This window comes from Physella acuta, unplaced genomic scaffold (assembly GCF_028476545.2).
Source record: "Physella acuta isolate Inbredline_101_S28 unplaced genomic scaffold, ASM2847654v3 ptg000195l, whole genome shotgun sequence".
NCBI classification, from domain to species: domain Eukaryota; kingdom Metazoa; phylum Mollusca; class Gastropoda; family Physidae; genus Physella; species Physella acuta.
In genome coordinates, this window is record NW_026731714.1 from 72,711 (window position 1) to 124,708 (window position 51,998).

The window sequence follows — 51,998 nt, forward strand, 5'->3', positions numbered from 1 at the left end:
AGTAACATTGTTTTGCCGTGTGTAACTGTATTATGATAACATATTTATATAGATTGTGTAGCCTACATTAGAACATTCCAAAACATTAAAAGTTCATTGAACTAATACATAGATCTTCACTAGTGAAATGATCTTCATTATGAATGTAAACGACTTTAATATTTCATTTTTAAACAATTAGGGACATAACTCCTGTATATTTTATTGTTTAAAAATATTCTGTATTCCTTCCCCTTCTACACATAAAATAGATTTTTCTTTTTAAAACTATGAGTTTAAAATTTGGAAAGAAAAATGTGCTAATGTTTAGTGACCCCATATTTAGTGACCCCAAAACATTCCCTATTTAGTGACCCCAAAACATTCCCATTTTAGTGACCCCAAAACATTCCCTATTTAGTAGCCCGTGAATAGTAAAACTATTTTTCCTACTGTGGTTTATAAATAAAATGATGGAACCCATTTAAAACTCAAACTTGGTATGCCAGTGGAAGTAGAGTTTATCTGTTGTACAGCGATGAACTGCCATCTATTTGTTGGAGCTGTTTAGTTCTAACATTCTTAAGTGATGTTAAAATCCTGGACCCTATAAAATTTTGATTAATTAATTATCAATCAATCCTGTATCTAGTGTACCCAGTTAGTTTTAAAATTTCTTGCTAAATATAATTGAATTCAAGCTAAAGTAATTTTTTTTACAAAATTAGATCAGCTTTGGCACCAGGTTCTATAAGGTTATTACGTGACAAGCAAAATGACCTTTACTACCATACAAGTGCCTACTCTTGACACAAACATTGAATTGCTTATCCGTATGAAAAATGCGATTAATTAATTAATCGGCAATAAACTTTGCTGATTCTATTTGGTTTTATAAAACAAACTAAACTAAAAAATAAAAGTAACTGTTTGTTAATTAAGCCTAAACCGCTGGTTTAAAATAAGTCTTTTGTAAAACGGTGGGGCGCCAGTATGGTGCGCTGATTTTGCCCTCTTCAATGGGTGCTACCTACTTTGACTCCGTGGGACGTAGAGCCTCAACCATAACCTTCCACTTTGTCCGCCTCCCCCCCCCCCCCGGTTTTGGATTTTCCAGCCTCCCAAGACATCCCTGCTGTCTTCAGTTCATCAAGAAGACTCCGTCTCCTGGTCTGTCTTGGGCGCTCCCTCTTTCGCTTTCCCTGGGGGTTTCACTCACGCGCCTGATGTGTCCATGTTATATTACTTAGATTCGTTGTCCTTAAAACAGTGGATTTCATCAAGTTTACACAAACACTTAGACATGTAAGTCTCTGACCACCTCTATACATCATGTCTCTCTCACAGAACTGAACACAAACACAAGGGACATTACTCATCACTATGATATGTAGAATACAAGGGACGTAACAATAACTAACAAGACATAACGTAAAAATCAACACTATCAAAGGCCTTCTCAAAGTCAACAAAGCAGATGTAAAGCGGGGCTTGCTATTCTATCGTCTGTTCTACAATAATTCTAAGAGTGGCTATTTGATCTGTACAAGATCTTTCCTTCCTAAACCCTGCTTATTCCTCTTCAGCTTAAGGTCAATTGCCTCTTTCATTCTGTCCAAAATAACTCTGGTAAGGACTTTACTTGGGATGGACAACAATGTAATGCCCACACTGAGATAAGTCACCGTTCTTAGGCAACTTCACAAGGAGGCCCCTTTTCCAATCGGTTGGGATCTGTCCTGTGTTCCAGACCTAGTTAAGTAGTTTATGAAGTCGATTTACTACTTCTTCCCCACCTTGTTTTAATGCCTCTGCTGGGATATTATCTGGTCCTGATGCCTTGCCGCTCCTCAAACTATTTAAGGCGTTGAGCATTTCCTGTCTGGTGATTTTCTCGGTATATTAAGGGGTTTCCCTAGCTCTAGGTATGTGGATCTTGTGGTACAGGTCTGATCCATACAGCCATGTTGCTTCGTGTAAATGGTAATAAAACAGATAGTGTTAGTTACCTCACAAGTTAAAAACTGTGTGCTGACGAAATCCTCGGGTCGAAACGTCCAAAGTATTTCTGACTGTTGTTAACTTTTGAGGTAACTAACACTATCTGTTTTATTACTAACTGCATTAACCTCACTGCAGCCACCATTTGTATTGAGATTAGTGGTGGTTGACAGGTATTGATTTAAATATTTAAAAATTAAAAGTACTTAAAACTATTTTAGCATCCAAATTTTACAAGGGTGGGGTGGAAGTTTGGCGGGGCTAATATCTCCCCCCCCTCCCCTTTCTCCCCCACATGTACCAGTCCAGAAAAGTAAGTCCGATTTTCGTTTCAGTTTATATTTATTCTGTATTCAAATGTTCACAAGGGCATAAAAAAACCAATGACAATAATTTACAAGTACTACACAAACAATTTTTACATAACTTTTTGAATGAACAGTTTATGGTAGAGAATTATTATTTTTAAAAATAGTATGGATGACGAGAATGATGAATTTTAAGAAACAATTCTATTTTAGTCTATGTACATATCTACATAAATTTTGTACACATTCGTACACACGATGAAGGGATTCATGAACTGGCAGCAACCCAACAAATTGTGTACACATTCCTAGATTAGCTTTACGCATTTTGAAATTAAGAAAAACTTCAAATGTGGTTTGTGTTTGCGTTTGATTTATGTCGTGTGGTTTACATTATGTCAAAAGTTATGTCATTTGTACATATGTTGATATGTACAGACACAGCTTGCTAGAATATTCTTTTATATAGCCGCACAGCAGGTTGTGTACAAATAATACACGGTGTTGAGAAAATATAATAGTATAGTATTTATAATACATGTCATCAAATTTATATAGTAATCAAGCCATTATATTTATAAAATAATATATTTAATACATGTCATTAAATGTATATAATAATGTATAAAAACATGCCACCAAATGTATATAATAATATAAATAACATGCCATAAAATCAGAAGCACCAATTAGAAAATTTCGATAAATATCAGAATTGATATTTAAAAAATAAAAGAAAATATTTTTTACATGTTTCAATCAATCGGTTGGTTGAAATTAAATAACGATAGACAAGTAAATAACAAACAATCTTTAATCAATCATTCTTACGTCTAACAATCTATGGCGAAACAATCCTCTATCAAACAATCTTCTGTCAACAGTCTTCATTGCTCAATCATTCTTAGGTCTAACTACTTGAAAGACAACCAGGATCAACAAACTACATGTAGAGCGTCTAGGTAAGATTTTAATGACGTCATCGATATTGACACATTCATTTCCATTAACAGGTAATTGATAACTATTTTTACCGTCATTATTTTCAATAATCCCTTGTAATACTCAAGATACTATAGATCAATTCTTTGTTTACCAAAAAAATGGATTCAATTCAGCACGCTGTATTTTCCCCTTTCAACTTCTTGACTCGTGTAGATAAAAATATTGATATAGATCGATAAAATATATTTCTATTCGATTTCTGAAAGATAAAATTATAATTTATGGCACATAACAGGTTGTAAATAGTTGAAATCTTGTTTACTTTCATCAATCAAGTAATTTTGTGATGTAATAGTTTAACATTGAGGATCTGTTTCCGTTTTTCTGATTAGGACAGCGGTGAATGTTTCCGTTGGTATGGCAACCAGTTGTGTTCAAATGTTGCAGCATATTTAAATTACATGACGTACTTCCGGCCACCCAACAAAGAAACTTGTGACGTACTTCCGCTCAGTGTGCGCACGCCACCGCGTGCCTGTAGTTGCAGATCTTGAGGCGGGGGTCAAACAGGGTCCCACCCGGACAGGCCATCACGTGATGGGGTTTCTTCTTCCAGGGGCCAGGTAAACACATGATGAAGTGGTTACACGACAAGGGGTCAGAGAAGGTGCCGACCCCCAATTTTCTGCAGACGTCTTGTCTCACTGAAGGAAAGAACAGGTATATCATTGAAATAATACGTATAGTTTAAACTGTGGGGTAATTATGCTTTTTATAATACATTTAAAATCAAGTTAATTAATTATTCTTTCCTTCATATGTAGCCTAAACATTTTGAGATTTTAAACGTTTTAGATTTTAAAAAATATATTTATTTAAACATTTTTTTAATAACCGTCCCATTTTAACACTAAAACTTGCTCAAACCCAATCTAAAACCACTCAACTCTCACAAAAAATAAATAAATAACAAAAACCAGAAACAAACGACATGAAAACATTAAAAACCTCAACAATTTAAAACGTGCTCTTAATATCTAATATCACATCAACATTTTCACATGCAGCAAAAACATTCAGTGTACTAGCAAATGTCTTTTATTACAGGCGGGGGCGTCAGTCGGGGGCCACCCTAATTTCCATACCCCGGTATGTCGTCAAAAGTGACAGTCGTGAAATATAAGTAATTTCAGAAGGCGACTTTTGTCATACCATTTGTTTGTAGTTGCAAATGTACTACCTTACCCCTAGTCTTACCGCCCCCCCTCCCCGCTTTACAAAGAAAAACAAATTAATCAGTGGCCTATTCATAGGCGTAGCGAGGGGGGGGGGGGCGGGGGGTGTGGACCGCCATTTAGGGGGGTGACACCAAGGCAAAAAAAAAGCAAAATATATAGAGAAAAACTTGAGGGGGGTGCAAATCGAAAGTCTGAGGGGGGGGGGGGTGCAAATCGAAAACTTGAGTGTGCAAATCGAAAATTTGAAAGTTTGTCCCCGGGAAGGGTCGCTACGCCTCTGGGGGGGGGGTGACACCATTAAGTGCCGCACCGGGTTACACCCGACCTCGCTACGCCACTGGGCCTATATGTATGACAGTTTAAAAAAAAATTCTGAAACACTAGAAAAGAATGTAGAATCTGAACACAGTTTTTAAAAATGCACTAACTAGAGCATTCTGAATACGCTTTAATGTTGTGATTAAAAACCCCACTCACCTAACTCGTCATCTGATTGGCTGTTTGTACCAGCGGGGCGCGAGATGGAATTTCTCCTCGTGTTGATTGGCTGATTTCTGATCGCTTTGATTGGTTGTCGGTCGTGGGTTGGCCGTGGGTTGCTCGTGGGTACAACCCGTCGGGTGGGTGGCTTCGGGTTTTGTTCTCCTGCCCACCAGTGGGTTGTGTGCCATGACGTCATTGCTCTATTTTTGTCACCGGGAATTTCCTGTTGGGTGTTCTCATTGGTAGAAGACGATACGTTCTCTGAAGAAAAGATACAAGTAAAGGTATGGACGCCTTCAGGGAGCTCTTCCGGAACTAATCAGTTTAAAAAACAGACAAGTATTCACACTACTAGTGTTCTTCAATGAACTCATCCGAAAACTAGGGGTGTTAGGTTGATAGTGGATTAGTCATGTTATGCTTAAGGGTCGTGCTATGTTTAAGTCTTTGGTTAGTGAAAACATAATGGCTGACCAGATTAATTGACTACCATTTCCATTGACTACCATTTTATAAGGATATTCAATTATGGTAGCTCTTTTTTTTTTAACGTGGGTAGAACTACTTACCCCCACAAATAAAGTTGGAAGTGTACAAAAAACGATGATCTACAAATAAAATTAAAGGTGCAGTAGAGTACACTAAAGATAATCCACCTTCTCACCTGGGTTTAGATTAGTGTGCATCCACCACATTTTCTGGACACCCAGGGGCGGGTTCTGGCGGAATCGTTGGAGGCCAATTTTTAATACAGGACTTATCTGTGCTAGGGTTATCTTAGGGGGGTGGGTTACTGGTGGGGGTGTCTTAGGGGGGTGGGTTAGTGTTGGGGGTGTCTTAGGGGGGTGGGTTACTGTTGGGTGTGTCTTAGGGGGGTGGGTTACTGGTGGGGGTGTCTTAGGGGGGTGGGTTAGTGTTGGGGTTATCTTAGGGGGGTGGGTTAGTGTTGGGTGTGTCTTAGGGGGGTGGGTTACTGTTGGGTGGACTTTTGATGGGTGGGTTACTGTTGTTGGGGTTACTGCCGGGTTTACTTTCGGGGTTATCTTAGGTGGGTGGGTTACTGCAGAGGTTATCTTCCTTGGATGGGTTAATGTTGGGTGTGTTATTTGTGGGTAGGTTACTGATTGGTCTACTGTTGGTGGGCGTGGTTTAACCTGTCTGACCAGTGGGTAGCGAGCTGTCTGATATTTGATTGGCGCGTGATTTATTGCTTGATGAACCAGTGATGGGAGTGTCGCTGTCTGTCTCTGATTGGCAGGCTGGATTCTTGTCGGATTAATGTATAAAGGGCGTGTCACTACTGGTGGACGTGTCGCTACTGGTGGGCGTGTCGCTACGGGTGGGCGTGTCACTTTTTGGAAGCGTGTCGCCAGTGATGGATGTGTCCCTGTTGGTGTCTCTACAGAGGGGTTTTCCGCTGTTGGTGGGAGTGTCACTGTTGATTGACGTGTCGCCAGTGATGGATGTGTCCCTGTTGGTGTCTCTACAGAGGGGTTTTCCGCTGTTGGTGGGAGTGTCACTGTTGATTGACGTGTCGCCAGTGATGGGTATGTCCCTGCAGGTGGGTGTGTCACTGTTGAAGGGTGTGTCACTGTATGTAGTCGAGTCGTCAATGATGGGTGTGTCCCTTTCACTTGGCGTGTCTCCAGTGATGGGCGTGCTAGTCCATGTCTACCCAACGCCCCGTACTTTGTCTCATGTGTGGACGTGTAGGTTTGATGGACAGTTTGTTCCATCTGTTGAGCGGGCGGGGCTGTCTCTGTCAACAGCTGATTGGTCTGGTCTGTCTTTGATATCGATTTTACTGTATTGATCGCGTGAGATGACCGATCGGTCACAGAAGGTGAAGGTCCAGCTTTTGACAAAAATATTTTATCCAGCCATGGCAAGTCTATGCGACTAAATTTTGTTGTTTCTGTGCTGTGGTTTGAACTCCTATTGGTGAAATGAAGAACGTCTTTAACATTTTGTTTTAAAGTCTTAGTTGGATTCGATCCTACACCCATGTTGTGAGGGTTCGTTGGAGTTGGAATAGTTGTCGGTGCAGTCGAAATGTGAGGACAGTTGGTGGAAGGGTTGGGGTTTGAACCCTGGGAAAGTCTGGTTAGTTTTTGAAAGACAAGATGCCGGAGGGTGGGAGTTTGTGTTGGGGTCTTTGTGGGGGCCTGTGTGGGGGCCTGTGTGAGGGTCTGTGTGGGGGTTTGTTTGGGGGCCTGTGTGGAGGGTTGTGTGGGGGCCTGTGTGTGGGTCTGTGTGGGGGTCTGTGTGTGGGCTTGTGTGAGGGTCTGTGTGGAGTATTGTATTGGGGTATGTGTGTGGGCTTGTCTGAAGGCTTGTGTGGGGGTCTGTGTGTTGGTCTGTGTGGTGGCTTGTGTGGGGGTATGTGTGGAGGCTTGTGTGTGGGTCTGTGTAGAGGGTTGTGTGTGGGTCTGTGTGGGGGCCTGTGTGGAGGTCTGTGTGGTGGCCCGTGTGGGGGTATGTGATGTCCTGTAGTGCTGTCTCCGTACAACTTTGTAGGTCAGTTCCTGCTTACTTGCTGGTGTCAAGGTCTGTAGGCGGGGCTTGCTGGACGGGGTGGGGGTGTTTGGGCGGGGCTTTGTTTGTGGAATGGCACTTTCTGGGCGGGGCTTTGTTGTTGGAATGGCACTTTCTGGGCGGGGCTTAGTTGTTGGAGTGACACTTTGTGAGCGGGGCTTAGGAGCCGGGATGGAGCTTTCTTGGCGGGGCTTATTTGATGGAGTAACACTTTCTGGGCGGTGCTTAGCGGCTGGGGTAGAGCTGTCTAGGCGGAGTGTTGCTGCTGAAGTGGTACTTTCTGGGCGGGGCTTGGTAACAGAAGTGATACGTTCTTTAGCGGCAGGGCGTGACTGGAGAAGAGAAAATATTAATTTGTCACGTGGTTAATTAATCAAACATCTGCTCCTCTTTGTCTAATGGTAGTAGTCATCTTAAACAACAAGTTTATAAAACTAAAGACATATCTAATTTAAAAAAAAAACGACAGTTTACAAAAAAAGAATCGAGCAAAACACACAATACACACATAATGTGATGTAAACGGGTGTATCTAGGCTAAAACACTCCGTGTTGAGTTTTGAGGATTGCTTCAAATATGTTCAACAGGAACAACTTAAATGTTTACCATCACACATTTTTAGAACAAGTATGACTGAATACGCGTTTGGTTGGCCTGGTTGGGTGGTTGGCGTGGTTGGCGTATGATTTCTAACCGTTCGACCCCCTCACCCCCCGGGCAAATGAGGCTCGTTAGAGGGACAGAAAACTCCAAAATCAAACAGAAATGGAGCCTTCGATGTGATAGGACTGCCACCTCTAGAACCTTCTATGCGATAGGGCTGCCACCACTGGATTCCTTGTGGAAACTTCTATGAGCCCATGTTGGTACAAAACAAAATGTTTAGCTGCCATTGTTTCCCAAAGCCACAAAGAACCATATAAAAACTGCGCATGCGTACTCACCACAACACCACGCCCCAAAGCATCGACCAGTGTTGACAACAGCGGGTACTGTCCTTGACCGCAGATGCCCCGGAAGTCGTCCATCTCGACGGACCAAACAAAGGCCCCGCCCAATTCTCGCTTCATGATATTAGCGGCCTGAAATTTCAGTTTAATCAAAAATTAACTTTGATGTATGGTAACTTGTATGTTGAAAAAAAAAGCAGTAAACAAAGAAGAGTGAAACGCTCTATTTCAGGCAAGTTTAAAATAAGTTAAATTTCTTTGTCGAACTTCTTGCAACTAATCTAGTCTTTCAGTTTTGGCCACAGCAAACAGAATAATTTAATCCCAGATATTTTTGGACGGTCGAAAAAACGTAGCCAACTTACACACATAAAAAAGTCTCAATCATAAATATTTGGTCACAAGTTGGTTGAGAGTAACAAACTGATGGCCACAACTTTGCCGAGATACAGCAACATTTGGCCACATAGTTGGCCAGTAACCTCCATCATCTGGCCATTACTTTGTTGACATACAGTAATATTTGACCACAAACTTGGTAAGTATCCACTGAAAATTGGCCACAAAGGTGGCCAGCAGCCACCAAAAAATGTCCACAAAGATGGCCGACATTGACCCACCTTGAAGGCCACGCTCTTCCGGTTCTCAAACCCCACCCACTGATCGCCGCTGTATGCATACGGCACCACCTGGTCATCGACCCATTCCTCACGCCAGTTCTTGTGTTGGAGGCTGGAACAAATCTGAAACAAGCAGGGACATTTGTATAATACAGGCTAGGACAAATATGAAAACAGTGGACATTTATATTGTACAGGATGGAAGAAATCTGAAAACAGGCAGGGACATTTGTATTGTACAGGATGGAAGAAATCTGAAAACAGGCGGGGACATTTGTATTGTACAGGATGGAAGAAATCTGAAAACAGGCAGGGACATTTGTATTGTACAGGATGGAAGAAATCTGAAAACAGGCGGGGACATTTGTTAACTACAGGCTGGAACAAATCTGAAAACAGGCAAGGACATTTGTATTGTACAGGCTGGAACAAATCTGAAAACAGGCAAGGACATTTGTATTGTACAGGATGGGACAAATCTGAAACAAGCAGGGACATTTATATTGTACAGGATGGAAGAAATCTGAAAACAGGCAGGGACATTTGTATTGTACAGGATGGAAGAAATCTGAAAACAGGCGGGGACATTTGTTAACTACAGGCTGGAACAAATCTGAAAACAGGCAAGGACATTTGTATTGTACAGGATGGGACAAATCTGAAACAAGCAGGGACATTTATATTGTACAGGATGGAAGAAATCTGAAAACAGGCGGGGACATTTGTATTGTACAGGATGGAAGAAATCTGAAAACAGGCGGGGACATTTGTATTGTACAGGATGGAAGAAATCTGAAAACAGGCGGGGACATTTGTATTGTACAGGATGGAAGAAATCTGAAAACAGGCAGGGACATTTGTATTGTACAGGATGGAAGAAATCTGAAAACAGGCGGGGACATTTGTTAACTACAGGCTGGAACAAATCTGAAAACAGGCAGGGACATTTGTATTGTACAGGATGGGACAAATCTGAAACAAGCAGGGACATTTATATTGTACAGGATGGAAGAAATCTGAAAACAGGCAGGGACATTTGTATTGTACAGGATGGAAGAAATCTGAAAACAGGCGGGGACATTTGTATTGTACAGGATGGAAGAAATCTGAAAACAGGCAGGGACATTTGTATTGTACAGGATGGAAGAAATCTGAAAACAGGCAGGGACATTTGTATTGTACAGGATGGAAGAAATCTGAAAACAGGCAGGGACATTTGTTAACTACAGGCTGGAACAAATCTGAAAACAGGCAAGGACATTTGTATTGTACAGGCTGGAACAAATCTGAAAACAGGCAGGGACATTTATATTGTACAGGATGGAAGAAATCTGAAAACAGGCAGGGACATTTGTATTGTACAGGATGGAAGAAATCTGAAAACAGGCGGGGACATTTGTATTGTACAGGATGGAAGAAATCTGAAAACAGGCAGGGACATTTGTATTGTACAGGATGGAAGAAATCTGAAAACAGGCAGGGACATTTGTATTGTACAGGATGGGACAAATCTGAAACAAGCAGGGACATTTGTATTGTACAGGATTGGACAAATCTGAAACAAGCAGGGACATTTGTATTGTACAGGATGGAAGAAATCTGAAAACAGGCAGGGACATTTGTATTGTACAGGATGGAAGAAATCTGGGACAAATCTGAAAATTTCATAATAAGACCTTAAACCTAACCAAAACTTTTTGTTTACCTCGCAGTACAACCATAGCCCAAAACTTTCCCTACCTCGTAGTATGACCCTAACCCAAAAGTTTTGCCTACATCGTAACACGACTTTAACCTAAACCTTTTGCCTACCTCGTAATACGACCCTAACCTAAAACTCTCCCTTCCTCGTAGTACGACAGAAACCCAAACCTTTTGAATACCTCGTTATACGACCCTAACCCAAACCTTTTCCCTACCTCGTAATACGACCCTAACCCAAAACTCTCCCTACCTCGTAGTACGACCCTAACCCAAAACTTTTCCCTACCTCGTAATACGACCTCAACCCAAAACTCTCCCTACCTCGTAGTACGACAGAATCCCCGACTCCTTAGTAAAAGCTCCCATTTTCCCAGCTCCGACAGCCGGAGCGTGCAAGCCGTGGTGTGAGGCGTTGGCCAAGGTGTAGCTCATGCCGTAGGTCGGCACCCCCACGATCAGCCGCTCCTTGGGCAGGCCCGTCCCCAGCCAGAAGTTGATCGACCACTCCTGGTGTAGGGGGAAAAAATAAGACGGTGAGTAGGGGAGGTAATGATAAAATTAGTTAAGTAAGATTTTTTTTTAAATGTGTACAAAAAAGCTCCATATTATTTACGTTCCTAAAATGATATGTACCTATACATATAAAATATTGAATTCATTAAACTCTGTATATACTTGGAGCTGCATTTCTTGTGTTTTAATATTTTTTTTAAATATGAGAAGCTTTTTTGTGGTTGATGAAAATACCATAATCCTTATGACTACGGGGAAATAATCAAAGTTTTTATAAAGAAAACAAGACTCCATGATATAATGGACACGAAAAGTATCAATACACGGGGTGTTAGTCGATTTTCACTAAGGGGAAGTAAGCCCGTGTGACCAAAGGGAAGTAAACCAACCTGGTATAGCTGGGACTTCTCGCCCGTTTTGGGGTCATCTCGGTGGGGGTACAGTCCACTGTGGTGACCTGTGACCTTCTCCCACTGACCGTGGTAGTTGTAGGTCATCAGCAGCATGAAGTCGATGTAGCTGGTTTAAAAATAGATTCAGTCAATTAATTGGTTGTTAAAATAATCAATCGGATAAATAGAAAAATATATCTAGAACATGAAATTCACCAAACCAATGAAGATTATATAACGTAATTACAAAATTACTAATTTAACTTAAAAACACTGATGGCAAAAGATGATCCAGTAATTCATTAATTAATGTGTTTGCTTTAAGGCCAAATATTGTAGAGGTCCAGCAATAACCAATGGCTAATTAACCCGAAAACAAGAAACCCCCCCCCCCCTTTTTTTTTTGACGTATGTTATTTATTGTAACATTGGACAGGATTTTCCCCGACACAAAAGTATTGTGTCAACTTGTTATGCGCAGTAAGGGCTGAGGACTCCGATTTCAGCCTGCTTTTCTTTTTAACTTTCCCTGTTATTGTTACTTAATCACTATACCATCAAGGTCCAACAACTCACTGTATAATCTTGTAAGTTATCGTTACTTAATCACTATACCATCAAGGTCTGACAAATCACTGTATAATCTTGTAAGTTATCGTTACTTAATCTCTCTACCATCAAGGTCTGACAAATCACTGTATAATCGTGTAAGTTATCGTTACTTAATCTCTATACCATCAAGGTCTGACAACTCACTGTATAATCTTGTAAGGCTCGTAACTCTGCTCTATATAATACGTTCCGGATGCCGTTGCTATGGTCAACAAAAGTTTTTCTTTTCCCGTTTCTTTGGCGTCCTTCTTAAAAGCTTCGTAAAGTCCCTAAAGTGTGAAGACAGTAGACAATAATAAGCCCAAATTCCCGCTGCAGTTGTTAGTCTTACACAATTAAGGTAATTTTTTTAGATTAAGTTTAAAAAAAAAATTATTAAGAATTATTAAAATTAATTATTTAATTAAAAATGTAAAAAAAATATATTTAATTAACATGTAACAATGAGGAACTTCTCAAACTAGCAAAAGGCGGGTGAGTTCTCAATAGTTCCATTTGATGTTTTGTTAACTAGTGGGGGAATAAGGGTGGTACATCTCTCACCTTCAGCAGAAGTGTGAACTTTTGTTTATCGTCTGCTGGGCTCCCTCTAGTGGCGGGAAACTGCCAGTCGATGTCAATACCGTCAAACCCGTGGCTGAACAAGGACAGGAGTAATTAAGTTAATTAGTTGATTAAAGGCTAATCACAGGAAAGGAATAATTAAGTTAATTAGTTGATTAAAGGCTTAACAGGACATGAATAATTAAGTTAATTAGTTGATTAAAGGCTAATCACGGACAGGAAGATAAAATTTAATTAGTTAACACATAACATTTTTCACCAGTTAACACACATAACATTTATCTTATATAACACCTGAATGAGTAGGGATTCGATCCCCCGACCTTTGCCCGAACTCACCTTCTCAAATACCTGACGACGTTTTTGACCCACGTGTCACGTGTCGTCTCGTCCTTGACCAGCGGCACGAAAGGTTTGGAGCCGATCTGCCATCCCCCCACGGCCAGCAGCACCTTGAGGGTCGGGTTTTTTTCTTTGAGGGCCAGGGTCCGGGCGTATAGACCTACATAGGGGGGGGGGGGGAAGGTTAAATCATTGGTTTATTCAAAAACGCTAATTATTATATAAAAGACCTTTTTTAAAGAATTAGATCGTTGCAGAAACAAAATTGGTTCACGGTGATTAGTGTATAAAATATCTATTTTTATGAAATATCTATTTGTATGAAATATCTATTTGTATGAAATATCTATTTGTATGAAATATCTATTTGTATGAAATATCTATTTGTATAAAATATCTATTTGTATGAAATATCTATTTGTATGAAATATCTATTTGTATGAAATATCTGTTTGTATGAAATATCTATTTGTATGAAATATCTGTTTGTATGAAATATCTATTTGTATAAAATATCTATTTGTATGAAATATCTGTTTGTATGAAATATCTATTTGTATGAAATATCTGTTTGTTAACAGGCAAGGGAGAGAAGAGTTGGTTTTTGTGTCATCAGTACAGTTTCTAGGTAGGCCCTATCCCTTCGATTTCTTGTTTTGTTTTGAACAACTAGATCTATGGAGCTTGGAAGCCTGGCGAGTTTTTGTAAAGCCTTTAATTCGACACACATAGGAAGGACATGCAGGGGCGGAACTACAGTGCCGCCAGACCCCGCATTGCGGGGGGGGGGGGCCGGGACGTTTAGGGGCCCGCAGCCGACCATAATCAATTTTTTTACAGTTAAAAAAAATAATCTTCTTTCATTTTTGACTTCATGGTTGTTTTGTAAAAAGAATACTGCAGCTGCGGTTGGATTATCTTTATTCTATAGACACCATCTCAAGTCCTCTTTCTCCTACAATCAACACACGCTGTTGTCGGCAAAATTCTTTTGAAAATAAACCAATTGCGTGAAAGATACGCAATTGTTCAAACCACTTCCATGACTTATTTCCCTTTTTTAACTAGTCAAATATGTGTGCTCTTAAGCGCCTTTTAATAAATTTGCACTAAACAAATTAAAAAGCAATTACTTCTCTTAATTATTATTTTTAAAAAATGCATAATAAAGAATAACAAAGTATAATAAGGAAACGCATTTAAAACTAATAATATTATAAGAAAAAAACATTAAAATAAACATAAGGCGAGAAACCATTACACATACACAGCTTTCATGCTTTATATTATTTCGACCGACTAACTATTTACGGCATCTAAGTAAACATGTTATAACAGAGATTTTCAAAACAGACTAATAGCAATCACGCAAATGACCTGTTGTAACTTGTATTACTTATTAGTTAAAACTAAGTATTTTAGTGATTTTTTAAAAATTTCGAACAAGCCCGAAATGAGTATATATATATATATATATATATATATATATATATATATATATATATATATATATATATATATATATATATATATATATATATATATATATATATATATATATATATATTTGCGGGGTGGCCCTTTTTTTCTAGTTCCGCCACTGAGGACATGGTGTGGGATGTGTCTAGGGGTATGAACGATTACTCGTTAATGTGTTTGTATTATATGTGTTATACCAGTGTCCGATAATTCAACAATAATAATGGAATCTTCTTAAAAAGAGTGTTAAGTTACTGGTAGTTAACCATTACATACAAGCATGACTTGTTATATTATTTTTTTACCTTTTGGTCCCTGGTCGTTCCTGTTGAATGGTCGTAAGCCACGCCCATCGGATGTGACGTCAACAAAAGCGAAGATCACGTGGGTACAGAGGTGGGGGTTGATGTTCTCGGGGACAAACTTGCCCAGGCCGTGACGTGTCTGCGAGAAGCTGCTGTAGTAGCAGAAGATGTTCTTACCTGGGGAGGGAACCAACATGTTCTTACCTGGGGAGGGAACCAACCTATTATAACTATTCGAAAGATCAAATACGCTTCAACTGGGAGTTTAAGATGCAATTTGATTAAGCGTTTAATTAAGCCTTAGCTCATGAATTGACTTGACTTATCTTCAGCTTATTGTTAGACCTGGATGTATGTAAAGATATATTTACTTATGGCTTAAATCTACTTAATAAATTAAAATACGTAGCTAAAAAACCCGTGAGGAATCGCGAAAACTGACAAGTAGGAACGAATTGTACAACTAAGACAGCACAAAGTTTTCAACTTACCAACTGCTTGTGTCAGAGACTGAAGCATCAAGGCTAGCATCAGCAGAATCCGCTTCGTCTCCATTTCTAGAACTTGTCACAAAATGCCGCCAGAATGTCACTAAGATATCACAAATCTCACCAAAATAAGACGCGTCACCAAAATACCAAGAGTCACCAAAATATCACCAAAATCGACCAAAGCCACCAAATTAGAACTCAAAAGTTCAAAACACTGGAAACTGCTGGATCAATAGTTGTTTGCTATGGTGATGATGTTGCGCTTAACTCTGATGATGTCGTACATTTGGTGCTGCTGTAGTTAGGTGACAAACCTGATGATGTTGTACAGTTGGTGCTGTGTTACTCTGAAACTACTTCAGCTAACACAAACGACAACTTTCTCCGGAAATTGCCGGCTCCACCTGACGAAAACAGCCGGTTGGCCGGGCGTTTTATAACCTCTGATGTCAGTCACGTGATTGAAGCCGTGCCAACCCTGGGGTCAACGCCCTCACCACGCCCAGCTCCCACAGACCCCGCCAAAACAGCAGACGATCGAGTTATTTTTGGCTAAGCCCGGCGGTCAAGGATGTTTATTTTTAGCTCTGTTGGTCAGCAACTTATTTTTTTGTTAGTAATTAGAGTACACAATCAATGACCAGATTTTTGTTAATTTTCTCAACAAATCTGTTTTTTCGTGACTTCTTAGTCTAACTAATTCAGCTAAGATTTAATGAACTCCTGCAAGTTTTAAGCGAGGCAATTCGTTACAAAAATATATTAGCGATCCAATATTCCATTAAACGTATCACAAAATCCAAATGATTAGGCCCTCTTTATCACGTAGCAACAATTTTTCAGGATGTAGCTATTGGCTAGGTAGCTTCTTGCTAGATTTGGTTGGCTTTTGCTTGTGTCTACTTCAGTATATGATAATACGTTTGCAAAATGTGAACTCAATTTTTCCAGTTCAAAGTAAGCAGAGACGTATCAGACAGCGATACCTAGACACTTGTCTATGAGACACTTAGACACTAGTCTATGAGAAACTTAGACACTTGTCTATGAGACACGTAGACACTAGTCTATGGAGCTGCTAAAGACGATCCCCGAAACACAATGAACCCACACCACAACCCAACAGCTTTTATACCTGGCATCAACGTCCAGGTCCATCCCAGCATTCTTTAAAAAAAGAATTCCCCAATGTCACCGTCTGTCTCGATGGCCGTTTAGAGATGTGGTTTAATGTCGGAGAGTTTAGCACCTGCTTGAGAAGGCTGAAATTCTTCGCGGACCTCCGAGTAGTCGCGGTGTGTGAAGTCGTGTCTTGGTTGAACTTGGCCGAGTAAAATAAAGGAATCGTAGCTCGATTCAGCGATTTGCCTGTGTATACAGCCTAACTTTAATCGAGTTTGGCAACATTTTTATAGCTAGCTTGACCAGAAAGATATAATTGGTGCGGGCTGGTTGTTTTAAGGATTGATTGCATTTCCTGTTGCTGGTTATAGAGGCGTTAATTATAGGGCGTAACGCGTGGCAATGGTTAAAAATTGACAGTTTAAAATTAGTGCAACTGATGGCGTGGGGGTAGGCGAGTGGGGGAAGGTGAATTTTACTGAAAATATATTTTTTTTATTACATGTCAACAAAACGGCCAGGTATAAACACGCTGATCAACTTCTTTAAAAAAAAAACACCAAACAAAAAGCAATGTTTTAAAAATTGTGGCCTACATTAAATTATGTCTTCACCTGTCTTCATTATATATATAAATAATTCGCCTAGGCAAACACAAAGCACTAATTCCAATCTTTTGTCGTGCGCTCTTTTGACGGGGCCAGACAAAATGTATGAGCTACGTCTGTAGGTGGTTTTGACCCCAGCGGAGAAAGATATCAGATAAAGGAAATGGGGGTGGATCAGAGGCGTAGCGACCCTTCCCGTCGCCCGGGGACAAACTTTCAATTTGGCGTCCCCCCCCCATATATTTTTTTATATTTATAATGCAAAAATTGCAGCTAAAATGAGCTTTTAATTTTTTTTACAAACCCACTTTGGCGCCCCCTAGGGTCGGCGCCCGGGGACATATGTAACCCCTCTCCCCCCCCCCCCCCCCGCTACGCCTCTAGGGTGGATACCGCACACTCCCAGAAAGACAAGGCATAACATAACAAGACCTGCAGGGACAGAGCAAAAGATGGGGGGGGGGGGAATTAAAAAAACCTAAGAAGGTAGAAGGTTTTCTAGGGTAAAGGTTAGGTTTTCAATTTTCATACTTGATTTTTTAAAAGTAGCTTCGCCTCGGTGCCATGCTGCTCATGTCAAAAGATGAACGAAGAAGAAGAATCAGCCTGACCCAGTCAGATGTTGAAGATAGAAATTATTGTCTCACAATGTAATTAATTGTTATAGCTAATAACCCGAGCCGTTAATTAAAGCTGCATGTTAATTTCACGTTACGCGGAGTATACGTTTGTCGTCAGATCTTATTTGACTTTCAAGCATCTCTTCCAAAGCAGAAATTTAAAAAAAAATATGTTAAGAATATACACTTTACCCAGCCCCCCCCCCCCCATCTATCCGAAAATATTGATATTTAAAGTGACCCCCCCCCCTCCCACCCAGAAATTTTAAGAAACATTGCTAATGTTTACATGAGGTCTACATTTAAAATGAAATGATAATATTTAACACATATTTGAGATTTCTATTTCAAGAATGGCCAAGAGAGTTATTTTTGCGGACTGAAAGGATATTTGTTTTGGCCGATGACTGTACATCCGATGGATGACCTTGACTTAGCCGCAAATCATCAACTCGTGACTGACATGCGCACTGGCCAGCAATCAACAACAGCACAAAGCTCCCGATAAACAGGGGAGTTAACTCTGCCCAAGGGAGACAATTATAGCCTGCCCTTGGTGGATGGTGGGGACAGGATGAGTCTAGTGACAAAAAAAAAGAATCTTTGTGTTGTCGTTTCTAAGCTCTGCCACAAGGAGGGGGGGGGGGTAATCTAGACTTAAACTGAACATTTCTGAGTCCCACGCAGACTTCTGTGTGGTATTGGGATATTTCGGGTAGGAAAAATTTGGTGTAACGTTGTTTACGTTGTAAGGATTTCGGTCGGTCCTAGACTTTAGTTGCGTTCATTTCAGTAGGACTTAGGACTTGCATGACGTTTATCTATGTAGGACATAGGACCTATAAAGTGTCATCTTTGTAGGACTTAGGACTTGCTTACATAAAATGTCCGGGGGCGGACGGAGCTGTCAGGGTTCAAGTATAATAGCCTGAAAGAAACCCTGGCCTTTAGAAATACGGATGCCCGATAAAAACATTTGAAGTTGTCGTTTATTAAATGAATATTTTGGTACAGACAAGCATTGTGATGATTGTACAAACATTGGCTTTAAAACCAGCAAGTTTCTTTCATTAGCTTGTATATTGGTGTTAAATATGTTCGTATAGTCTAGTCCAGGGGTCTCCAAACTACGGCCCGCGGGCCGGATGCGGCCCGCGAGGTCCTCTCATCCGGCCCGCGGAGATGTTTTTGTTCACGGAAAAAAATGTTTGTTAGAAGTGGCTGAGAAACTTTGCCCAGAAAATACAAAACAATTTGAAAATGTAGCTTTGGGTGCAAATACCATTGCCCTCTGCGTTGCAGACATTGATAAAAACATTGTGACTCAAATATTGAAAACTGTTTACAAGTTTTGCAATTTTTCAATTGCAATGGATGAGTCGCTGGATAGCATGTTTTTGGAACAAGTACAGGGCAACAACTTGACGCACTTTCAGCAGTGCAAGGTATTCATGACTGAAGCAATAGCTGAGTTCCTTATACCATTTGCATGCGAGATCATCAAAGACCTCCAGCTGCAGTTTCAGTAGCGGTTTTCTGACTAGGATTCAAAGGCAGAAGAAGTGAGACTGTTTCAAAACCCAATTGAAGCAAATGTAACCAGTTGCCCAGATGAACTGCAGATGGAGGTCACTGAATTGCAAGCAAATGACTTCCTTAAAGACAAGTTCAAAAAATGGCGGGTGGGTTTTTGTGTTTGCCCAAGGAGAACAAACTTGGACCTAGAGTGTGTTGTCGGCCCCCCACCAGTGTTTCTTTCAGACTTGTTCTCCTGGGGGTGCATGTATATATTTCTATATAAAGTATAATATTATAATTCGTTGGGGGGGGGGGGGCACGGGGACACCGCCACCCCAAAGAGACTCTGGCCCCCGAACTGATATTTGATAGTTAATGCGGCCCTCGGGCTGAAAAGTTTGGAGACCCCTGGTCTAGTCTAATACTCAACAAACATCATGAAATAAACAGAGCAGTTTGTTGTAGACTTTGGTTTGTACACACGGTATGAGTCAAGATGATCAAGATGTGTCCGGTTTGTGTGTGTGTGTGTGTGTCTGTGTGTGTCTGTGTGTGTCAAGTTATGAGTGTCAAAGTTTACCTGTCCATCTTTCTGGTTTTCTGACGTCACGTTATCACGTGATGTAGACATTCAACACAAGCTCTGAGAAATTGAAATTTAAAACGTCGAGTATTGGACCGTTGGACTATTGGACCATTGTACCGTCAGAACGTTGTAACATTGTAATGTTGTATGGCATGCAAGCCGTCAACGTGATGACCGTCTCTGAACGTTCATGTTTGAAGAGCGGCGATTCCAGACCAAATTTTGACAAGTTGAAGGTCAAGTCGACAGTCAAGGCCGGTGATGGAGTCAACACGGAAGGAGAATTCTCCGACCTGAAATGAAAAACTTGAGAAGTCTCGCGAGAACGTGAGACGGAGGAAACACATCAGCATAGCATCTTGACGTTGCTCGCATGATTGGTGTCTTTTATGTGTTTTATGTGTGCTTAATGTGTGTTTTGTGCGTTTTTCAGCGTGTTTTTCTGTGTGTTTTCTGTTGTTTTCTGTGAGTTTTCTGTGTGTGTTGTGTGCGTGATTGTGTGTGTTGTGTGTGTGATTGTATGTGAGTGTTAACGTGTGTGAGTTAATGTGTGTGTTATGTGTTTATATGTTTGTGTATGTATGTGTTTGTATGTGTATTTATGTGTGTCTGTGTTTATGTGTGTGTGTGTTTATGTATGTATGTGTTTGAATGCGAGTTTGTGTGATTCAAAACATCCTGATGTGCACATACTATGTGTGATTTATGTGAATGTGTATTTATTTGTGTGTTTACATGTATGTGTGCTTGTGCGTTTTCGATTTAAATTCATTGTTGTGAACATGATTCTCATTGATATAAAAAAAAACATGGCGTATATTTGTTTTAAAGTCTCATTTCAGATTTTAAGATACCAAGAGCACCCAAAATACATCAATTATATATATTTTTTTACTAATAATAGAATCTAATTAAATACCGATATGCCTAGCATCAGGGGCGTAGCGAGGGGGGGGGGGGGGTGCGGACCGCACCGGGTGACACCATTTAGGGGGGTGACACCAAGGCAAAAAATAGCAAAATATATAGAGAAAAACTCGAGGGGGGGGGGGTGCAAATCGAAAGTTTGAGGGGGGGGGGTGCAAATGGAAAACTTGAGGGGGAGGGGGGTGCAAATCAAAAGTTTGAGGGGGGGGGTGCAAATGGAAAACTTGAGGGGGGGGTGTGCAAATCGAAAATTTGAAAGTTTGTCCCTGGGAAGGTTCTCTATGCCTCTGGGGGGGGGGGGGGGTTACACCATTAAGTGCCGCACCGGATGACACCCGACCTCGCTACGCCACTGCCTAGCATATTAATATTATATCAATATTGTAACTATGCTTAGGATAACTAATTGCGGATTCGAATAAATAATAACAAACTTTTAGAAAACAAAAACCACAGTTTAAAGTAGGCTTTGTTTTTCTTTAAGCTAGCATACATCATTGTTTACAATTTTAAATAACTTAAAATTAACTATTGCGGAAGTAACTTTTCTATTTATTTATTTTTTAAGGAGTTAATAAAAAATATTAATATTTGGTTTGAAATATACTTTTTGGCAAGTACCAGAACGAGAAGTTGGTGACCTACTTACAAGCCCTGCGTCATGAAGCTTTGCCATTGAGTGACTTTCTTCAGGACTAATTTAAAGTTAGGCTAAGGGATATAACCCATGAATATTTAAATTTCGGCAGTAAGTTGTGTGTTACGTCCCTTATATTTATAACCCTTTTAAAAAAGTTAAATCACTTCACAGGTAGCCAGTTAATTCTCATAACAACTTGCCATGTAGTTCTTATAACAATATGCCAGATAGTCCTTATAATAGTTTTTTTTTCGCAAAGAAATTTAACATTTCCAATAACTAACATGCCCTTTGTTTAACCAACCTAAAAAACAAGATTTAAAGATTTATCAACAACACCCTTAGAAATTATCTCCACCCCTGATTACAGAAACTAACGTAGCCCCCCCCCCCTACATTCACACATTGAAGTAAGCATGATATGCAACTACCCATTGCTCTACTGCTGTGAAACCCCTTCAACCTCCTGATATAAAGCCAAGACCTTGCTCTGAGGTTTAAAATTAAAATGATTATAAAAAGACGATCGCAAAGTTTGTGAAACAAACATAAGCGAGGACCCACCCGCACCAGGCGACTGGCCTGTCTCAGTTGTCTGGGTATGCAAGGGCGGGGGGGGGGGGGGGGGGGGAAGAGGGGCGGGGGTCGAGCCCGAGTTCCGAACGCGCGACTTTCGGGTTAGCTCTCTATCACCGTACCACGCCGTTAGCGTAAGTCTTTGCCAAGGAACTCTTCGATTATTTTACTGTGAGCACACGCTCCTTTTCATGAAATACATTGTACAGACAATTTAATTAATTTGTGTGTGTGTGTGGGGGGGGGGGTGTTTGTGTGAGGTATGTGTGTTTTAATCAATTTGCGTGTGTTTGTGATGTTTGTGGGTTGTGTGTTTGTGTTTGGAATGTTTGTGTTTGTGTGGGTTCTGTATTTGTGTGTAGGATGTATGTATTTAGAATATTATTTACCACCCTTTACACAGTATCAATCTAGTGTGTTTAGGATATCATTTACCAACTTTTAAAAAAACTTGAGATTCATTAGAACCAAAAAATTAATTTGACTTTTATGAAGTAGGTTAAAAATAACACCAGAAACGGCAATAGTTTTTTTTTTTACATCTTGGAGTCTAAGGTAATTTCAATTCAAGCGTCATTTTGATTTGTTCAAGACATCTGCAAGTCAAAAAGTTGGAAACATTTTTGGCGGGAGACAAGGTCGTCTGTTCACTGGTCGTCTGCTAGTCGGGGTGACCTTGAGGTATGGAAATGCTGACCTAGTCTGTTGTTTTAGAGTTATCTAACTTTGATCAGGGCAGGAGTTATCCGGTCTCCCGGAGTCGTTATTTGCGCGCCAAGACAATCGTCTGTTTGTTGATCGGCTGCTTAAATTTGTCCGCTTGCTTGCAGGGTGTAGGGGAGGAGGGGGAGGGGGAGGGGGGGGGGTGACACCAACAACCAGGCAGATGGTCCGCGACTGTCCAGTGTCTAAGGCGGACAGAACGTGACGTCACTTTCTGTTTGCTCAACCGGAACTCGATAAACCGGTTGACCGGCGCCCAGATTCCACGAACCGGCTTTCTCCTCTAGCCCAAACACGGGCCGTCACCACGTGACTTCCGGCTGACATTGAATGCCGGACTCCGAAATTCTGAAAGCCGGCATGAAAATACGGGCCATATAAAAGCCGGTCGGTGTGTTGACAAATCAAATCCAAGCCGTCGCCGGCAATATTCGGCGTGAGAATTGGATTTGATTGGATGAAGTTTCTTGGATTCCAGAACTTTCGCTCCGTGACCCAAGGAAGTCATTAAATCATAATCGTGACACAGCTGATTCTGTACACAGTTTGTACCGGTACAAGATTAACGCCGTACCCGGGATATTAGTGTACCGTCAGTACACTCAGTGTACCAGAAGTTTAGCTGTACCAGAAGTGTAGTTGTACCAGAACTATAGCTGTACCAACGGAACTGCTTTGATATTCTGCTGAGATATTACTCAATTAATTCAGAAACAGTTTCTATTTCTGTCTAACCAGTTTTCTAAAACAAGTCGCAGTTTTAAAACAATGAAGAGTTACATTTGGCTTACCATCACAGGCTTGTGCGCATGTCTGCTTCGTGACGTCATAGGTAAGTAGTTTTAATGAAGCCACTAATTCAAACAAGCACTCCATTAATCTAAAGTTACAAAAACACCTTTTACTCGATATAGGAAGAAAAGCAAAAACACAAAGAAATGAACACCCAAAACCAATCAATCAAAACTTGATTTATCTTCTCATAAGTTTATTGATTATTTATTCCTAGTAAACCAGTATTTAATAAACTTTTAAAATAAACAAGTGTAAACTTTGATAGTTGTGAATGTGTGATGGTACGATAAAGTGCTGTAGGACGAAGATTATACGAACCAACTACGAAGCTCGTACGAATCGTGTTTGCATACACCGGAAACTTTAACAATAGATTTGATCAAGGTGATGAACAAAACATCCACCAGAGCACTATAGCACTAAACATACTGTAGCTAGACTTATCAATGGGGATAACATTAACATCACTGACTCCACCCACCACAACATCACTGACTCCACCCACCATAACATCACTGACTCCACCCACCTGTAAACACCTGACTCCACCCAATTATCTATCACTGAATTCATCCACCTGTAAACACCTGGCTCCACCCACCTGTCCATCACTGACTCCACCCACCTGTAAACACCTGACTCCACCCACCTGTAAACACCTGACTCCACCCACCTGTAAACACCTGACTCCACCTACCTGTCAACACCTGACTCCACCCATCTGTAAGCACTGACTCCTCCTACCCCCAGCCACCAAGGTGTTCTGCTACTACAGCAGCTTCGCCCAGACCCGCCAGGGGTCGGGCAACTACCTGCCGGAGCACATCGACCCCCACCTCTGCACCCACATCATCTACGCCTTCGTCGACATCAGCCCAGACGGCAGTGACCTGGTACCCTTTAACAGAAATGATCAGGGCGACAATGGTTTGTAACAACACATTTTTTTCCATCTCAGCTGTAACACTATCCATGTATCTCAAGCTGAACTAGATATTTGTTACATGTATTGTTATAAAGCTATTATGTGTATTGTTATGAAGCTGTTGCATGTATTGTTATGAAGCTGTTACATGCATTGTTATAAAGCTATTACATGTATTGATATAAAGTCGTTACATGTATTGATATAAAGTCGTTACATGTATTGTTATAAAGATGTTACATGTATTGATATAAAGATGTTACATGTATTGTTATAAAGTTGTTACATGTATTGTTATACAGCTGTTACATGTATTTTTATAAAGTTGTTACATGTATTGTTATAAAGTTGTTACATGTATTGATATAAAGATGTTACATGTATTGTTATAAAGTTGTTACATGTATTTTTATAAAGTTGTTACATGTATTGTTATAAAGTTGTTACATGTATTGATATAAAGATGTTACATGTATTGATATAAAGTTGTTACATGTATTGATATAAAGTTGTTACATGTATTGATATAAAGTTGTTACATGTATTGATATAAAGATGTTACATGTATTGATATAAAGTTGTTACATGTATTGATATAAAATTGTTACATGTATTGATATAAAGTTGTTACATGTATTGTTATGAAGCTGTGACATGTATTGATATAAAGTTGTTACATGTATTGTTATGAAGCTGTGGCATGTGTTGTAATGGTACAATTCAGTTTTGCAATACACAGTAGGCTATTCAAATACAGTAACTCGAATAACGATACCGATCTATAACGCTAACCGTACCTTTAAATGAAGCTCTACTGCTAAAAATTACATCATCGTTATATGACGCACAATTGATTCGTTTGTTGGCCATCGTAGTTTTAAAATTATATTTTTTATTCTTTCAAACAAACTACTTTAGTTTCATGGCGTCACTCGGGAGGTGGGGGGGGGGGGGTGTGGCATGAACTGAGGCTGGGGGAAATATGTCTGGTGTCGTTATACTTTTTGACCATTTACCTAGTGTCGGTATTCTTGATGACGTCATACCTGATGAGGTCATACCTGGTGACACACCAGCATCACGACGCACGCTGACCTGAAGTACTCACGTGCAGCAGACGTGACCTCTGACCTCTCCACCCCACAGGTCTGTACGCCAGGACTCTGGCACTGAAGGAAAAGAACCCGGATCTGAAGGTCCTACTGGCTGTAGGGGGGTGGCAGATCGGCTCCAAACCTTTCATCCCCATGATCAAAGATGAGTACACCCGGAGTGTGTGGATCCAGAACGTCATCCGTTACTTGAGGAGGTGAGTGGGGGTGGGGAGATGGAGGTGGGGGGGGGAGGTTGAAGTGTGGTGGGGGGCTGTGGGGATGTGGGGTTGGGTCTGGCTGTGGGGCACTGTGATATCATGTTAGTTATATCATGATATTGCTCATGAAGAAGCCACTGCTTTCTGGTAAGTTAATTTTGTCAACTCTCTGGTTCAAATATCTGTTAACTGTACGTTTCCTTGATGAAAGAAGAAGGCAGGTTTTTAACAGTGTAAACTATTTCTGTTGGGCTAATCCACGAGGTTTTTCTCCCCAGACATGGTTTTGATGGCTTTGACATGGACTGGGAATTCCCCGCCACCAGAGGGAGCCCTCCCGAGGATAAATATAGATTTACTTTGCTTATGAAGGTAGGTTGTGGAAAAGTATAAGATGTGTGTTATCTGTGACAGGGTCTGTTTGCTATCTGTGACAGGGTCTGTATATTGTGTTATCTGTGACAGGCTATGTATAAAATCTGTTCTATCTGTGACAGGGCCTGTATAACATGTGTGCTATCTGTGACAGGGCCTGTATTTTGTGCTATCTGTGACAGGGCCTGTTTGCTATCTGTGACAGGGCCTGTATAAAATATTGTGCTCTCTGTGACAGGGTCTGTTTGCTATCTGTGACAGGGCCTGTATAAAATGTGTGCTCTCTGTGACAGGGCCTGTATAAAATGTGTGCTATCTGTGACAGGGCCTGTTTGCTATCTGTGACAGGGCCTGTATAAAATGTGTGCTATCTGTGACATCTGTTTGCTATCTTTGACAGGGCCTGTATAAAATGTGTGCTATCTGTGACATCTGTTTACTATCTGTGACAGGGCCTGTATAAAATGTGTGCTATCTGTGACATCTGTTTACTATCTGTGACAGGGGCTGTATAAAATATTGTGCTATCTGTGACAGGGCCTGTATAAAATGTGTGCTATCTGTGACAGGGCCTGTACGAGGCGTTCGCCCAAGAAGCGCGTGAGACGGGACGTGACAGGCTACTGCTCACCCTGGCCACAGCGTCCGGCACGTTCTACATAGACCAGAGCTACGAGCCTGACAAGATCATCAAGTCAGTGGTCCGACGGGTATCTCGGGGGGGTCAGTGGTCTTACGGGTATCCGGTGGGGGCTGTAACAACATGAATTCTTTGTTGTTGTGGGTTAGTTTTCACACAGGAATACAAGCAATAGTGGCAACTTCAAATGATGACTTTATTTACACTATATACAGTGAGAATGATAAATCCATGGTTATTCATGGTAAATCCATATTAGAAGATACTCAACAAGTACAGTCACAGTCACGACTCCAAGTCATGGAGACATCTTACATTCACTGCCACAGTTCAAGTCCCAAGTCCTAGCACACAACACCCGTTCACCTTTTGCTCTCCCTTTTATTCACAACTTTCTCTCCCCTTACGTACATGAGCGATCTCACCCAAAAACATGAAAAAACACATGACGATCGCTCAGACAGTCCTTCCGCTAGCCAGGTACTCTTCATTCATGCAAAACACAATATAATAAAGATACATAATAATACAGTCTGTGACACGTCCCCCCTTCGAATAAAATTTTGTGTAACAAAATTTATAAATACAATATTAGTAGGGCAGGATCATGTGCCAGACAACAAAATTTATAAATACAGTATTGGTAGGGCAGGATCATGTGCCAGACAACAAAAAATTGTGTACAATTCAAAGTAGAGTAAAATATATTCATTTTAGACTAAGCACTTGTAGTCATAAATTTATAGTGCATACAAATACAACAGTATGTAGTGACTATATCAGTGATAATTAAAATATGTCAGTGTTTTGAACAGAAACTTTAAATGTACAAGCATTATATGTAATATTTAATGCATCAATATACATTCACATAGGAGAAAAAAAAAACATTTCAATTACCCAGTAACTGTAAAAAAACTACATCAGTTGGGATAAATAATATACCAAACTAATTTGGTACAGGACTTAATTCCAAAACATAAACATAGTTAAAATACTTAAAGACATGAATTAAATAATTATATCCTATGTAGTAAAACAACCTTATCATCAAGGCATGTTATTACTACACATAAGTAATATACCTTATTGTCTCCCCTAGTTGACCCATTTCAGACATCTAGGTCACAACACAATCACATTCCTGCCTTCCACAGGTAATGACTAATACACAATTCATCATTGAGACTTCCGTCTTATTGTTATGCCGAATAAATAGTCTCTAACTTTTACTTTATACATTATTCCCTGTTAATTAATAGTATAGAATAGGTTTAACATAATACAGTTTACATTCTTTAGATATAGTACACAATTTATGTTTACTCAAACACATTATTTGATATTTATATATTACAGTTACAGACTGTATAATATTAATAGACTGTCAATTGATAATTTATCTTAGCATCCTCTATAGCATGAGTAATCGTTCTCGTGCAGTTGACGATGACCTGTTTGCCATCTCTCCCTGAAATTATATGTGTAGCTTTTAGCTTTGCTACCATAATGATTTCCTATATTTCGTGTAACTTGTGTTACTTCATTTGTTTTAATATTCTCTTCTGGTTTCTGAACAACGTCAGTTGTTTTCTTACTTTGTGTAAGTTCGTTTGGTTCATCAACCAACTTAATATAAATATTATGGCATTGCTTTGGCCTCTCATAATACGTCTGTGTTCGGTATCTTTCATTAGAACTTGATACATTATTTCTTAAATTACTGTATTTCTCACATGACTTTCTTTGTACATAATTGTTTCTTCTCTGATTTGCCAACCTATGCCAACATTGATCTTGGTAATGACCTGTTTTCCCGCAGTAAAAACATCTAGATTTTGGCTTCTTATAAACATGGTGACTGTATTCATAGTTTGCTAAATTTCTTTTACTTTCATTCTGTGCATCAATGACATTGTAGTTTCTAGTTACTGTTTCATCTTTCTTAACTTGCTTGTGCTTCTTTATTGATTCTAATTCACACATAAATTTCTGTGTTAATTTCTCCATTTCTTTGTTAAATTTATTCTTGAGTTCTAGTATATCTTCTTTATAGTTTGACTCCAATTTTCGAAGTAAATCTTCAATAGGTACGTTCTCTTCATTGTGGCTTATTAAGTTCACTGATTCATTAATCATCATTAGTTTATCATGATTCCTGCCATTCTCCGATGGACTTATAAAATCATCACTGCCATTGACTGATGGGCTTATTAAATCATTTTGATTACTATTCTCTGATGGCCTTGTGATACAACTTTCAATAATATTCTCGTGTACCTGCGTTTGAGTCAATAAAGAGTCAATCTTAAAACATTCTAATGTATCTGTCACCTTTAAATCATTATTAAGTTCAACCTCTGTTTTTTCCTTGGGTTTCAATTCTTCCTGGACTATGTTACTCTGTTCTTCATTCCAAAGGTTGCCAATATTTACTTCTTCAAGTTCTGCTTTAAATTCTGTCTGTTCACTTTCTAATTTTGGTTCATTTGTGTCTGTTATAGCTTTCATTTCTAATAGTTCTTGTTTATATGCTAGTTCATGTAGGCCAACTTGTTTTTCAATAGTTTCAGCCCTTTTATCTGCTCTCTGTTTTCTGTTTCTTTTTTTTCTCTTTCCTTTTGATTGTACAGTCTCCTCTACTTTATCTACTTCTGAAATGTCTTCTTCTTTTTGCATGTCTGTAATAGCTCTTGATCTATTACACACTATTTCTATCTCATCATCTAATTCTCTCATTGCTTTTCCATGAGCTAGTCGGGGTCGTCCTGTTTCTTCGTCCCATGCTTCTAATGCTTTTTCTATGTCTCTGTCAAATCGAGTGTTTGCCCAGGCTATCTGCTTCTTCATCTTCTTAATGCCTTGCGCCCTCGCTAATGCTAGATATTCTTCAAAACATAACATTTTGATATATTTTCTATGACATAAAATATAAATTCATTAGTTGACAATAGATAAATGTTAATTAATTTACAATACCCTTTCTTGGTTTCTGGCTTGTTTTAGTTGATTACAGACATCTGGTAATCCAAGAAAAGTTCATAGTACATATATACGTCCAAAAATAGTTCACTTTGTTGATTCCAAAAAGTTAAAAAAAATTCAAAATAGTTCTAGTAGCCTGTTACATAGTAGAAATTTGTCCAGTTTTAGATAAGACATCTTTAGGAACAGTTTACAATTAATAAACTAGATCTGCTCATCCACAGTAGAAGAACTTGAACAGCTAATCCATATAGAAAAAACTTGAACAGCTAAATCCAAATAGAAAAAAAACACACATTTGTAGGTGTAACAGTATTCTGTTACAGCCGATATGTATCCGACATTGGTAAGACAATGTCGAAAATAATGTGATAATAATTATCACGTTGATTACTTGACTTGACTGTAGATAACTATTAATACTTTCATGTACTTGCTTGATATACCAGCGTTGTTCACTGGCAAACAGTGGAAGACCACTTCAAAAACGTTGAAAACTGCTTAAAATAATAATGTGACAATTCTTTGATCACTTGTGGTAACACTGTAACTTCGTTGAAGATTTCTGACTTCAATCTAATCCATCAATGTAACAACATCAGTGTAACAACTTGAGTATACGTCCACTTCAGCCAACAAAGTAACAAATGTTGACCATCTCTGACAATAATGTATCAGCTTCTTCAATCACCTGACTCCAATGTATCAACACGTCTGATAATAATGTAGAAACACTTCTTCAATTGCTTCTGATAATGTAACAGTAGTAGTAGACGCTCACAATGTAGCAACTGTTGTTGCCCCCACTTCTGACACCATATGTAACAACATGAATTCTTTGTTGTTGTGGGTTAGTTTTCACACAGGAATACAAGCAATAGTGGCAACTTCAAATGATGACTTTATTTACACTATATACAGTGAGAATGATAAATCCATGGTTATTCATGGTAAATCCATATTAGAAGATACTCAACAAGTACAGTCACAGTCACGACTCCAAGTCATGGAGACATCTTACATTCACTGCCACAGTTCAAGTCCCAAGTCCTAGCACACAACACCCGTTCACCTTTTGCTCTCCCTTTTATCCCGGTCCATTCTCTCCCCTTACGTCAATGAGCGATCTCACCCAAAAGCATGAAAAAACACATGACGATCGCTCAGACAGTCCTTCCGCTAGCCAGGTACTCTTCATTCATGCAAAACACAATATAATAAAGATACATAATAATACAGTCTGTGACAGGGGCATTTTAGGTCATTGTAGGGTTATTGTAGGGTTACTTTATGGTCATTTTGCATGATAAGTTTAGGGTCATTTTGCAAAGGGTGGGAATGGGGGTGGGGGTGGGATGGGGTAGTGGGGGGGGGGGGGGGATTGTGAACGTGAGCATGTCTGAAGATCTTGTAGACTGCGTGTGACGTTGGCTTGGTGTCGATACAATATAGACACACTGTTGACACAATATAGACACACTGTTGACACAATATAGACACACTGTTGACAAAATAAATACACAATGTTGACACAATATAGACACACTGTTGACAAAAATAAAGACACAATGTTGACACAATAAAGACACCATATTGACCCAGAGCTGTTCAAATAAAAACAAAACGCCTTTTTTTCAGCTACATCGATTACATGCTTCTGATGACCTACAACTACCACGGTCAGTGGGAGAAGGTCACAGGTCACCACAGTGGACTGTACCCCCACAAGAATGACCCCAAGTCAGGCGAGAAGGCCCAGCTGTATCAGGTAGGCTTTTTATGTGACCCCTATTATATATGACCCCTAAAATATATGACCCCTATAATTGACCCCTATAATATCTGACCCCTATAATTTATGACACCTATAATATATGACCCATATAATATATGACCCCTATAATATATGACCCCTACAATATATGACCCCTATAATATGTGACCCTATAATATATAACCCCTATAATATATGACCCCTATAACATGTGACCTGTATAATATATTACCCCTATAATATATGACCCCTATAATTTATTACCCCTATAATATATGACCCCTATAATATATGACCCCTATAATATATGACCCCTATAATATATGACCCCTATAATATATTACCCCTATAATATATTATCCCTATAATATATGACCCCTTTAATATAGGACCCCTAAAATATATGACCATATAATATATGACCCCTATAATATATGACCCCTATAATATATGACCCCTATATCACATTTCCCTTGTATAACAGAAGTTCTAATATCATTGTTTCCTATATAAAGATTATATAAAATATCCTTTATACCATGTCCCAGAAAAATCACCTATATTGTGTGTCCCTGATAGTATGTCCCCTATATAATTTGTCCCCTTTCTCAAAAGTCCCCTATATTATATATCCTCCATAACATATGTCCCATATATCAGATGTCCATTATTTCATAATTATGTTCCCTAAATCAATGTATACTCAACATCACATTTCTCCTATATAGTATATCCCCGATCCCATAAGACCCCTCATAGCGGGTAAGGGTAGCCGTGTGGTAGAGCGCTCGAATGCTAACCCGGGAGTATCGAGTTCGGATCTGAGACTTGTCTGTATAACGTCTCATGCTCTCACTGTGTCCCTCTCCAGGACTGGTCAATCGACTACTGGCTGGACATCGGCGTGTCCAGGGATAAACTCATTGTCGGCCTTCCCACCTACGCCATGACCTTCACCCTCGCTGACCCCTCGGATCACGGAGTTCACGCCCCTGTCATCGGTGGTGGGAAGATGGGAGACTACACCAAGGAGACCGGGATACTGGCGTACTATGAGGTAACTCTTTCTGTCTTGTCAGTCAATAAAATAAACTTGATTACTTCCCTTGCATTATGTTTGGTTGGGGTCTATGTTTAGTACTAGCTTATTAATAGGTAACTCTTTCAATCTTGTCATTCAAAAAAATTAAATTGATAACTTCCCTTGTATTATGTGGTGTGTGGTTAGGAGACTACACTAAGAATACTGGGATACTGGTGTAATGAGTGGTAACTCTTCCTGTCATGAATCAAAAAATAAATTTAATCGCTTCCCTTGAATTGTGATTACACAATTTGGATGTCCTAAAGTGTAACAATTACCACGAGCCGACCCGCGGCGTATCATACGCCACTATTTAGTTGTTTTATTTTCTACTTTTCATTGAATTCGACAGTACCAATGCTGCCACTGAAAATATTTGCTTTAAAATACTAACCCCCCTTTCCCCTAACCCCGACCCTACCCCCCCCCCCTCCCACCGTGAAAGCAGCCTCCTCTTAGTTACCTCCTGTAAGTTTAAAATCGTTTCAAACTAAATTATCTGCCCCTAATAGCCGTCACTAAACCCGACTTTACGATTTGTAAACATTTAGTTTGACTACAGCTCACCAGACCATTTGGGGGTAGGGTGGGGGTGGTAGCAATAGTTATAGAGGGGACTGTAAGGCGCGGTTGCAGCTTGTTTTCTAGTGTCTCCCAGAAGAGAATTATATATATAGATATTAATCAAAATTTGGGTTTCTAAAAAATATCCAATGTGTCTAGCTTTTAGATGAATGAGCTCATGTGTGTAACTTCTAACATCGGGTTTAATGTCATCATGTAAGTCCTATCATATTAGTTGAATGTCCTCATGTGTCCTACCATTGAGTTGAATGTCCTCATATGTCCTACCACTGAGCTAAATGTCCTGATTTAAGTCCTACCATCTTTCTCACATGTCCTACCGTTGTGCCGAATGTCCTCACATGTCCTACCGTTGTGCCGAATGTCCTCACATGTCCTACCATTGAGCTGAATGTCCTCACATGTCCTACCATTAAGTTGAATGTCCTGTTGTAAGTCCTACCATTGTCCTGAATGTCCTCACATGTCCTACCATAGTGCCGAATGTCCTCAGGTGTGCACGAAGCTAAAGTCCGGCGACTGGCAGTCCGAGTGGATCGATGACCAGATGGTGCCGTTTGCTTACGGCGGTGACCAGTGGGCGGGGTACGAGGACACGAACAGCATCGCCATAAAGGTCAGTTGTCCTCATGTCCTCATGTCCTTATCTCCTCACGTCCTTATGTCGTCATGTCCTCATGTCCTCATGTCCTCATGTCCTAGTGACCTCATATCCTCATGTCCTAGTGACCTCATGTCCTCATGTCCTAGTGTCCTCATGTCCTCATGTCCTCATGTCCTCATGTCCTCATGTCCTCATGTCCTCATGTCCTCATGTCCTCATGTCCTCATGTCCTAGTGTCCTCATGTCCTCATGTCCTCAGGTCCTCATGTCCTCATGTCCTAGTGTCCTCATGTCCTCATGCCCTAGTGTCCTCATGTCCTAATGTCCTAGTGTCCTCATGTCCTCATGTCATAGTGTCCTCATGTCCTCATGTCCTAGTGTCCTCATGTCCTAGTGTCCTCATGTCCTAGTGTCCTCATGTCCTCACGTCCTCATGTCCTAGTGTCCTCATGTCCTCATGTCCTCATGTCCTCATGTCCTCATGTCCTCATGCCCTCGTGTCTTCTCATCTCGTCTAGTTACCACTGTTTCGTATGTCTGCTGATAACTTCATTCAAGGCAATTTTTTAAATATGAACTCAGTTTTCGTTTTGCTAATTTTTCAACAATGTAGGCCTATATGCAATGAGTTAACAGATATTCTATTCTTTTTTTGGCCTATATGTGTGGAAAGAAGCATTGTGCTATTTAGCTAGTGCCCACGAAAACAAAATGTGATTGTTCGTCTTATAAAGTAACGTTAGCATTGTAAGCAAGCAGTATACCCACCCACGTGACTCTCCCCTGACCTTGACTTTCTATTGACCTTACCCACCAAAGTTCCATGACCTTGACCTCACCAACTTAATTTCCTTCTGACCTTGACTTTCTGTTGACCCCGTCCAATTTAACCCTGGCCTTGACCTCTCGATCCCCACCCACAGGCCAACAACATCCTGAAGCGGGGCCTGGCCGGCGCCTTCGTTTGGTCCCTGGAGATGGACGACTTCAGCGACTCGTGTGGGGAGGGGCGGTACCCGCTACTGACCACCATCAAGGACACCCTGGGCGGGGCAAAGGTGAGAACTATTTTTAGCTCGGTGGCGCCATTAGGGTCTATGTTTTTTTTAAATTTTGCTTCACCGTAAGAGATTTCATTTTACGACAATAAATGTTTTTTTTTATGTTTGTTAGTTGATTAAAAAATATTAACTATAATGTTGCCCTCTTCAAAGTTCTGACAATCTTTTTCTTTCTTTGACTAGTCGAAGCCTCTATCTGATTCTTCTCATATCCAACGGCCTCGTTCTGAATCGAGCCCGCCCTCTAGAAGCCGGAAAATGAAAGCCAAGTCCACCCACAGGTCATCATCACGTGACCCACTAGACCTGAAGCGCCACCTACAAAAGCACAAACAGGTGACCGAAGGTCAGACTGACATGCCCTCGACCTTGACCCCTGAAGTTGAGGTCACCACGAGACACGAGCGCCAGAACAGGTGGTGGACGAGCTGGAGGAAATCCGCGAGCCAGGGGCCGCCCCTGGCCAGAGCTGCAGCCAGGCATCAGCCAGACGGTGAAGCTAGAGCCGCAGCTAGACCCGCAGCTAGACCCCAGCCAGAAGTTGACGCAAACATCCCAGCTAGACCCGCCTCGAGATCAAAGAACAACTGGTGGCGTAAAGGGAACAGGCTGGTACAAAAAGGTACACTCAACCCACTGCCCAGAAAAAAGCGCACAGGGAAAAAGCGCTCGGGGAAAATTGCGCGTTCGGGGAGAAAGCGCACTTAGAAAATTGCGCAAAGGAAAATAATACGCAGCAAAAACCAAATCATCCTACTGAAAAAAAAATAGTATGGCAGCTATGTCTTAAACGATAAGTAAATAGTTTCTATAAATAAAAAAATCATAAACAACCTACTAGATTTAGAGTATTATTTTATCGTTGTTTGATGGTATTTAGACTACATTGTCGAGTCGCGCTTGTTAGTTTAATGTGAATCGAATTACCTCCCTTGTTGGTTTAATGTAGATATACTTACTCTCCCTTGTTGGTTTTGATATCATTTTTTTTCTCTAAGACGTTTTTCTAATAGTATGTTTACATTTCGTACGGTGGTATTTTTTTTTTAATTATGGTCTTTAAGTTTATTTTCCAAATCAAATAATCGCTTTAGATTCCATATTTAAAACCAACCAATCGCTTTAGATTCCATATTTAAAACCAACCAATCGCTTTAGATTCCATATTTAAAACCAACCAATCGCTTTAGATTCCATATTTAAAACCAACCAATCGCTTTAGATTCCATATTTAAAACCAACCAATCGCTTTAGATTCCATATTTAAAACCAACCAATCGCTTTAGATTCCTTATTTAAAACCAACCAATCAATTTAGTTTCCCCGACACCGGAAGTGACGCCAGAGATAACAGAAGACGAGGTGGTAACAGCGCCAGAGATCAAATGGTGGTTAAGTAGAATTGGTCCATCCAAAACCACCGTGACGTCATATCCGGACGAGAGCGACTACCCAGACGACCAGACGTTCTCTACGTCACCCGCGTGGACCAATCAAAGGTCAAGGACGGAGAAGTTTGTTGTTGATGGTATGTTGACGTCGTTGGTTTGTTTGCTTCGAGCACTTAATTATTTTTTCTTAAATACTTCACCTTGTTAGTGGTATTTCCTGTTGTTACAAATGTCTTTTATTCAAGGTTTTTCGTATAAAAAAAAGTTCGTACATTATAGCACAAAGTTAAGCTGATTGAGCTCACCTAAACAAAAAATAAACTGGTCAATTTATGTTCTTACAGGGAGTAAATATTAAACGAACTCGATGATTTTTACTAAAAGAGCAATTATTTTAAATCTACTTAAGGCATTAATTACCAAGAATTATGAACCTAAAATGTCATGCCAATCATCCATATTAAATAAAACAGCTTATTTAACATCGTCTACACTTTACTTATTTACAAAGAATCTCATCTTAACCCCCCCCCCCCACTCATACATCATTACATTTTAATTAACACTCCGAAAAGGCAGACCCTTACCCCCTTAACACCCTCCCCCCTACTCATAGATTGTCATTAAATTTTTACACCCCTAAGTATGCATCGCTTAACCCCCCCCCCCCCCCCCCCCAATTCATAGATTGTCGTTAAATTTTAACTCCTAAAATAGGCAGCCCCCTTACCCTTTTTAACCCCCCCCTCCTCACACATACACACACACATACACACACACATACACACACACAAACACACACACAAACACACACACATACACACACACACACAAACACACTTGTATCCTCCCAGATAGGGTCTAAGAAAAATCCTGTTAACATTTTAACAACTTTTTAACAATTTTACAACCTGTACTGTTAACATTTTTAAAACAATGATTTTGACAGCGAGGATCGGGGTCTGCCGTGAGTTCGGGGTCGGGACGTTCGCCGACCCCCTCTCTTGTGAGCAGTTCATCATCTGCATGTCGGGCAACTGGCTGGACATCCCCCCTCACGTGATGGCCTGCCCCGAGGGTACCAGGTTCGACTCCAGCCTCAAGATCTGCAACTACGCCTCCAACGTCTCGTGTGACGACTGAATGACGTCATGTCTCTACAAGCGCCATTGTGATCGTTACGACTGATATTAAAGTGTCAAAGTTCACGCTGAGCCGATGCTGAGTTAGATCACTTGTGTTTTTTAAATTTTATTTTTACGTTTAAGTTATTTGTATAAAAAAAAATTAATAATTAATTTTTGTTTGTTTTTATTAAGTTTTCCTCAAGACTTTCAAAAGTCAAAACTAACACATTGAAAACATACAACAGTTCATTTTCGGTTTAATTAAAATTGTGGAAAAAACAATGAGATAAATATTTTATAATACATTTTATTGAAACAAAATATATTTTATGAAATTTAAATAATTTAATAAACTTAATTATAAGATATAATTTAATAGCTTCTCATTGCTCGAGTAATATAGAATAGCATCCCCTTCTTCCTGTAATGAAGAATAAGTTCCCCTTGTTCATTACATCTTCATTAATTAACGGTGTCGATTTAATTTTCCCAAATCCTGACAAAGAATTCCTAAAATTTATGTCGAAAAATTCTATTACTGTATATTGTAAGATATTGTCAAGTTTCAAACTTTTAAATTAATTACGAAATATTTTATAAATTGACAACAGCATAAATACGTGCCTTAGTTAATTAATTGCTCCATTTAATTAGATTGATTAATAAATATCAGCTATAAATAAATTACCTGTAAATCTGTTGAATGTTTAGATGAAACTGCGCATGCGCTAAGATGTCTGATTAAAATATTTAAAATTATTGAAACTTCTCAGTTGTCGTTATTTAACATTCGTCTCGGCTTTTGTTTTTGTTAATGTCATATCAGGCATATCAGTCTGTCACTGTCACATGAATGTGTCATTGTCATGTTAGACTGTCACATCAACGTGTCATTGTCATATTCGTCTGTCACTGTCACATCACTGTGTCACTGTCACACTTGTTTACTTAGGGTTTGGTGTGGTTAAATTTTCAACGGTTTGATCTTAACACAATAAAAATGTGTTTTTTTTAAATCTTCTGGTGTGAATAAAAAAGGTTTTTAGATTAGTTGGTTTGCTGTTTATGTATGGTGTATTTTGACAACTTAGGTGAGGTGTTTGGTGATATTAAAAGACTAAAAAACGGTGCCACTTGGAGAAGTTTTTTACATGTGTAAGTTGAAACAAAGAGGAATCGTGTACAGACTAGATACCAACTTGGTAGAGGAAGGAGCGCTAGGGAGGGGTAATGTTGGAAACGTTTCCTTTAGATAGTTTTCTCCTGGAGTGGGGGGGGGGGGGGGCATTTGAAACGTTTGGGGAAGGGGGGAGGACATTTGAAACTTTGGGGTGGGGGGGGGGGGGGGGGGGAGAGAGAGAGACACTGGTGAATTATATTTCGTTAGAAGAGGGGGGGGGGGCTAGACGTGTTTCAGGAGGCGAAATCCCGGAAGAGATGCCTGAAAGAAACTTCGTAACGCCTGCTCAAACCAGGTGACCTAACTTGTGTGGGTAACATGTATATGTATGAGTGTGTGTGTGTGTGTGTGTGTGTGTGTGTGTGTAAATGTGGGGAGGGGGGCGATTAAAATAAGTACTTTACGATTTTAAACAAAATTTTAAAAACATTTTCTAACCTAACTAACTGAATAAAATATACATTTAAAAACAATTAAATTGATCATCAAAAGTCAAATTTAATTTTAATAATTTACAGCAGGAGTTATGTTCCTGTTGTAAAAAAAAAATATTTGGAATTATATACCAGTATACAGATAATATCTTAAGGCAAAGGAGGCCACTTGAATTTGATGTAACATTTTCTACACCTTATTTGTAGCTGCATGGATACACATTCAATCTGTTGAACGGTCAGCTCCTCCAATCATTCCAATCATTTAGTTCAGCCGGATTGTGTCCCTTTCCAGCGGATTAAGAGCAGACGATTACGGCTCTCGTCTGGTCAGCCAACGCAGACGATTGACATAGTTGTGGCGAGATGCTGTGTCTGCACCCCTCCGCCCTTCCCCCACCCCCTAGCTTGCCTCCTGTTTGCTAGGGAGAAATTTGGTGTGTGCTTTAAAAGGGGGGGGAGGGGTGCCTTAATGCAGAACACGTGATCATGACATCATCTTCGGTGCATAGGGGTCGTCCGTAAATTAAGGCACACTCATATGGGTGAGGAGGGGGGGGGGGAGGGGGGGAATGGGTAGGGGTAGACTTTTGTGAATTTAATTGATACATTTAAATTTTAATTGGTAAATTTAATTGGTGAATTTAAATGGTGGATGGTATTTCGATATAGCAAATTTTTTAAATTTGTAAAAATATATTTCTTTAGTGTTTTCTTTTACATAAACTAGCCAGCTGACTTTATTAGCGTCAGTAATCGAAGGATCAATGATTAAATGATCAAGGCATCTGTTAGGTTTTTTTAATCATATAACACCACAAAAGGTTTTTTTTTTCAAGATGGCAGACGTTGCCATGGAAACCATATATTTTTAGAAGGGTCCCTGGTGCATGCAATCATTTGCCCTTAAGTGTCCTAACTGTGTATATACATAAATATAAAAGTCTTTTTAATTAATATTTTTTTCCAGAGCCTAAGTAGCCCCCCCCCTTTCCAACCGGGTAGTGAATACATGACCCCCCAACCAGAGGCGTCACAATCTCGTAATCAGGGTGGATAAAGTCCCCGCCCCCCTCCCCCCCCCCCCTCCGGGCTATTTAATTTTAGGTTAGTAAAATTAATAAATCGAGTGAAGTCTCGATAAATTTCATTTGGTTTAACATCAATATTTTTTAGAAGTACAAGTACCCGAAATCGTACTCTAGTTCATTGATTTCAAAACCACAATGATGGATGGTTCCAGTCTCATCCATCTTCTACATTTGTCTGAGTTTTATTTAGATTGGACGGATGTTTTTTGTGATGCACATTTTCATGCCACTATTACATCAGCTTCCTTAAGGAACATATGATGTTACCTGTTGGCCCATGTCAACTTACTGGCGAATTTAAAAATGGAGCTCACCTGCTTGTTTACAATAAAAAAAACAACAACATCCACTTCTTTATGGGATCGTGAGAGTCCTCAGAGAGTCACCAGAGAGTCACTAGAGAGTGACTAGTGAATCACTAGAGAGTAACTAGAGAGCGACTAGAGTCACTAGAGAGTCACTAGAGTCACTAGAGAGTCACTAGAGAGTCACTAGAGTCACTAGAGAGTCACTAGAGAGTCACTAGAGTCACTAAAATCACTAAAGTCACTAGAGAATCACTAGAGAGTCACACTAGAGTCACTAGAGAGTCACTAGAGAGTCACTAGAGAGTCAATAGAGAGTCAATAGAGAGTCTCTAGAGTCACTAGAGAGTCACTAGAGTCACTAAAATCACTAAAGTCACTAGAGAATCACTAGAGAGTCACACTAGAGTCACTAGAGAGTCACTAGAGAGTCACTAGAGAGTCAATAGAGAGTCAATAGAGAGTCTCTAGAGTCACTAGAGAGTCACTAGAGAGTGGTTGTGCTTCTCACCCCATCTAAAGAAATCATATCGTTACACCGGCAGGTTGTTTACAGACAGAACACGCTGTGATCTTCAGTGGCAGCGGATTGATGGATTTCCTGCAACATCACAACACGGCACTGTGGGAGCTACTCCAACCACATCACAGCTGTTGTGGTGTGACAGCACTGAACAGCAGGACAGCCACTATTATATATATATATATATATATATATATATATATATATATATATATATATATATATATATATATATATATATATATATATATATATATACTTTGTTTATCGGGGGGGGGGGGGGTGACACCCGACCTAGCGACGACACTGAATAGACGTAGTAGCCCTCAAGGGTGAACAACATTTTCACTAATATTTATGTTAACCCTCACGCGTTTATCATCAGTCAGTGTAGATTAGAAAGTAGTCGTTCACTATTTGCCAGCATATTAGTATTGATATTACATCGAATCATGTTTGGTTTTGAATTTAATTGATTTAAACTTGCATCTTGGTTTAAACGTTTAACATTATATTTAAAAAAATATATTTAGTTTAGAAAAACAGAATAAAACTGTAAAATGAATTGTAAATAAATATTCTAATTTTTTTTAAAAACATACATTTTTTTATAAACTAGAATTTTAAAAACATAACTAAATATGTTTATATATGTGTATTAAATAGTATGATTATTTCCCATACTTCATTTTGCAAAATTACATATTGCAAAATACATATTTTATGTTATAAGAATTAGAAAATCGTTGTGTGTGTGTGTGTTTATGTGTGTTGCTTTGATATTGCATTCGGTTTCCAATGTTGTGTTTTGTGCGTGTGTGTGTGTGTGTGTGTGTGTGTAGTTGTCATTGTGTTGTTGTTGTGTTATATGTTGTTGCCAGTGTTGTGTTTTGAACGATGGACTTTTCTGTGATTTGTTGTGTGCTCTGTTTTCTTTAGTTCTTCAAGAACTGTAAACATTTTTACATTGCAGCGATGTGATATATATATATATATATATATATATATATATATATATATATATATATATATATATATATATATATATATAATATATATATATAATATATATAATATATATATATATATATATATATATATATATATATATATATATGTAACTGGGGTAGGCCTAACTACCAGTTACAAATGATAACGAACGAGAGGTCGCGACGCAGTTACAATCTGATGTAACCATAACAGGTGGCTTATTGGATCGGTCTGATAACAACCTCAAAGCCAACGCGTGCTATTTTGGGAAACGGTATGAGAAGTTTCAGACGAGCTGTCAACTTTGATGGATGGGACGCAGATGTTTTAGTGAATCGGACGGTACGTCAGAAACTGCGACATTAGTATTCGGATACATCGATTACAAGTATCGATTACGGAAATGGAGACAAGTACGACTACGATTTCAAGGCATAAATAGGAGGGGACGGCAGAACTCGCTCTCTTCCCGTTGGGGCGCTCTCCCCTTCCCGTTTCGAGGCTCTTGCCTCTTTCATCGCTCGCTTAGATCAGTCAGTCTGTGTGACTATGTCAAGTCGGTTATAGAACGGGTTAGCCGTATTGTGTTAAGAAGGATTATAGACATGTGGATTCAGTTATATGAAGCCTAGTGAAGGACTGTTAGGGGTCAGTTGATTCAGACTATTATTGAGAAGCATTCCTGTTGATTTATTGTGTTATTATGAAGCATTTCTTGATTCATGTAATAAAGGATCAATAGCGAACCTGCATCTTGAGTATCTATACTGTGGTCAATGTTGTCTAGAATGAGTGGTTAAACTCGTTAACACGTGGCACTACAGGCAATTAGGTCTCATTACATGTGGCGTTGCGAGCATGGCAACTGTTGGCTCGTTACAATTGGCGTTGTCGGCAGGATAAATGTTCGCTCGTCACAATTGGCGCTGCGAGCAGGGTCACATTTGGCGCTGCGAGTAGCCTAGGTCACATTTGGCGTCGTCGGACAGGATGAATTCAACTAGACTTGCCGTTTAAGGCACCTATAGTCAACCTTGTGCATAACTGTGTTTAGTGTGTGTGTGAATTCGGACATTCAGGAACTGTGAAAATTGAGGAACGAGGAAAAATTTTTCATACACACACGGTAAGAAAGAACTCTTTTTTTTAGTACTTAAGGAAGAAAATGTCTACTCTGGACGAGAAGCAGACCCATATAGTGGTCCTACCCAGAGAGTCCCATATTAACAAATTTTACGGGGACGGAGATCCAACTTTAACCAACAGGTTCAGTGAAGAGGTCAAAGCGGCCTGGGCCTCGAGACATATGTCACCAGAGGAAAGATTAAGACTGCTGATGGGCAGTATAGGTGAAACGGTTAGGGCAGAGGTTAAGTGCCACGATAGGACCGTCCAATCAGATCCAGATAAGGTGCTGGATCTGATTATGGAGACCTTTGGGGAGAGACGGTCGGGAGTGCAACTGCTATCGGGATTCGTGGGCTTAAAGCAGAGAATGGCGGAGAGTGTGATGGAGTACTCACACAGGATGAACAGGGCCTTTGATTTGGTAAAGGGCAAATCACCGGACATTGATGTACGCCTACTGAGGGACCATTTCATCGAGGGGCTAGCAACCCCGATCTTAAGGAGAGAGTTGAAAGAGGAGGTCCACAGAGACCAGCAGTTGACCTTCCTTCAGGTCAGGAACTCAGCGATCCGCAGGTCCGAGGATGAGGACCAATCGAACTGTTCGGTGGACAAAGTCTCTGTGCCTGAACAGAGACAATCCCCACCCACAGGGGCCGACACGATGGAGACCATGATGGCTCAACTGGTGGCCCACCTAGAGAAGGTTGACCAACGCTTGAAGTGGTTGGAAAGCAGGTCAACAGCTGAGAATCAGGAAAAGAACGGGACAAAACAGGGACGGGTTGGACGGCCGCGTCCTGCCAAGCCATCACTCCAATGGACGGCAGACGGTCGACCAATTTGTTTGTCTTGTTCACAACCCGGACATATGGCACGGTACTGCCAGGGAAACGGTCGTCCTCTGTAAGGCAGGGCCAAGCTACAGAGGGGCGAGGTTATGGCCCAAGAAGCAAAATGATGGGAGTCTGTCCCGAAATGGTGATTACGATTGGGGACATCGCGGTGAAGGCAATTGTGGATACAGGCTCCCAGGTGACGACAATTACGGAAAATTTTTACACCAAATGGATGAAAGGAAAAGACCATAGGTTGAGGTCTGACACAGGCATGCGCCTAACGGCAGCTAATGGACTAACCATTCCATACTGTGGTTATTTTCTGGCGGATGTCGTGGTGGCAGGACATAGGTTGAAGCAGGTTGGGGTGTTCGTTACGAAACACAACCTAGAGACAAATGTGTCAAATATACCTTGCCTGTTGGGCATGAATATTCTTGGCCAGTTGCCAGAATTTCTTACAAATATTGTCGGATCGACCACACCAGGTCGGGGATCCAAGTTGGCCAGGTTTGCCAAGACCAGAGGAAGGACAGCAGTCCCGGCAAACACGGTCAAGGCAATCACATTACAAATTGGTGATAGAAGCGTGAATGGTGATGTGATGATAGAACCATGTGGCGCCGCACTGAGGGCAGGCGTCGTGTTACTGCGGACATACACATCAGCGGAAAACGGACTAGTTCAAGGGTTGGTAGCTAATGTTTTGGATGAGGAAATTTTTATACCGCCTAACACTCTGGTAGGAGTACCACAGAACGTCGAGGTACAAAGGTCGGCACAGTGCATCGAACTGATCAATACCAGTAGTAATGAAGTAACAATTAGGTCGGTCAATGTGACGGCCGAGGTGAAGAAAAAGGGTGGCCGATCATATATATTCCCGGAAACTGAAGACCCAAAATTAAATGAATTACTGAATAAATACAGGGATGTATTTGCCTCGTATGAGGGTGATTTGGGGTACACGGAAGTAATCAAACACCAGATACCCTTACTACAAGACAAGCCGGTGGCGCAACCCTATCGAAGATTACCACCGAGTCACTACTCGGCGGTGAAGGCACACCTGAATGATCTACTAGAAAAGGGAATTATTACAACTAGTACAAGCCCGTATGCGGCACCGATTGTAGTGGTAAAAAAGAAGTCAGGGGAGATAAGACTGTGTTGTGATTACCGGAAATTGAACAATATCACAAGAAGGGATGCATTCCCCTTGCCTCGTATTGATGAATGTCTTGATGCGTTGGGGGGAGCAAGATTTTTTTCTACCTTGGATTTGGCCAGTGGCTACCACCAAGTGGCCATGCACCCCAACGATCAACATAAAACTGCATTTATTTCTCCACTGGGACTGTACGAGTGGACCCGTATGCCGTTTGGTCTAACTAATGCACCTGCTACATTCCAGCGAGTAATGCAGAGTGCTATGAGTGACTTTCTATTTCAAATAATGTTGGTGTATTTGGATGATATTCTAGTTTACTCAAAAACTTGGGAGGACCATCTAAAAAGATTAGAACAAGTGTTTCTCCGTCTTAGGGAGATAGGAGTAAAGCTGAACCCAGACAAATGCTGCTTTGGTTTGAAATCGGTACATTTTTTGGGTTACGTGATTTCGTCGGATGGCATCGCCACTGACCCAGATAAAATTGCAGCTGTTAAAGAATGGAAACAACCAACAACTACGGTAGAGGTCAGGTCATTCTTGGGCTTTGCTTCCTATTATAGAAAATTTGTGCCGGGTTTTGCAAAAATTGCCGCACCATTGCATGACTTGGTAAACAAAATGACAAAGAAACACAGTAAGGAGAAAAAGAAAGGTAAAACACAACTGATAGGTGAATTATGGACTGATGAATGCCTGAACTCGTTTAAGCTCTTGAAAAAGGCTTTGACAGAGGCACCGATATTGGGATACGCGGACTTTGACAAACCATTTCGGTTAGAAATCGACGCCAGCTCTAAAGGTCTGGGAGCTGTGTTATCACAACAACAAAAGCAAGGTTTCAGGGTTATTGCGTATGCCAGTCGAGCTCTGAAGGGATCAGAGAGAAACATGACAAATTACAGCGCCATGAAACTAGAACTTTTGACATTAAAATGGGCTGTGACTGAGAAATTCAGGGACTATCTATTAGGTGCTAAATGTGTGGTATACACTGACAATAACCCCTTGAGTCACCTAAAGACAGCAAAGTTGGGATCCATCGAACAGCGATGGGCAGCAGAATTGGCACTCTTTGACCTAGAGATAAAGTATCGCCCGGGGCGGTCCAATGGCAATGCGGACGCCTTATCAAGGAATCCTTACGAGAAACCGGGTGATGAGGAAGAAACGCTGACAGGAATATGTGAGGTCAGAGCGTCAACAGATATCCCTCATGGGGTACAAGTGACGCAGAACGGGCAGACCGGGGTGGAGCACATATCCACGGAACCCGAACATATGGACAGTAGTGATTTTATTTGCCTTAATCACCAAAAGATAAGAGATGCCCAGAGAACGGATAGTGGCTTACAACCGCTATTGAAATACGTCCAGGAACAAAAATTCCCAGGAAGAAGGGAAAGAGAACAATTTGGTCGAGAAACAAAGAAAATACTGAGTCAGTGGGACCGTCTCAGTATAGAGGATGGTGTTCTCATGCGGAGAATTCATGACCAAATTGATGGCACAATACACCAGGTGGTGGTGCCGGGACAGTTAAGAGAAGAAGTGCTAAGGTTGGCACATGACAGGGCAGGACACCAGGGTCAGGACAGGACGCACAAAATATTACGACGGAGGTGTTACTGGCCCAATATGGAAATGGAGGTCAAACGCCATTGTGAGGCTTGTGTGAGGTGTCAGCATGCGAAAATGCCAGTTGTCAAAATGAGACAGCCATCAGGACACCTACTAGCGACAAAACCACTAGAGATTGTGGCGATGGACTTTACGTCGTTGGAGCAATCATCGGATGGGACGGAACATGTGTTGGTAATGACTGATGTATTCACCAAATGGACTGTGGCGGTGCCCACACGAGATCAGACTGCCAAAACAGTGGCAAAGGTCTTATTAGAACATTGGTTCATCAAATATGGCATACCAAGACAATTACACTCTGACCAAGGAAGGGCCTTTGAGTCAGAAGTAATTAACCAACTGTGCAGTCACTACGGGATCAACAAATCCAGAACAACCACATTTAATCCGAAGGGAAACGGACAGTGTGAACGGTTCAACCGCAGCATGCATGATTTGCTGCGTACGCTGGAACCTGAACAGAAAAAACGTTGGCCTGATTTTCTCCCAGAGTTGGTATATCTATACAACTGCACACCCCATGCCACAACCGGCCTTACGCCATACATGTTGCTGTTCGGACGAGAGGCTCGACTCCCTCTTGATTTGTTCCTAGGAAAAAGGGAGAGTATGACTGGCTCATACACCGCACTGGAATATGTGAATGAACATATGAGAAGAATTAGAGAAATGTACAGGGTAGTACAGGAAAGACTAGAACATGAATCTCGGCGAAGGGAACCGCCGATACAGACGAAGGACCCGCCACTCAAACTGAATGACAGGGTATTACTGCGTAGCCACCCGTTAGGCAGAAACAAAATCCACGATCTCTGGGGACAGGAGATATGGCAAGTCGTGGAGATGCCTAAAGCAGCAGGTGGCCCCTTTAAGATAAGACCCATCGATCACGCCAAACCGGATCGGTGGGCGAATATTGCTCAATTAAAGAAATATTGGAATAGGCAAGAAGAGCAGTTACACACAGAGAAACCCAAGACAATTAGGGAACCGGAAGTTATAACGGAAATTCACATACCCATTCCGGAACCATATCGCCATCAACAGAACAAACGCGATATACAAGTGGAGGATACCGGCAACAATGAGGATCCCGGTCCCTCCAGAAGCAGAGAGATAGTAGACCATCAGATAAGTGGTCCGCGGAGAAGTTTAAGGAACAGAAGGAATACGAAATTTTTTGTCAGCAACCATCAATTCTTTCATGGTCGCGCTGGTATGAAAACAGACTGTTCAAAGAGCTATAGAGTGAACTGGTGAAGGCACCAAATGGAAAGGGTGGATGTGAATTCTAGAACTGTTTTGTGTCTCAGGAAGATGATGTAGACACAGTTGATATGTGAAATAGGTATAACTGTTAATCGTTTACGAATGGGACGTCGTGGACAGTGAGTGGAACAATAAAATTTTTTTACGACGGTGCGATTGACTTTGGAGGAGTGCACCTGCCAGGCGTTGTTTGTGGTTGAAAACACACAAAAAAAGCAGGGGTGGATGTAACTGGGGTAGGCCTAACTACCAGTTACAAATGATAACGAACGAGAGGTCGCGACGCAGTTACAATCTGATGTAACCATAACAGGTGGCTTATTGGATCGGTCTGATAACAACCTCAAAGCCAACGCGTGCTATTTTGGGAAACGGTATGAGAAGTTTCAGACGAGCTGTCAACTTTGATGGATGGGACGCAGATGTTTTAGTGAATCGGACGGTACGTCAGAAACTGCGACATTAGTATTCGGATACATCGATTACAAGTATCGATTACGGAAATGGAGACAAGTACGACTACGATTTCAAGGCATAAATAGGAGGGGACGGCAGAACTCGCTCTCTTCCCGTTGGGGCGCTCTCCCCTTCCCGTTTCGAGGCTCTTGCCTCTTTCATCGCTCGCTTAGATCAGTCAGTCTGTGTGACTATGTCAAGTCGGTTATAGAACGGGTTAGCCGTATTGTGTTAAGAAGGATTATAGACATGTGGATTCAGTTATATGAAGCCTAGTGAAGGACTGTTAGGGGTCAGTTGATTCAGACTATTATTGAGAAGCATTCCTGTTGATTTATTGTGTTATTATGAAGCATTTCTTGATTCATGTAATAAAGGATCAATAGCGAACCTGCATCTTGAGTATCTATACTGTGGTCAATGTTGTCTAGAATGAGTGGTTAAACTCGTTAACACGTGGCACTACAGGCAATTAGGTCTCATTACATGTGGCGTTGCGAGCATGGCAACTGTTGGCTCGTTACAATTGGCGTTGTCGGCAGGATAAATGTTCGCTCGTCACAATTGGCGCTGCGAGCAGGGTCACATTTGGCGCTGCGAGTAGCCTAGGTCACATATATATATATATATATATATATATATATATATATATATATATATATATATATATATATATATATATATATATCTATATATATATATATATATGGCAACTTTTCTGGATTAGACGCTGCCAAAAAACCTACGTATGCCTCATGGGTAAGGGCACCCAGCTTTTAATATCCACGAGCCGTTAGTTGATCTGTTACGTCACTGTCCTAGCATTAAAACATTTAGTAGCGTCGTTTACTGGCAGTTAGAGGTTGTACAAATATAGCAATTTGTTGCAAGTGGTTGTATAGAGAATTTGTTGCAAGACAGAATACGCTCTAATCTTCAGTGGCAGCGGATTGATGGATTTATACAACATCACAGCACTATGAGAGCTACTTCAACCACATTGCAGAAATTGTTGCAAGTAGTTGTCGAGAGAATTTGTTGCAAGTAGGTGTCGAGAGAATTTGTTGCAAGTAGTTGTCGAGCAAATTTGTTGCAGGTAGTTGTATAGAGAATTTGTTGCAAGTAGTTGTCGAGAGAATTTGTTGCATGTATTTGTCGAGAGAATTTGTTGCAAGTAGTTGTATAGAGAATTTGTTGCAAGTAGTTGTCGAGAGAATTTGTTGCAAGTAGTTGTATAGAGAATTTGTTGCAAGTAGTTGTCGGGAGAATTTGTTGCAAGTAGTAGTATAGAGAATTTGTTGCAAGTAGTTGCATAGAGAATTTTTTGCTAGTAGTTGTTGAGAGAATTTGTTGCAAGTAGTTGTCGAGAGAATTTGTTGCAAGTAGTTGTCGGGAGAATTTGTTGCAAGTAGTAGTATAGAGAATTTGTTGCAAGTAGTTGCATAGAGAATTTTTTGCTAGTAGTTGTTGAGAGAATTTGTTGCAAGTAGTTGTCGAGAGAATTTGTTGCAAGTAGTTGTATAGAGAATTTGTTGCAAGTAGTTGTATAGAGAATTTGTTGCAAGTAGTTGTATAGAGAATTTGTTGCAAGTAGTTGTATAGAGAGTTTGTTGCAAGTAGTTGTATAGAGAATTTGTTGCAAGTAGTTGTCGAGAGAATTAGTTGCAAGTAGTTGTATAGAGAATTTGTTGCAAGTAGTTGTTGAGAGAATTTGTTGCAAGTAGTTGTCGAGAGAATTTGTTGCAAGTAGTTGTAAAGAGAATTTGTTGCAAGTAGTTGTATAGAGAATTTGTTGCAAGTAGTTGTCGAGAGAATTTGTTGCAAGTAGTTGTATAGAGAATATGTTGTAAGTAGTTGTCGAGAGAATTTGTTGCAAGTAGTTGTATAGAGAATTTGTTGCAAGTAGTTGTCGAGAGAATTTGTTGCAAGTAGTTGTCGAGAGAATTTGTTGCAAGTAGTTGTAAAGAGAATTTGTTGCAAGTAGTTGTCGACAGAATTTGTTGCAAGTAGTTGTCGAGAGAATTTGTTGCAAGTAGTTGTATAGAAACTTTGTTGCAAGTAGTTGTATAGAGAATTTGTTGCAAGCAGTTGTTGAGAGAATTTGTTGCAAGTAGTTGTCGAGAGAATTTGTTGCAAGTAGTTGTAAAGAGAATTTGTTGCAAGTAGTTGTATAGAGAATTTGTTGCAAGTAGTTGTCGAGAGAATTTGTTGCAAGTAGTTGTATAGAGAATATGTTGTAAGTAGTTGTCGAGAGAATTTGTTGCAAGTAGTTGTATAGAGAATTTGTTGCAAGTAGTTGTCGAGAGAATTTGTTGCATGTAGTTGTCGAGAGAATTTGTTGCAAGTAGTTGTAAAGAGAATTTGTTGCAAGTAGTTGTCGACAGAATTTGTTGCAAGTAGTTGTCGACAGAATTTGTTGCAAGTAGTTGTATAGAAACTTTGTTGCAAGTAGTTGTATAGAGAATTTGTTGCAAGCAGTTGTATAGAGAATTTATTGCAAGTAGTTGTATAGAGACTTTGTTGCAAGTAGTTGTATAGAGAATTTGTTGCAAGCAGTTGTATAGAGAATTTGTTGCAAGTAGTTGTATAGAGAATTTGTTGCAAGTAGTTGTATAGAGAATTTGTTGCAAGTAGTTGTCGACAGAATTTGTTGCAAGCAGTTGTCGACAGAATGTGTTGCAAGTAGTTGTATAGAGAATTTGTTGCAAGTAGTTGTATAGAGAGTTTGTTGCAAGTAGTTGTCGAGAGAATTTGTTGCAAGTAGTTTTCGACAGAATTTGTTGTAAGTAGTTTTCGACAGAATTTGTTGTAAGTAGTTGTATAGAGAATTTGTTGCAAGTAGTTGTATAGAGAATTTGTTGCAAGTAGTTGTATAGAGAATTAGTTGCAAGTAGTTGTATAGAGAATGTGTTGCAAGTAGTTGTATAGAGAATGTGTTGCAAGTAGTTGTATAGAGAATTTGTTGCAAGTAGTTGTATAGAGAATTTGTTGCACGGAGTTGACGAGATAATATTGATTGCTACTAAAAGTGCGTACGGCCTGTCAAAACAATGATTTATCCAGTTAAAATCATAAAATAGTACTACGAGGGTGACATCTGCATAAGGGGGGAGGGGGGTGTAACCTCGAAATATGAGCAGGTGTTCTGATTTTTCAAACGATGTGCTAGGGAGGGGGATCTTAAGAAAAATTGTGCTTCGCTTAAGAACGACCCCTAATTGACAAAAACACACGTATCAAAACGTATACAACATAACACTGAAAACAACGCCAGTGAAATGAACGCAATTAAACGCAACGCGTACATTTAAATCGGAACCATAATCCTCTGTACTTTGGTTTTGATCCTAAACCAAACCCGTGACACGCTTCTAATCGCTGCTCAATTTGCATAAACCAAATGCCTTGGCAGACGACGGACAACGATTAGCAGCAGATCAGCTGGCCATCTCTGGACAGAGGTCACCTTGCATTAGTCGCGCGCAGGTACATCCGGGCAGCCAGGAATTCGATAGATCTTCAAACCTG

General features: G+C 40.3%; 2 protein-coding genes across 2 annotated transcripts; one reads left to right on the forward strand and one right to left on the reverse strand.

Moving 5' to 3' along the window:
- Positions 1 to 3,743: 3,743 nt before the first annotated feature.
- Positions 3,744 to 15,526, reverse strand: LOC131936900 (acidic mammalian chitinase-like). Its single transcript, XM_059294005.1, has 11 exons — positions 15,463 to 15,526; positions 14,972 to 15,175; positions 13,185 to 13,347; positions 12,825 to 12,918; positions 12,426 to 12,550; positions 11,667 to 11,796; positions 11,086 to 11,271; positions 9,061 to 9,183; positions 8,435 to 8,572; positions 7,488 to 7,821; positions 3,744 to 3,937 (listed from the first exon to the last, which is right to left on the reverse strand). The coding sequence occupies exons 1-11, from the start codon at positions 15,524 to 15,526 to the stop codon at positions 3,744 to 3,746; spliced, it is 1,755 nt and encodes a 584-aa protein (XP_059149988.1).
- A 7,684-nt stretch (positions 15,527 to 23,210) lies between these two features.
- LOC131936917 (chitotriosidase-1-like) lies at positions 23,211 to 37,539 on the forward strand. The gene is made up of 12 exons (XM_059294032.1): positions 23,211 to 23,614; positions 24,328 to 24,495; positions 25,649 to 25,811; positions 26,093 to 26,186; positions 26,759 to 26,883; positions 31,453 to 31,582; positions 32,460 to 32,645; positions 33,751 to 33,873; positions 34,785 to 34,919; positions 35,106 to 35,544; positions 36,241 to 36,450; positions 37,263 to 37,539. Exons 1-12 carry the CDS (start codon positions 23,551 to 23,553, stop codon positions 37,454 to 37,456), a joined length of 2,031 nt encoding a protein of 676 aa, XP_059150015.1. The 5' UTR covers positions 23,211 to 23,550; the 3' UTR covers positions 37,457 to 37,539.
- The last annotated feature ends 14,459 nt before the right edge of the window (positions 37,540 to 51,998 follow it).

What these genes read in the sequence shown, in the direction of transcription:
- LOC131936900 (XM_059294005.1), bottom strand. Translation starts at nt 15,526, where the DNA reads ATGGAGACGAAGCGGATTCTGCTGATGCTAGCCTTGATGCTTCAGTCT. An exon ending in GAACGACCAGGGACCAAAAG is followed by an intron (nt 13,348 to 14,971) that starts GTAAAAAAATAA and finishes CCCCCTATGTAG; the next exon opens with GTCTATACGCCCGGACCCTG. An exon ending in AGTTCACACTTCTGCTGAAG is followed by an intron (nt 12,551 to 12,824) that starts GTGAGAGATGTA and finishes TTCACACTTTAG; the next exon opens with GGACTTTACGAAGCTTTTAA.
- LOC131936917 (XM_059294032.1), top strand. Translation starts at nt 23,551, where the DNA reads ATGAAGAGTTACATTTGGCTTACCATCACAGGCTTGTGCGCATGTCTG. An exon ending in GGATACTGGCGTACTATGAG is followed by an intron (nt 32,646 to 33,750) that starts GTAACTCTTTCT and finishes GAATGTCCTCAG; the next exon opens with GTGTGCACGAAGCTAAAGTC. An exon ending in GAACAGGCTGGTACAAAAAG is followed by an intron (nt 35,545 to 36,240) that starts GTACACTCAACC and finishes CAATCAATTTAG; the next exon opens with TTTCCCCGACACCGGAAGTG.